The sequence below is a fragment of the Podarcis filfolensis genome (genome assembly GCF_964270895.1).
Source record: "Podarcis filfolensis genome assembly, chromosome: 8".
NCBI classification, from domain to species: domain Eukaryota; kingdom Metazoa; phylum Chordata; class Lepidosauria; order Squamata; family Lacertidae; genus Podarcis; species Podarcis filfolensis.
In genome coordinates this window covers 23,115,996-23,167,782 of record NC_139611.1, presented here as the reverse complement: position 1 = coordinate 23,167,782, position 51,787 = coordinate 23,115,996, and the positions used below count along the sequence as shown (strand labels likewise).

The following is a 51,787-nucleotide window of genomic DNA, read 5'->3' as shown; positions in this document are numbered from 1 at the left end:
CTATATTATTATTATTATTATTATTATTATTATTATTATTATTATTAATTTAAAGGATAGCTGAGGTTGCAATCTACACAAGTATGTTGCACATACTTACCTGTGAGTAAGCTCCGCTGGTCTCAATGATGCTTACCTCTGAGTAGGCACTGTGTGGGCATCTCCTTAGCTCAGCGATAGCCTGGTGAGCTCCAGATGTTCTTGCCTACAATCCCCATAATTCCTCACTGTTAACTAATTGGGGTTGGAGACCAAAGTTAACCGGTCTAAACGCAGAACCAATCAACAGCTGGCATCCTCATTTCCCCGCCCCAACTTTTCTTGTCGGTCAATAAAATTCCTCCCGTGCGATGTCATCCGCGCCCATTGATTGGCTTGAGTTCGTAGAGCGCCGCGTGAATGGGGAATCTGGAAGTGGGCGTGGCTCCCTGCCCAGCTGAGTGTTCTAAGGACGGAGTTAATCGTGCTCAGCGTTCAGATCAGATCAGAACAACCTCTGCTTTTGTCCGGTGAGTCTCTCCCAATGCAAACTATAAAACTGATAACACGAAGGGATGCTGTTAGCGGGAGGAAATCACTTTAAAACAAACAAACAACCAGGGCGATGGTCTCAAAGCATCGCCGCAAAGCTTCCCCGTCGTTAGTTTCAGGGTTAAGATACTTCCCTCTTACTGTTGTTTAGCCAGCGCTATGTGGGATGTGGCAGGCTTGCATTTTTAAGCTGTATTAAATGCTTTTACACCCCACGTTTCCTTCAAGGACCTAAAGGTGGTGGGCCTTAAATATTTAAAATACTTATTTACCAGGATTTGTATTTTGCCTAATAATAGTAATACCATCTGTAAGCGGTTTACATAAAATAATATAAAACGTTCATAAAAAATAGCTTTTTATTTATTTTCCATCTCTCTTCCTTTCTCCTCCTTTAGATTTCTCCTTTTCTTGTATTTTCCTCCTTCTGACTTAGCTACTTAATCTAAAAAAAGAGCGGTTTTATTTCAGCATATCATAAAAAGATACTTTGTAATGAGTATGTATTTATGTATATCTTTGAATAAGTGTGAACAAATAAAATTAAAAAGAAGGATACGAAAGTTATTAAAATACAGGTAAAGTGTTGTAGCCAACATTCAACTCAAAGTAGACTTGTTGAAGTTAATGGGTTATTTATTAATTTCAATGTGTCTGCTCTGAGCCCGGCTAATGTTGGATGCCACCCCAAACTAACAGTTTTAAAAACAAATTGGACACATTTTATTCATAGAAGCATAGAAGATGGCTCTCATATCACCTCTCGGTCTTCTTTTCTCCAGTCTAACATACCCAACTCTCTCAACTGTTCCTCATAAGGCTTGGTTTCCAGACCCGTGATCATCTTGGTTGCTCTACCTTGCACACTTTCCTGCTTGTCAATATCCTTCTTACACTGTGTTGCCCAGTACTGGATACAGGATCTGACTAAGGCAGAATAAGAGTAGAACTGTTACTCCCATTGATCTGGACACTATACTTCTGTTGATCCAGCCTAGAACAGTGTTAGCTTTTTTTTTGTTGCTGCATCACACTCCTGACTCTTGTTAAGCTTGTAGTCTACTAAGACCCCTAGAACTTTCTTATATGTGCTGTGCCCCATCCTGTATTTGTCCCTATTGGAATCCATTTTGATAGTTTTGACCTAGTCTCCAATCTGCTAAGGTTTTGTTAAATCCTTGAATCTTGACTCTGTCTTATGTATTAGCTACATTTCCTAATTTGGTGTCATCTGCAAGTTTGACAAGCACCCGGCCCAGTTCCTTCAACCAAGTCATTTATAAAGATGTTGAACAACACCGGGCCCGGGACAGAACCCTGCGGCACCCCATTTCTCACTTTTTTTCGGGATGATGAGGAACCATTGGTGAGCACTGTTTGGGTTTGGTCAGTCAGCCAGTTTCAAATCCACCTAACTAATATTGTCTAGCTAGCCTACATTTTACCAGGAAGCTCTACTTAAATCAAGATACACTACATCCACAGCATTCCCCTGATCCAGCAAACTTGTAACTAAAAAAAAAATAGAAAAGAAATAAGATTAGTCTGCCATGACTTGTTTTTCAGAAACCCATGGTTGGTCTTGGTAATCACAGCATCTTTTTCAAAGTGCTCACAGACCAACTGTTTAATTCTGTTCTAGGACCTTTCCTGGTATCTACATCAAGCTGACCAGTTGGTAGTTGCCTTTTTGAAGATGGGAGCAAAACCTTCCTGCTTCCAGCCCACAGGGACTTCACCTGTTCCCCAAGAATTCTCAAATGTTAGAGGAGGAAGCTCTGAGATTCCAAATGTGAGTTCCTTTGGTAATCCTTGAACACGGCTCAGCAGGCCCTGAATAGGTGTTGAACAATTCTACCTTCTCTCTGACACCCAATAGAATTTCTTCATCTTCTCCATGCAGAGGACCTACTGCTTGATTGTTCTTTCTCTTGCTTCAAACATAGCTGCAGAAAACAATTTTTTATTATTTTTAACCTCTCTTGCAAGCTCGTTCTGTGCTTCTTCCTGCAAGCGTTGACTACTCATTTCTACATCATGACTCTATACATGCCCCTTTTAAATCTAAAAATAAAAAAATATGTTTTTATTGATTTGTTGTTGTTGTTTAGTCGTTTAGTTGTGTCCGACTCTTCGTGACCCCATGGACCAGAGCATGCCAGGCACTTCTGTCTTCCACTGCCTCCTGCAGTTTAGTCAAACTCATGCTGGTAGCTTCGAGAACACTATCCAACCATCTCGTCCTCTGTCGTCCCCTTCTCCTTGTGCCCTCCATCTTTCCCAGCATCAGGGTCTTTTCCAGGGAGTCTTCTCTTCTCATGAGGTGGCCAAGGTATTGGAGCCTCAGCTTCATGATCTGTCCTTCCAGTGAGCACTCAGGGCTGATTTCCTTCAGAATGGATAGGTTTGATCTTCTTGCAGTACATGGGACTCTCAAGAGTCTCCTCCAGCACCATAATTCAAAAGCATCAATTCTTCGGCCATCAGCCTTTTTTATGGTTCAGCTCTCACTTCCATACATCACTACTTTAGTTTAGAGTAATTTGGAATTTGATATTGAGTATAGAATTCTACTTTGTGAGACCCTCCTCCTCCTCTTCTTCTTTTTAAATATATATCAAGTTTCTAGACCTTATGACTGAGAAGTAGGCTTGAAATTGTAGAGACATTGTAGGACATTTTAGAAGCTGATGATTAAGGCCTGAAGCTTCACAACCTCTTGACATTTCCCTCAATCTCTGCCAAGATTAGCAAAAGAAGCCAGGAAATGCAAACAAAGCAGACGTGTACGGTAAGTAAATTGTGGTTTGTGGATAGTTTCATTTCCTGAATTCTCTCTCTCAAAAGTTCTTTTCATTTTCTTACTTTCTTTTAAAAAATAGGTCGTTTCGTTACATATAACAGTACAAATGTTTCAGAGGTGCAGAAACAAACAATGGCCTTGCATGTTTGACATCTTGTGGCTCACAATTTAAAAAGGAGAATGTTGCAGAGCAGAGACGTGCTTATTGCGGGGAGATAAAAAGAAAGCTATGAATAATATGATGACGATTCCCTGGAAGTACATTGAAGCTGTCAGCAATAAATTCTGGGATGCAGTCAAATCCAGATAAAGCCATAACTTTGCAGGAACTTCCCAGCTGTAAGCTTGTCCTAAGTTTTTTTTTCCTTGACGCAGATGGAAAGCAACACCGAGATGTCTCGCCAAGTCACTGTTCTCGTGATTGGAGCTGGAAGTCGGGGAAGGAATTATTCCTCTTTTGCTCAGCAGTTTCCTGCACGCATGAAGGTAAGAGCAGCTCAGGGAACTTCTGGGGCTTGTGAACACACCCTCCTACTGATGTCAAAATACCTCCAGGTGCAGTGGACTTCAAACCAAACACTTGATACTCATCCCCCCCCCCCAGCAAATGCCCCATTTTTCTGCACTGTGATTTTTGCATAGCACAAACACACAGACCAATGATTTGCAATTCATGCAATTCATGATTTTGCCAGGTCAAAAATTATGAAACCCCTATCACAATATGGACTTTAAACTGGTTTTGGACAATACAGTGGTACCTCAGGTTACATATGCTTCAGGTTACAGACGCCGCTAACCCAGAAATAGTACCTCAGGATAAGAACTTTGCTTCAGGATGAGAACAGAAATCGTGCTCCGGCAGCAGCAGGAGGCCCTATTAGCGAAAGTGGTGCTTCAGGTTAAGAACAGTTTCAGCTTAAGAACGGACCTCCGGAACGAATTAAGTACTTAACCCGAGGTACCACTGTATATCAATATATCAACCAGTCCTATTCACAGGTGCGGAGAGTATTGCTTTCACTCAGGTTTCCCATGGGCATCTGATTGGCTGCTGTGAGCATAGGATGTTGAACTAAATGGACCACTATGCTTTCCATGGTACAGTCGTACCTCGGAAGTTGAACGGAATCTGTTCGGCTTCCAAAACGTTTGGAAACCAAAGCGTGGCTTCTGAAGCCGCGGAAGCCCCGTCGGATGTTTGGCTTTCAAAAATTGTTCGCAAACAGGAACACTCGCTTCCGAGTTTGTGGTGTTCAGGAGCCAAAACGTTCGAGAACTAAGCTGTATTGAAATAGCCTGCATTGGACCGCCATAGTCCAGCTATCTGCTTGCGAGATGCTGACAGCTTTCTCCCTTCGTTAGGTGATTGGTGTGGCAGACCCACATCCATTTGCGAGGAAGAGGCTTCAGGAAGCTCATGGCATTGACGAGGACAATGTGTTTGATGGTATGCAATTATTACTCTATATCTCTGCCCTGCCCTTGCTCCAAAACAGAGAGGGTCCCATCTGTGGTCTTCAGCATAATTCATGTAGGTGTGGAGAGGGGGGGAATTGAGAAAATTGACCACTATCAGGATGTAGCCTCTGGGTGTCAGAATTCTGGTGAAAATGAAAGAGGCAATTGCTAGTGTGGTGTAGTGGTTAAGAGCGATAGACTCGTAATCTGGGGAACCGGGTTCGCGTCTCCGCTCCTCCACATGCAGCTGCTGGGTGACCTTGGGCTAGTCACACTTCTTTGAAGTCTCTCAGCCCCACTCACCTCACAGAGTGTTTGTTGTGGGGGAGGAAGGGAAAGGAGAATGTTAGCCACTTTGAGACTCCTTCGGGTAGTGATAAAGCAGGATATCAAATCCAAACTCTTCTTCTTCTCTTCCAATGTTTGCTTATTCGTCCTATGTCTGGAAAAGTAAACCAACCCAGCAAATACCAATTGTTGCTGCTGATTTCAATATACCTTGTGTTTTCTTTGCATTGAAAGGGGGGGGGTCTGGATAACCCATTGACAATGTAATTTGGATGATTCTTTATGGAAATAATGTAAACTCAATTTCGGCACAGCGGACCATGAGACAAATAATGTAGTTTTTGGCCAGAGGTGAACTGCAGAGGAACAGAAACGGCACTTCATTCAGGGCAGAATGGAAAAACGGTGCCTTCTTACATCCCTGTGACATTGCACAGAAGCTAGAAGTTTATCCAGTAAATATGCTCCCCATCTCCAAAGAGCTTAGTGCAACATGCACACTGCTATTTCTCCCCTGCCCCCCCCCCCCCGCCAGTTTTATCCTCACAACAACTCTGTCAGGAAGGCGAGGCTGAACAAAAATTAATACATCTCTCTGACTGTTTCGGGGCTTGTTTTTTTCTCTCTCCTCCTGCCTCTGGAAACATTGGCTGAGATCTTATTTTGCTTTGTTTCACACACTTGAGTTGTATCCAATGCTAGTGCTACTCAGAGTAGACCCATTGAACTAAGGTAGGTTGATTCATTTCAGTGAGTTTTGTCTGTGTAGAAATTAGTTGTATACACCCCATTATGGTCCCGCCCCCCCAAGATGTGAGAATGTACATTTGTGATAAATGCCTGTTTGTGGGTACGGCGATTCCAAGATAGATAAATATTTTTTAGAATTTTCTTCCTAATAATCATTTAAAGGTTATGCTAAATAACAGGAAATGGAGGGGAAGAGAACCCAGCAGCATAATATGTGTAATTTTCTGCTCTTGTGGTTCATCCTTTCACTGTTCAATCTTATTCTTTTAAGACTGGACAGCAGCGGCTGAGAAAGAGAGGTTTGCGGATGCTGTTATCATAGCAACGCCCGACAGCCTTCACAAGGTACTGCTAACCTTCTCCCACTCAAGGCTTCTTTTGAGTCAAGTCTGAGTCATCTCGACTCTGCTTGCGCGCAAACAGTTTTGGTGGCAGTGCTCAGCTTAGCCCTGCGTGAGAAATAAAAGTAGAAGTAGTTTAGGGATATACTTTGAAACAGGAAGGAGTTTAGCTTGAGCACACACAGCCTCTGAATCTAACAGTGTCCCCCATACAGCCATGGGAATGCCCACCAAGCAGTGGCGTAGCGTGGGGGTGCAGGGGGGGGGCCGGCCGCACCGGGCGCAACATCTGGGGGTTAGGGGGCGCAAATCCACGGGTTAGGGGGCGCAAATCCACGGGTTAGGGGGCACAAATTACTTGCCTTGCCCCGGGTGCTGACAACCCATGCTACGCTACTGCCACCAAGGATGTTGGAGAATGGAAAGCAGAGAGGAAATTGCCAATGTCAGTTTGTTCCTTCCAAGTCAAGAAATACAATCAGTATTCACTGCTGTTGCTTTTGGTCTGCAAAGGATGTGAAATTGGTTACATTCCGCCTCCCCCATTTCCTTTTATGTTTATACGAGTGGGGTGGAGTAACTCGACGGCAATTTATTGTGCACAATGAATTAACTCTGCAAATTACCTAAGCCACGTTGTTTCCTGACAGCAGGATGAATAGCATCCATTTTGGCAGAAAGCAAACTGCAGAGGCATAGAAACGGCGCTGCATGTGACGAGCGCAAGGCAGAACAGAAAAGGATGCTGCCTAGTTTCCCTAATATCCGCTTTGCCATGTCACACACACCCCTTTCCCCCTGAAACACCATGTGTGCTTATCCATGCATTTTAGTATGGTTTTTTCAAAGTTTGTTTTATGCATTAAAAACTGTTCTGAAGGAGGAGGCTGTTGGAGTGATCCAAGGGCCAGCCAGTTGCCACTTCCCAAAACCTTGCTTCAGGAAAGGGATGGGGTTATGAGATTGTGCTTAGCGGTGGCTGGTGCCCATGGAGACAGGTAGGGTGGAAGGCAGGGAGCCCACCAGCAGGTGGCACCAGAGCCAGTGGCTGGCAGAGCCAAGGAAATGTAGTTTTGTCCCCATCCTCCTCCCTGCTGAGTTCTAACAGGGGCAACACCGAGACTGTGTAGTAGGATGCTGGCGGTCTGTGCCACACCTGGGCTAAGCTGTAAGTAGGAAGGAAGGAAGGTGGGGGCAGGCTGAGGTTGCCTCATGCAACCTGATGGGCCAGCCCCCACTGATTGTGAATGATACAGGAACTGGCCAATTGTTGCTGTGCAATTCCGTCTTCTGCTGAAAGCCAGAAGACCACCATCCAAACACAGCCAAAATGGAGTCTTTGCAGTTCCAGAGGAGAGGGACCACTGAATAGGATGTCTGCCTTTAAGTTGCTATATAAAAAAAAGAGAACTATGTATTTAGAAAAATCCTTTCCCAAGACACTAAGGATGCATTGAAATGTCAGCTGCTTGATGGTAATTTGTGGCGGTCTCTTCCCCACCAGGCGCCGGCAGTGGCTTTTGCTCACAAAGGATACCACATCTTGCTGGAGAAGCCCATGGCGGTAAGTGTTGCCTGTGTTAGAAACTCTCATATACCGTATTTTTCGCCCCATAGGGCGCACCGGTTTTTTTTTGGGGGGGGGAATAAAGAAATTTTTTTTTATTTCCCCCCAGGCGCAGGGCTGGGGCGGGGGAAGCCCGAGCTTCCCCCGACCCCAGCCCCCAGAACAGGCTGCTATCCGCAAGCCTAGGGGGCCCGACGAGAAGTCGCACCGGTCTCCCCAGGCTTGCGGATATCTTCCCGAAGCCCGGGGCGCGTGGCTCAGCGCGCCCCAGGCTTCAGGATGCAGGCAGCTCCCACCGCCAGCCTCCAAACCAGGTCAGGGAACAGCGGGAAAGCGGCGCTCCGCCTCCCTGCTGTCCCCCGAGCTTGTGGGGTTGGCGGTGGGGAAAGCAGCGCTTCTCCCCACCGCCAGCCTCCAAACCAGGTCGGGGAACAGCGGGAAAGCGTGCTCCGCCTCCCCGCTGTCCCCCGAGCTTGTGGGGCTGGTGGTGGGGAGAAGCGCTGCTTTCCCCACCACCAGCCTCCAAACCAGGTCAGGTTTGGAGGCTGCTATCCGCAAGCCTTGGGAGCCCGACGGGAACTCCCACGGAGCTCCCAAGGCTTGTGGATAGCTTCCTGAAGCCTGCATTCGCCCCATAGGACGCACACACATTTCCCCTTCATTTTTGGAGGGGAAAAAGTGTGCCCTATAGGGCGAAAAATACGGTATATATTAGGCATTAAATGGCTCCTTAAACCAGGGTTACAGCTAGTTGTCTTTTGGGGGCCAGACAATTCGAAAGTTGTATTTTTCAATATGACTTTTTGGTTCCTGAAATTCAAGTAAAATATAACGGATAGAATTCGTTATATGTGATGCTAGTGTGTGAAAATAGTCGAGATCCAAGGATCCCTAGGCATGCACCTCCAGGTGCATCTTCACTTGGCTGAAGGCCAGGCGCAAAATTTCCCCTAGAGAATTTCGAATGCTGTGTGCTGGCAGGACCTCTTGCTGGAGGAAATTGTTGAGGCCACAGTAGCAAGTCCAGGGTTAACTCAGAGGTATAATGGCTGCATGCTGAACCATAAGGACATGCTTTCCAGTGGAAAGGAGAAGCTGTCTCAGAGCATGCCAAGCGAGGTCTTTCCTTCCTGGGTCTGTTTTCTGGGCTCCCAAGAATTCTTCCTTGGTTTGTTCTTCTGCTTCCTGTTGACTATTCGACATACTTCCTCTGCCTTTGTAGCACTTGGCTGAGATCGAAAAATGTGCACTCAGCTGAGCCAAAAAGTGTGCATGTCACCTATAATTTCTTTGCTCAGGCCAGAATCTCTGACTGAATTCCTTGTGAGCAGTCGAGCATTTCTTTTGTAAGTCTCTGGGCTTAATGGTCTCGCGTGGTCAGTCAGCTGACCTTGCTGTCTTCGGAAGCCCTCCTGCTCATTCTGCTCACTTGTGAAATTCTAACCGCTACTGAGAAGACCCAAACGCCTTCAAGTGTGACTCTAGCTGGTTGTTGATCTTCTTCCATTGACTGTTTCCATATGTCCACATCCTGGGGGTGTTTTTGGACTACAATTCCCATCATCCCTTACCCATTGACTGTGCTTGGCTGGGGCTGGTGGGACTTGGAGCCCAACAGCGTCTCTGGAAGGCCTAACCCCTGCCCTAGAGGGGTAGGAAATGCCCTATGCTCTTAAAATAGGTAAGAGCAGGGGGTAGCCAAGGTGGTGGCCTCCAGATGTTGAACTACAACTCCCATCAGCCATGGTCAGTAATCATGGATGATGGGAGTTGTAGTCCAGTAATACCTGGAGTGCATTGGGTTCCCCACCCCTGGGCTAAAGGCTCCTCCATGCTGGAAGCACCGTCCAGAAAGGAGTCTCCCTGCTGTGTCTCTGCGTAAGTGGCTGATCTGGCTTTTATCAATGGAAACAAAGCCAGGGAAGCTGTAGCCTTGGGATGTTCTTGAACTACAGATCCCAAGAGCCCCAGCTGGCATTGCCAGGAATATTGAGAGTTGTAGTCCGGGGGGGGGGGCAGTAGGTTGGCTTATCCCCAGGTGAGGTGACCAGTGTTGCCTTGGCTGAAACTGATTGTTTAATTTTTCCCCTTTTGATCGATCAGGTAACACTAGAGGACTGTAAAGAAATAGTTCTGGCCTGTAAAACCAACGACGTCATCCTCGCAGTCTGTCACGTCCTGCGCTACCACCCAGTGTCCTTGAAAATAAAGGTAAGCCAGCTAGACAGATAGGGGAGGATGTACTCTTAAAAAGATCATCCCTTTTAATTCCAAACTCGACTGGTGAGTGTCGACTGGACTGGATGTGACAGAGATGGCCACTGAGAAGCTAGAGAAGGAGGCGTGGGGGATTAGGGACTTGGGGAGTCCTCTTTCTTTGCCTGATACTTGTTCCTTTTAGCTGGAGATGCCAGGAGTTGCACTTGGGACCTTCTGCATGCAAATCAGGCGGCCCCACCTCCTTGCAGAGAACCTCAGAGCTATAAAGGGCCAAACCCTCTGGCCTGAAGGAAGGTGTGCTGGTTGTTTCTGCCGCACAGCGGGTCCCCCCCCCTCCAACCCCAGTGTTGAAGGAACCACTTCTCACAGAGACTGAGGACCGGGAGTTTTTAACTCAGAGGTAGCGTTTAGATGAGCCAACAGGCAACCCGTCTAACGCAAGGCTTCAATACTAAGCCTCTCTCTCATTCATGAGAGGGTGCAGTCCTTTTAAGTGCAAGGAAACAGTGCAGTTCTTACAGGAGTCAAAGGTGGCTTGCCTGCCCTTTATTCTCCTGGTAGAAAGTTCAACGCTGCGGTAATTCACTCAGCAGGCTCCCACAGAAGGGATCCTCCTGTATGCCCTTGACAATATGCTTTCCTTCACACTATTCTATTTTCTATGTCTCCTTCATGTTCTCTTCTCAGACCCCTACTCTACACCTCTGCTGGCATGCACAAAGTTTTCCTTTTTTAAGGAGATGGTTAATGAGGGTCAAAAGGCACTGAACAGTGACTCAGAAGCTTGATCTTAATTACATTCACCTCTTTCATAGGGGAAGGTGGCTGAGAGGTTCCTCTGTGAGTTCTTGCCCAGCCTCCTCATTGGGTGCAGTTGTCTCCTGACCCTGTACCGAACACAAACCTCAAATAAACAGAGGAAACCAACTGCATTCGCTGGATTGGTTTCTGTTCCAGGCAGGGGGTGAACGAGTAGACACCCTCGGTTTCTGCTCCCGTTTTCTTTTTCTCTGACAACTCTCTGCCCTATCTGTTTACAGTGGTACCTCGGGTTACATACGCTTCAGTTTACATACGCTTCAGGTTGCAGACTCTGCTAACCCAGAAATAGTGCTTCAGGTTAAGAACTTTGCTTCAGGATAAGAACAGAAATCATGCTCCAGCGGTGCAGTGGCAGCAGGAGGCCCCATTAGCTAAAGTGGTGCTTCAGGTTAAGAACAGTTTCAGATTAAGAACGGACCTCCGGAACGAAAATACTTAACCCAAGGTACCACTGTATTTTTGTTTAGGAACTCCTAGACGCTGGACTGATTGGAGACATCTGCCACATTCAGCACCTGGAACCTGTAAGTATAGAATCAAAGAGTCGGAAGGGACCTCATGGGGTCATCTAGTCCAACCCCCTGCAATGCAGACATCTCAGCTAAAGCATCCATGACAGAGGGCCCTCCAGCCTCTGCTTAAAAAACCTCCAAGGAAGGAGAGTCCACAACCTGTCAAGAGGGACCGTTCCACTGTCAAACAGCTCTTCCTGTCAGAAAGTTCTTCCTGGTGTTTAGCTGGAATCTCCTTTCTTGTAACATGAAGCCCCGGGTTCGAGTCCTACCCTCCAGAGCAGGAGGAAACAAGCTTGCTCCATCTTCCATGTGACAGCCCTTCAGATATTTGAAGATGCCTATCATATCTCCTTTCAGTCTCCTATTTTCCGCGCCAAACATACCCAGCTCCTTCAAGCACTTTTCATAAGGCTTCGTTTTCAGTATTACATGCCCAAGTTACACTGAATCCTATGAAACACGCTTCCTTGCACTCATGGTGTAATAGCATGTCTCCCTGTTTTCTCCTGCCTGTTTCTCTTTTCCCCTTCCCCCACTAGCCCCATGCTGCCCTTATTCAGCCACCTGCCTGCCTGCCTTTGTAATTATATCAGTTCTGGGGAGTGGCACAGCTTGTCAGCTTCCTCCTGCTTAGTCTCAGTATTGCCCCTTGTAAGACTCAGCAGAGAGGAGGATAGGGATGAAACTGGAATCCATTGACTCCACCTGCCACTGGCTCTAGCGCCACCTACTGTTGGGCTCCCTGCTTTCCACCCTACCAGTCATCCTTTTGGGCAGTGTACCTGTCCCCAAATTCTTGGTCAAGGACCATGTGTGTGCATGGTGCAATAAAAGACAAATCATACATTATCGAGCTATTCCAGCCTACTTGTAAAAGTGTTTAGCTAAGTTTCTGAGCGGGTGGGGCAAGCTCTCATAATAATTTCTCGCATTTATTTATTTGCACAAATTTGTGTGCAAATACAAAAGTCTGTTGGACAGTATACATTTTTTAAAAAGAAAGAAAAAAGAATGTCCTAAAACACACACACACACACACACAAAATCAGAAAGGCTGTGTTTGTTTACGTGTGCCTATACTTGTTTATGATTTGCATTGCATTGCATGAACATGTTAATGTTATCATTTGCTTATGCTTTTAAGTAAGTTGCAAGTCTCTCAGGGGCCTCTAACAAGTGACTAACAAGTCTAATACATATTATTATTATTATTATTATTATTATTATTATTAGTTTGCATTATTCGTGGTACAGAGTTGGGCCACCTTTGGGGAAAAGTCTGTTTAAACTAAAAAGGTTTTAATATCTCTCTTGTCATCCCTGGCTGATGGAGCTAATGGGAGTTAGGGTCTAGCAGCTTGGGGGGAGGGAAGTTCCCCACCTGAATTTTAGCGCTTCATGCTTTCCGTTCCAGCAGCACTTGCTCCCTGTCTTGAGACTGACCACGGACTGTTTTTCTTTCCCTGACCCCGCCCCCAACCCAGGTTGGATTCTGGCATTTTGCCCACTCCTTTGTACGAGGAAACTGGCGGAACGAAGCCGAGAGCACCTTTTCGCTGCTCGCTAAATCGTGCCACGATGTCGACCTCATCAATTACTGGATGGGCAGCAGGAGGTACGCAAGGAAGAACCCTTCTCTCTTAAGAGGCTGCTATTGTTTGCAGAGGCGGAAAGTGAGCGAGGTCCCAACTAAAGAAGACTGGCAACTTAAGTTGACAGAATATGCACAACTTGCAGGCTTAACATATAGAATAAGAGAGCAAGAAGAATATACGTTTAAAGAAGATTGCCAAACGTTTATTGAGTATACGGAAAATAACTGCACAGCTGAAAACGCTGGCAGCATTAAGATAAATTCAACCGTGTAAATCATCTTTGATGGGTGTAATACTGGGGAAATGATTGGAATAGTTTCTGTAAAATATGCAGGGGTGTGTGTGTGTGTGTGTGTGTTTGGGACGTTGCTCTTGTGGAAATCAGACAGGCCCCTGCAACCCTGAAAGATGCCAAAAATGCATTTGTTTCAAGTTGCAAGTGTTTTAAAGAGAATGGATCTTGTTCCACGTTGGCCCTTTGGTCTGGATTTTATTGTGTTTTTCTTGTACAAAGTCTTGATACTTAAAAAAAATATGTGCTGGTGTTTTATAAATATTGTTATAAATAAATAAACCTCAAAATGCCTCTTCCCCTTCCCTCCCCGATTCTTCTTTCAGATGTTTGAAAGTGTCATCTTTTGGCAACCTGTCTCATTTCACGAAAGAGCACAAGGTTGGTCAAACTTTCTAATGATTACTTTTTATGTTTTTAAAGGAAGAGTCTTTTGTGCATTTTGCCACACTGGGTGAGTGCAGAATTTGAGCTGCGTCCTGCCAGCTTTCAACTTTGCCCCTGAAATAAAATGTGGAAACAATGATGTTCTGAGATGCAGTTTGTGAATTTAATAGAAATAATAGTTTATTTCTTATACCCCGTCCATCTGACTGGGTTGCCCCCAGCCACTCTGGGCAGCTTCCAACAAAAAACACAATAAAGCATCAAACAATTAAAAACTTCCCTTTACAGGACTGCCTTCAGGTGTCTTCTAAAATTCATAGAGTTGTTTATCTGTTTGACATCTGATGGGAGGGCATTCCACAAGGCGGGTACCACTACCGAGAAGGCCCTCTGCCTGGTTCCCTGTAACTTCATTTCTCACAATGAGGGAACCGCCAGAAGGCCCTCGGAGTTGGACCTCAGTGTCTGGGCTGGATGATGGGGGTGGAGGCACTCCTTCTGGTATACGGGGCCGAGGCTTTAAAGTTCAGCACCAACACTTTGGATTGTGTCTGGAAACGTACTGGGAGCCACATTCTGGATTAGTTATAGTGCGCCATTTGTTTCTCAGCAATGACTTCTCTCCAACTTTCCCTTAGCCGGAAGGAGCTGCAGATCACTGTTTAGACTGTTCGGTTGAACAAACCTGCCCGTATTCAGCAAAGAAGATTTATCTGGCACAGGCCGAGAGGGTAGGTACTGGGAGAGGTTCTTACCTTGGAGATAGGTTGATTTATTTATTCCCCACCACAGGTTAACAAGTTACTCAGTAAGGAAAAATCACTTAATTTTATTTTTTGTTTTTTTCTGACTGTAGAGGTGTACATTGATCAATTTGCAAGTGCCTGGCAGTTTAGAAAAAGAGTTATGAAAATGATTTCAGTTTGCAACAAGAAAATCACACACACACACACACACACACACACACACACACACTTGTTTTTCTATGTCTATATAATTTAATGTATTTATTTAACTCGCCATTCTCCCAACTTGGGTTTCAAGGTAGCTTTTGACATTTAAAAACACCATTCTAAAATACAAAGTAATAAAAAGAAACCAGTTAAACACAATAATTAAAGTACATCAGGACATATTTGGAACCAGAAGCTAAAATACAGTTTTCCCCACGGTCACCAGCCCAGAGATCAGCATTGTCCGCACCTTAGTTTCCAAAGGCCTCTCTTAACAGGAAGGTCTCAGCCTTCTGGTGGAAGGGCATGAAAGAGGGAGCCAGTCTAACTTCCCTTGGGAGAGAATCCCACAATATTGGGTGTATATGGTAAATGGCCACAGAACTCGGTGGGGCTAGTTGGGCTGCAGCAGTGTGGTGTAGCGGTTAGTGCGCTGGCTGGGGAGATCCAGTCTTCAGACTCTGGATCCAGCAGAGTTCTTCTTGCGTTCCTAAGATCCGAACTTGTTGAGGATGGGCTGGATCCTGCTGGGCAGCTGCTGTTGACACAGTCTTACTTTTGCTTCATCCCAGGGATACTTTGGGTGGCCAGTTTCTGTGGTCTGCCATAGTGGTGAGTACGATATAGAATCACTGACCGACGCCTTGCGCCACGGCCCCTACGGAAGGTGCGTTTACGAGTGTGACAATGATGTTGTTAATCACCAGGTATGCAGCCTTGCACTAAACCTTCCTTCCTCTTCTCCCCAGCCGCCCTCCTCTGGTTATTTCTTAACCAAATTGACAAGTCACAGAAATGGCAGCATTATTGTCTTGGAAGATGTTTAGTAGGGCAAGTTCTGGGTTGACTTCTAAAACTTGTTTAGTTATTTTGCATATTTCTTATATGATTGCTGTCCAGAAGAGTTGGATTTTGGGGCATTCTCACCACATTGTGGAGGTATGTGCCTGTGGATTTTGGTGAGGTTCACTAGCATTTTGGTGAGGTTCCTGGGTGTATTAGCGCTAGTTTTTGTGGTGTTAGGTACCATCTGTAAGTGAGTTTTCTAGAGTGAGTTCTTTCCTTTCCGCTGATACGGATTTAAAGGGAGGTTTAGACCACATTCTACTCCATTGGGTGGGGTTAATCTCATAGCCTATGCTCCCCACCATCCAATTATCCTCTGCACCTTTGCAGTGAATATTTTCTAGAAGTATGAATTGCTTGACTTTAATATAGTACAGGACTGGGGAACCTTTTTTCAAGCTGAGGGCTGCATTCTCTCCTGGGTAATGTTCGGGGTGGCAAAAAGGAGGCAAAAGAATGCAAATTTGACCTTTGTGCAGTTTTCTACACACATACATCTCTGTCTTCCGTTTGGGAAAGCAAGAGGCACAATCAGAGTTCAAGGGCAAAGTCCAGTCTGACATAAACTCTCAGGGAGTTGATAGTTTAAGAGCAGCTGGCTCCTAGTGAGTCTGCAGGGGCAGTCAGCTATATGGCAGTATCTGACATGCACCTCTGATGGCCTCCTGACAACTGACATGAAATAGCAAGGGGACAGTTCCTTATGTCATTTCATTTAACCAATCAGAAATGTCCCTTCAGATTGGTGAAAATAGTAACGACTCCAAGCCAATGAAAGTTGGCCTTGCTTTTGAATTTGAAACCCAAATGTCAATGCTCAACATAAAACTTCTGAATGGTGACATTTTTCATTGTCAGTTTTGGGGGTGGGAAGTTTTGTTACGGCTCTAGTTTGCTAATTTAAAACAGGGTTTCTCCAGCCATTGCTGGACTACAACTCCCATCATCCCTAGCTAGCAGGACCGGTGGTCAAGAATGATGGGGATTGTAGTCCAAAACAGCTGGAGACCCAACTTTGGGAAACCCTGATTTAAGATTTCAAGGTTTCAGATATTTGTGTATGTGTATAATCTATCACACACGCATCCACACTTTCTATTCCAAATTTGCCAACCCGCAGTTCTCAGATACTTTGGACTATACAGTGGTACCTTGGGTTAAGTACTTAATTTGTTCCGGAGGTCCATTCTTAACCTGAAACTGTTCTTAACCTGAAGCACCACTGTAGCTAATGGGGCCTCCTGCTGCTTCCGCACCACTGGAGCACAATTTCTGTTCTCATCCTGAAGCAAAGTTCTTAACCTGGGGTACTATTTCTGGGTTAGCGGAGTCTGTAACCTGAAGCGTATGTAACCCGAGGTACCACTGTAACTTCCATCAGCCCAAGTTGGTGCTTACAGAAGGCATGCTTTGAAACCAGTCTTGAGAGCTAGGAGCATCCGTTTAAATAATGGAAATTGAAACCTGCTTCCAGCTCCCTGCCATGTTCTGTACACCGGTCTTCACTTGTTATTTCTTGTCCCTCCTCAGGTTGTCAATATGGAGTTTGAAGGTGGAGCCACTGTTGCCTTCACAATGGTTGGCTTCACACACAAACTAGGCGTGAGGAAAACAACCATCTATGGGACAAAGGTAAACTTAACTGCAGGGCTCTGTGCATGAAATTGCACCCACAGGGAATTCCCAATTCTGCAATCTGATCCCCAAGGTACCTGGGCCAGTCACTGTCTCTCAGCCTTACCTACCTCACAGGGTTGTTGTAAGGATAGACTGGAGAGTGGGGGGAGGGAGTGCATCCATTACCTTGAGATCTTTGGAGAAAAGGTGGGGTCTGAATAAAATTAAAATCCTTCAGTCAGTTTCACCTCTGGTCATATTAAACACTGGCGGTCTTCATAAAACAGTTTTACCTTCCTGCATTTTTTATTTTTAGGGAGAACTTTCCTGCGAGGGTTCAGGACCAGTGGAGATTTATGATTTCCTGGAAAGGAAGAAAAGCAGCTTTTCTCCAGATAAAGCAGCCTGTGTCCCAATGTGCTTAAGTGCTCATAGTGGTGCTGACTACTACCTCATGGAGAGTTTCATTTCAGCCGTGGCGGTGAGTTTATTATGCACATGCACCTCGCTTTAATTCCCCAATAAGTATGGAGTTGTATTGTCGCACCCCCCCACCCCTGCTGCTGAGATTGCCCAATATGCTTTCAAACCCATCTTCAGAGTCATAAAGACTGTACTGTGTGTACACTGGTTTCTGATAGCTACAGGGCACAGCCTGCAGTGCTTTCGAGACTTCGTGTGTGTTGCTGAGAACTTATTTTCCTGCTCGCAAATGCAGATTTGTAGACATGGAACATTGGAACATTCTGAATTGGCCTTGGGTAAGGCTTCTATCAGCCTCAGTTCCATCTTCTGTACAATGGGCACACCTAATAACAGGACCTACCTTATAGGCTCGCCTTAAGGATTCCCAAGAATAAATGTGAATTCAAACACTCTGAAGGGCTCTACAAATGCTAGGCGTTTATTATTCACCTTCAGGCCTTGATAAAACATCTTTTGTTTTTCTCTGAAAAAAACAGGAGAATAACCCATCTCTGATTCGAACCGGTCCAGAAGACACCTTAAACTCTCATCTCCTTGTATTTGAAGCAGAGAGATCCAGAAAACAGAATCGGGTTGTGCTTCTAGAACCGTGAAAAAGATAGGGGAGGTGATGTTGTATCTCATGGTCAATTGCTATGCTGGTTTATGATTAACACTACTCTATGCAGCTGAATCACTTACGATGTAGGGAGCAGCTTGCTTGCATACTTAAAATGAAGCAGTTAACAGCTTGCATTCCAAAGATCTTAAGGGCATCCTTATCATTCCTTTATAGCACAAGAACTACAGGAACGTATTTCAATTTTCTAAGTTTGCTTTCAAGGAAGACACGCCCTCCCCACTCTTGATTCTGCAGGAGTTTCTCTCCCTGGAAGTCCCTAAGAAGCCCCCAACAGTAACCAGGGAGGGAGGGCTTTCAGTGGGGCTTCCAATATTTTGAGGAACAGCATCCCTGTTGAGGTATGGCAGTGTGAATTCTTTGCACTTTTTGGAAACACTCCAGGACGTTTTGGTATTTATCATTCTTCCCAGCTGTGTGAAAAGGTCTGTTTTAGGTGTTTCATATTGTTTTCAATGCTCCTGCCAACCTAGCAGTTGCTCCTGCCAACCTAGCAGTTCGAAAGCACGAAGTGCAAGTAGATAAATAGGTACCACTCCGGCGGGAAGGTAAACGGCATTTCCGTGTGCTGCTCTGGTTCGCCAGAAGCGGCTTAGTCATGCTGGCCCCATGACCCGGAAATTGTACACCAGCTCCCTTGGCCAGTAAAGCGAGATGAGTGCCGGAAACCCAGAGTCATCCGCGACTGGACCTAATGGTCCCTTTACTTTTACTATTGTTTTCAAGCCAGTGCTTGCACTGTTCTTAAAACCTGTTTTTGTTGATTTTACTGTATGTTTGCAAATCACCTCACAGGAAAGGCGCTTCATAAAACAATTTACCCATGGATCAGTCTTGTATTTGAGGAGCTCCCCTCCAGAGTTTCAGACAGCTGCCTGTTTCCCCTTCCTACCTGAAGATGCCAGAGAACGAGATATTTTAATTAAGGATGTTTTAATGCCCCAATAGAAATATATATAAAAATTGTCCAGTAGCGCCTTAGAGACCAACTAAGTTTGTTCTTAGTTACAGGTAGGTAGCCGTGTTGATCTGCCGTAGTCGAAACAAAATGAAAAATTCCTTCCCGTAGCACCTTAGAGACCAACTAAGTTTGTTCTTGTTATGAGCTTTCGTGTGCATGCACACTTCTTCAGATACACTGAAACAGAAGTCACCAGACCTTTATATATACTGGGAGGGTGGGGAGGGGTATTACTCAGAAGGATGGTGGGAATGGGTGATTGGCTGATAGGTGTGGTAAACCTACCCCTCTCCAACCTCTCACTATATAAAGGTCTGGTGACTTCTGTTTCAGTGTAACTGAAGAAGTGTTCATACACACGAAAGCTCATACCAAGAACAAACTTAGTTGGTCTCTAAGGTGCTACTGGACAATTTTTTAATTCTATTCTATTCTCTCTCTCTCTATATATATATTTCTACTCTGTCAGATCAACACGGCTACCTACTTGAATTTAATGCCCCAATAGAACTGTTATTCTATCACGACAGCCACCCATTATCTGGAGTAGTGCTCACATTGAGTTACAACAGGTGCCTAACATCCGCGTTTTCTGAAACAAAGACCTTTTTGTTCTGGCTGGTTTTCCCAGCAGGGTGAATGGGTCTTTGCCACAGGTATCAGTCTTAAGTATGGTTTGAGTTTTGTTTTAAATGTACTTTCTGGTTTTGAATGGCCATTCATGTACATCACATTGAGACACTTCAGAAGGTGATTAACAAATCACTGACGGTAATATTCTGTATGCAAAGCAGATTCTCTACCACTGAACTTCCCTTCAGACAAATTTAGCCCCTCCCCTTCAGACAAATTTACAAAGGATAAAGCAATTAGTGGCTAGTAGCCACGTTGGCTATATACTGTTATTAATTATTAATTTAATTTATATATTGCCCTATACCTGGAGGTCCAGTAATGGAGGCAGTATGTGTCCGAATACCTAGTTTCACTGGAAGCAATATTGTGTGATAATGGTTTCATTCATCCCCTCCTTGTCGGCATCTAGCTGGCCTCTTGGGGGGTGGGAAGGGGGAGACTGAACTGGACCCTGGACTAGATGGGCCCTTTCAATTTGCATCAGCAAAGTTCTTACGTTCTAACGGAGTGTTCTACCCCTCCTTTGCTGGCTGCTAGCAGAACATCTGCTTTGCATGCAGAAGGTATAATTATACAGTTCTGTGGTGCTATAAATTCCTGGCATCTCCCAGTAGGGCTGGGAGAGAACCTTGCAGAGGTGCTGCCAGTCAGTGTGCAGTATTTCTCAACATTGGGTCCCCAGATGTAGTTGGACTACAACTCCCATCATCCCTGCCCACTGGTCCCGCTAGCTAGGGATGATGGGAGTTGCAGCCCAACAACAGCTGGAGACCCAAGTTTGGGAAATACTTGTGTAAAGAGAATGGGCCCAATGGTCTGACTCTGCATTTATAAGAATTCGGTTGCTCATTATGGCAGCACCTACACTTTGGGACTCTCTGCCTTCTGAGATTGAGCCTTCACTTTATTCAACGTCTGATAAAAATATTCTTGTTTAGACCTGCCTACCCAGATGCTTAGAAAGTTGAGGTAACGTTAAACTGTTTTACTATTTTAACCTTTGTGTTTTAAAGCGAAGCTGTAAATTTTTATTGATTTTGTTCTATCTTTTTGCAAACTGCTTTGAGGTCTTAAAAAAAATATCATTCAAGTTATGTATAAATTTCACGAAATAAATAATAAAAGCTGTTTTGCAGACTGATCTGCCTTTGGGATCTGCCAAATGCAAAAAGAAAAAGAGCATGTGCTCTACCACTGAGGAGGAAACCCACAAAGCAAGACTATTTAGATCATGGTGCTGATAGTGCCAAGGTTGCAGGTTTGAGCCCCATATGGGACATCAGCTTATACATTGCAGGACTAGATGATCCTCAGGGTCCCTTCCAAGTCTATAATTCTATTATTCTTTAGTACTGTTTAGTCTGCCTGTCACGGCCAAGAGGTGGCCAGGGCCCTCAAATCTCATCCACTAACCCCTGCAAATGATTTTGTTGTTTTGCCAGACACACATCTGCTTAGGCATCCTCAGACATTCATATATACAACATACCAAGACCTAGAAACTTAATTTTTTTTTTATTTACCAGAAAGCTGAATTCTGCACCTTTTTAGTGGGAGGAGGTAGATCAGCAGGCAGGTGCGTAGATGGAAAACTTCCCTTCCCTCCCATCAGTCCATTAACATTCCTCTGCCAAAGTGGTCCAGGAGGAAAGCCTTTCCCCCAATAAAGTATCTCACAAGGCAGTGACTGTACAGACACCAGAGAAGCGTTAAATCTGGCCAAGGGATGGAGAATGAACTGAATTTTTAAAGATGGGAGCAGGAAACCTGTGGATGGTTGGCTGATGATAAATGCCCAACTGGCAGCAAAGGCAGTGGACAGGGATCATGGGAGTTGCAGTCCTGCAAAGGCTCCCATCCCATGTTGCTGGAAGTACCTTTCCTAGCAGGCGTTACAACGCTTATGTCGAGTCAGGCTGTGAGCTAGGCCATGGGGTGGGGAAGCTGCAGCCCTCCTGGTGGAAGTGGGCTCCAGCTCCCATCATCCCTGCCCACTGGTCATTCTGGCAGGGGTTGAGGAGGGTCCAAGAGCATCTGGCGAGTCACACGTCACCAAACCTGAAGAAGGCTGTGGCTCTATCATGTTGCAAGCTGAGACAGAGCCTGTGTCTGCTCGCTTCTCCTGCACAACAGGCGGTCCTTCATCCTGGCACTGCCTTCTGAGCTGGTAGCGAGAGCCCCACACATTGCTCTTCATTCATTCCGAGCTGAACTTGCTTCTTCCTGAGCAGCCCTCTCAGCCTGCTGGGCTTGTGCTTTCCTCACTCTTTCAGCGTTTGTGATGGTCATCGGATGCAGGGGGAGGAATCCAGAAAGCCCTGGGTGGGGGAAAGAAAGGGCACTTTGTTGTTACTGCCTATACTCTTCACGGCAAGGGTGGAAGAACCTCTCTCAGCCTGATGGGTCACGTTCGCTTCCGGTCAACCTTCCAGGGGGCATGTATAAATGGTGTGTGAGGCCAGATGCAAAAGCAGCTGGGGCAATTTGTGTAGTTATTACCTTTGCACAATAGGCTGCTTTCCCTATCCTCCATCCCGGAAGCTAAGCAAAGAGGCATTATCAGAGTTCAAGCCAGACACCTGAGAGAGTGAAGCAGGAGCAGTGAGGGGATGTTGCTTAGGCAGAAGTCTGAGGGCCAGATATAGAGGGCTGGAGGGCCACATTTGGTCCCTGGTTCTGAAGCTCTCCTTCCCTGCATTATCTCTCGAGGTCAACTGTCTAAAGCAAAGCACGGTGGGGAGAGTCAGGACACACAAAATCTGAAGTTCATCGCCTTCAGAAAATGTACTGACTATTTCGCAGTCATATGTCAGGGGTGCGTGCTGCTGTTAAGACTACAACTCTCATCTGACCCAAGCCAATAGTTAGGGACACTGGGAGTTGGGCATCCAAAAAGATACAGCTTCCCCAACCCTAGGCTTAAGCGCAAAGCTGTGAAAGAACTGATTGCCTGGTTGTCCGTGACATCAGGAAGCACACTGTGCTTTCCGTTCCACTTGTTCCCCCGGACAAATTTTCAGCTTAAAAATAAATGGGAGGATTAAGAAAAAAAATTCCTGTATTGAAGGTAGTTGAATTGGAGGAGCCCTGGGGCCCCTTATACCCTCTATGATTTTACGAATCATCATCATCAGGAACTGCCTAGGTTCAATGGATAACTGTACAATAAACAGAATTTTATTCAGCAAAAAAACCCCATAGGGATAGGTTATAATAATGCAGGAGTTTGGCATGGTGGGGAAACCATTAATAGCATAAACCACATTTAATTTTTGTATAAATACTTTGTTCAACAAGCAAAATGTCAATCTAAGTAAGGGAACGCAGAAAGCGACAACAAAATAGGAGCAACATTTCCCCCCCCCCCCAAAGAAGGAAACCGGGTGGCATTACCCAGAAGTTTCTCGACGGGCTTGGTGAGGTGGGCGCCATTGGCAATCCAGTATTTCAGCCGCTCGAAATTCACACCAACGATCCTCTCGTTGTGGTCATTGGGAAGCGGGTCGTAGCACCCAATCTGCTCCAAGTGCTTCCCGTCCCGGGCTCGCTTGTTCTGTGCGGCCACGATCCGAAAGTAAGGCCTGTTGGCGCAGCCACCCATAGCAAAGCGGATGACGGTATGCGCATTGTAGTACTTCTTCAGGAGGCAGTGCCCTGGAAGGGAGACCATGCAAAGGCAACGTCAACAGAAACCCTGCATTTATTGAAGATTTCTCTCCAGTGGTTAAGTAAGCTCAAGGAAATACTTCATTACACAGAGCATAGTTAAGCTGTAGAACTCACTCCCAATGGAGGCACTGATGACCACCAACTCCATAGTGCTTTTCTTCATCTGCAATATATATCACTCATAAATGCTGAATTTTGTTTTTACAACCCTGCCTCCCGCCCAGAAGTACCAAATACCTGTTTAGTTACAATTAATTTTTAAGTCATTTCAGTCTTTAAACAATGGTAAAAAAAAGGTAAAGGTAAAGGACCCCTGACAGCCAAGTCCAGTCACAGACGACTCTGGGGTTGCGATGCTCATCTCACTTTACAGGCTGAGGGAGCTGGCGTTTGTCGCAGACAGTTTTTCCAGGTCATGTGGCTAGTATGACTAAGCCGCTTCTGGCCCAACAGAACACCGAAACCAGAGCAGTGCACAGAAATGCCGTTCACCTTCCCACCGGAGTGGTACCTATTTATCTACTTGCACTTTTTGGCGTGCTTTCGAACTGCTAGGTTGGCAGGAGCTGGGACTGAGCAACGGGAGTTCACCCTGTCATGGGGATTTGAACCGCCAACCTTCTGATAGGCAGGCCCAAGAGGCTCAGTGGTTTAGACCGCAGCGCTACCCGCGTTCCTTAAACAATGGTACCATTCCACAAATCACCATGTGTTCTTGGGAGGTCTATAAACGGGTTCTATCGATGTTGCACGCGTAATAAAACTATGCCCTGTTGATTGAAGAGTTGTGGCTTGCTTCTCTGCTCGACTGTCTCGGACAAGGGCTGCCAGTTTGTCCATTAATATCAAGCCACAGAGTTGTGACATCCAGATCTCAAACGTGTCTGCTTTTAGAGTCTTCCAATGCCTTAAAAACCATACAGCAGTCCACTTGGATGGCTTTAAAAGAGGATTCGGCAAATTTCTGGATGAGAAGGCTACCAATCACGATGTCTATCTTGTTATTATTTATTGTTATTGCTATTTACTGAATTTATACCTGACCCTCCGTCCCCAAGGAGCCCAGGGTGGTAAACAGAGGCAGAGTTTAAAAAACAAATCTAGCAGAGTTAACACATTCTAAAAGCCATTACAATTGACAACACCTAAAACTGATCAAAGTTAAAAGCATTATTTTCCCCAGTGATCTAGAGGCTGCCCAGAATAGTATTCTTTAGCCACCAAATGCCTGGGTAAATGGGAAGGTTTTCAAACTCCTCCCGAAAGTTAATAAAGATGGAGGAAGTCACGCAACTCCACAGCTGGAGGTGGTAGGCCTCTAGGAATCACAAGTAAGGACAGCACTGTTGCGCTCGGGGCTTCCTGTGATCTTCCTATAAAGGGCACCTGGTTGGCTGCTGTGTGAACAGGATGCCAGAACTGATAGGTCTTTGGCCTGATCCAGCAGGGCTTTCTTACTGGTTCCAGTGTTGCTCCATCACTACACAAGGACAAAGTATTATTAATCCCACTTACCCAGCTGAACCATGATGTCTGGTTCCTGTGGAGAAGGGGAAACAGAGGTAACAAATCAGATCCCAACACTTAGTCTCATTTTAAAACAAACAAAAAAGCGCCATCAGCTTAGTTATGAATGAGGAACCAGGCTACATAATTTCTGCAATTCTAAAATGAATGAGGGGGATGTGGAATAGAAGCTAGGCCCAGGGAATGAGAACACAGAATCCTTGTGGTCCATTCCTAACCTGGAAACGTAGAAAGCTCCTTTTATACAGTCAGACCCACCAGTCCATTTACGACTGCCACCTTTGTTCTGGCAAAATATAGGACAGGATGGGGCAGAGCAGTTGGAAGGGGGGGGGGAATTATTATTTTTTTCCAGCTGGTGCTGAAGTGAATTCAAAGCAATCTATTACAATCTATTGCCTCTGAAATTTGTCACACACCCACATTCACGAATTTGTATATCTGTCTGTGCTTGGCTACCCACAGCTTAAATACATGACCTTTCACACACCCTTTTGAACACATGCATTTGGAGAGGATACCTAACTTGGCTGAGTGTGTGTGAGAGAGAGACACACACACAGAGAGAGAGCGCGGGAGAGAGAGCATTTTACACTGAAATACGTGGCAATCCTGTATTATGCAGGACAGGCGGCGACCCTGAATTTAACACAATTATCATCCATCCGCAGCGGCTCTGCAAGGTCTCACATAGCGGACACCCCCGACCTTGGGACCTTCCAGATGCAAAGCAGATGCTCAACCACTGAGCTACGCTCCTTCCCCTTAAAATAGAGTAATGGTTCCGAGAAAAGGGGCTGATTGAAGCAGCCGGCTTCTGCCCCGCGTGGCGAGCTGTACCTGCTGCCTGAGCCCTTAGCTGCCATTCACCAAACCCGCGCAAGGCAACTCGGTGCGCTCACACGAGCACAATTCCCATCCAAGCGACAACCGCATAGATGCTACTTACAAGGTCCTGGAGGTCGGAAACCACGTGAGGAGCCCGAGTCGGCCCCGCGCATGCGTGCCCGGATGGGATGGGAGGTGCGAGCGGCGGAACGAGCGTGGGAGAGGCGACCAATCAGAACACGGTGTATTAAAAAAAAAAAGACGCCGAAGCGCATGCGCCAGAGGGCGACGGGAGCTGTAGTTCCGCTTCCGCGTTGCTAAGCAACCGCATTAGGCCGCGAAGGTGGGGAACCAGCCAGCGCGTTCCTTGGCCGGGCTCCGGCTCGCGCGGCCGGAGAGCCGGGGGAGGGCGCGGGCCGTGGCCCTTTGGCAGGTGAGGGGGAAGGCGGAGGAGGAGAACGGAGCGAAAGGCCGAGAGAAGCTTCGGTACAACGGCCCAGAGAGAGAATAAGAGAACAGGCCCCGCCTCTGTCTTTTGGTCACGCCCCTTTGGCTGCGCCTTTGTTGCGCTTGCCGGGTTCCGATGCGCATGCGTGCGCTGGTAGCCTACATGGAATCGTTGTTCGAATGTATTCCCAGGGTCGTCTAGTCCAACCCACTGCAAGGTTTAAAGCACCCAAACATATTAAATTGGCTTCCTTTTAATGGATTAATTGATGAATTTAAATAACTATGCACATCAACAAACCTTGATATAGGTGCTTTTTAAAAAAAGTATAGAGATAGTTTGGTATATACGCTGAACTTAAAATTTAACCACCCACACTTAAAATTGTGTGCTGTCGCGTGTTAGGACAGGCTGTCTGTAATCTTGTCTCCCCCCCCCCCTTTCTTTTCCTGTTGTTAGAACATACCAGCACATCGAAAACAGCTGGAAAAGGAAATAAATGTGGGTCTCTCCTTGTTCACTCAGCCCCACCATTTTATAATTTGTCTTTCCAGACGGATCGACAAAAAGGTTTGATTGGTTCATCTAGCCACTAAACCTTGCGGCCCTGAAATAGATCGCTTTATGCCACGTTCCTAACTGCATTTACTCAAAGGTAAGTTTTAATAGTGAAAGTGATGTTATTTGTGGAGGATAAGGTTACCTGTGGCTACTAGACAGCTGTGCTCTGCTGTCAAAGGCAGTAGAACTCTTGAATACCTTTTGCTGGGAGAGAGTATATCTTCACTCAGGTCCTACTGACAGGCTTCCCAGGGGCTTCTGGTTGGCCACTCCAAAGACAGGACTTTGGACTTTTATTTTTATGAATTCAATTTTTATATTTCCAGCTATCAAAAGATCCCAGGGCTATGTCCAACATTAAAAACACATTACAGAACATCCATGATAAAAACATAAAAAGCATATGTACAGACAGCCTAGTAAGGCAATAGTCATCATCACAGTCCTCTCCCACACACTTTCCACAGGCTATAGGTTATTTAATGGCTAAAGGCCTGGGTAAAGAAGAATGTTTTTGCCTAGTGCCTAAAGACATGTAATGATGGCTCTGGGGAGAGTGTTCCAAATTGAGGAGCCAGCACAGAAAAGGCCCAGCTCTTCTTGTCACCCTCTGAACTTCTCTGGGGTGGGGGGTAGAGAAGGGCCTTAGATGACAAGTTCATGGTCCAGGTTGGATCAGCCTTTGGCCTGATCCAGCAGCCAAGCTCTTCTCAGTCAGAAGTATGTCCCACTCATGTTCAGTAGGCGTGTGTGTGTGGGGGGTGTATTCACAGACACAGTGTGTATAGGCTCACAGTCTTTGTTCAGTCCTATATACCCCATCTGACAATAAGAAGGTCTCTTTTTCTCATAACGGGCTTTTAAACTTTGCAGCGCTCTTTACCCCTTTATTGCAACGGAGGCATCTGAGCCGCTGCCCTCATGGAGAAACGCGACACCTTGATGAGGAAGAGCTTCACTGTGCTGCAGGAAATGAGCAACCGGAAGCAGCGGCTGTCGCAGCAGAACAATCCGGTGTGGACTCCTCCATCCAGTGGCAAAACCACCTCCAGCAAAGCAGGCCAAGCAGTGAGGGAGTACTATGAGAAGCAGGTAGGCAAAGCTTTGATACGAGCAGAATCCTAGCACGAATTTGAAAGGGCCCTGGACGTCATTTAGTCCAGCCCTGCCTGCTCAGTGCATGATGCCATTAACGGCAGAGGTTGCCGACGCGGTGCCTCCTTTTTCGTCTCCTTTGCACCCTCAATTCCTCTCCTTCCCCAGGCTAAGGAACAGCTGGCGAGCCCTACAAGGTCTCCCTACACGCCCGAGGTAGAGGAACTGCGGAAATCCTTCCTCATGCGCCCTGGGTGCCCCAGGTACAGCCACAGAGCTACTTCAACATCTCACCTTGGTAAGGCTCAAGAGGAAGAGGCAGTCTCTGTGGGAGGCCAGGGTGGTGTAGTGGGCTGGAGGACAGCTTTCCCCAACCTATGGTTCTCCATCCAGGCACTGCTGGGCTGCAACTCCCATCAGCCCCCAGCCAGCATGGCCAATGGTAAGGAGTGGTGGGAGCTGGGAGTACAACAACTTATGGAAGGCAGCAGGTTCCCCATCCCTGAGCTAGGAGGAGCAATGGGCTGAAGTGTTTTTCTGTAGTGCAGAGATGGGGAACCTCAGCCCAGCACCAAAGATGGCCCTTCATTCCTCTCTTTTGGGCCCTTGGGACTCTCTCCAGGCTACATCCTGTTCACAGCCCACACCCCTGCTATGTACCTGCATGTGTGCTTTTGCCTGGCTGAGATGCATCATTGTACTCTGCTAACATCTCCTTTCCTTTCCCTAGCTAGCAGGACCAGGTCAAGGATGATGGGAATTGTAGTCCAAAACAGTTGGAGGCCCAAGTTTGGGAAACTCTGTCCTAGTCCTGTACTCCACCCTCGTCAACACACAGGAAGGATAGAGATAGGTGTGGGGGTGCCTATAGAGACTAGTCTACTGCAAAAGTAAAGTTTAAATTTATTGCTCCACCCAGTTTTGCCTCTGGCCCCACCCACCACTAGCATGTGCCCCCCCAGAAGGTTGCTGAAAAGGAAATGTGGCCCTTGGGATGAAAAAGGTTCCCCACCCTGCTCTGGGGGCTGCACTCAAGCAGGTGAGATGTGTGCAGTAGCTAGGAGCAAGCAGTCATCAAAGTACTTTAATGAGCACCTTTCCATCCATCATTATCAATCAAGAAGGCATCCTAACTGAACTCAAGAAAATCTTACTTGAACTGTCAGGATGTTGACGTCCATTCCAGATAACCGACTCCTGAGCTTGCTAAGTGCTGTTGTAACCCTAACCTGCCCCTCTTCCATAATCTTCTCGCGTCCAAAATGTCTCTTCGGGTAGGCATGAGAACCAGTGGTCCTCCAGGATGTTGCTGGACTTCAGTTCCCACCAGCCTCAACCATCATGGCCAGTGGTCAGGGAAGAGGGGAGTTGTGATCATCCAGCAACCTGCTGAGAGCTGAAGGTTTTGTTTTGTGATTTGCTGCATGCTGTCTAAACTGAAAAAGTGGTGCCTCCATTGTTGGCGATTTCCATGCATTGTGTGTGTGAAAGACCCATGTAACCGTCTCCTTCCTCCTCCTCCTCCTCCTCCTCCTCCTCCTCCTCCTTGCAGGGAATGAGATAGCCAAAGGCCACCTGCCTTGCAACATCAGCACCATAAGTCTGTCCTCCCAGCTCTCCTTGGAAGAATGGAACTTGATACTTCAGAGACCAGATATCTTTGAGTCAAAGAGCTGCCTCAGATGTGAGTGCCTTTGTCTGACTCGCTGGTTCCCACACAGATCCCTCCCCTCCCCTCCCCTTCCTGCTGCAAACCGGAGTTTACATCTCAGGACTATGCAGAAAGGGGTGTGGGGCAGGCAGCTTTTGCTATGTTTAAACAAAACTGCAGTGCTTTCGTTTCAGCTGCTATAACTCGCCTCTTTTCAGGCAACTGAGCTGGACGATTTCTAGCCTTCCGATGCAGTACATCCCAGGACAGCCTTCTTTTTATAATGGCAATGTGTTAAATGTATCGTTAAAGGGCTCCATTATTGCCCATGGCACCCTGGGTGCTTCCAGACGATTGCTAGACCCGTGTGGGTTTCAGTCACATCCCAGCAGATTCAGGACTAGCGTCAGAGATGATCCATAGCGCTACCTTGACGGTGCCTTTCTCTCCTCCACTCCGTTGCCATTGCGCACACAGATTGTCCGGCCTCATCTACTCAGAGCATGTCTGGGTTGCCTAAGTGGAAAAGTTTCACCGAGGGCTTCACAGGCGGCGTCTACCCGAAAAGCCAAACCGGCAAAGGAAGCAGAATCCCATGGTACGTCAGTCTGCTGCAGGAAAAGGTAAGGATGTAACTGTCAAAGCAGCTTGGCAGAGGAAAGGGAGCAGGGAACTGGGCCGTGCAAGGCTTACTGGAAAGCACTGGCACTGGTACCCTGGATGCTGAGCATGGGGGGGACTCATGCCTGTAGCGGAGTTCTTCAGTATAACCACACTGTTGTGATGTTTAAGGCAACTTTACTTGGTCACAGCAGCGGCCTCTAGGGAGAATGCAAAAGTGGAAACTGCAAGCCTATGAATTACGCAGGCTTATATAGAGCCATGCCCTCACCTTAGTTTTACAGGTGCATGGAAACTAAGTCCCGTTTTCAGGCGGAAAGCATGCCTGCCATATTGGAACCTGCCCTCCATCAGACAAACATTAATGCAGCCAGAGTAATAGAACTATCCTTCTGCAGTTACAGGTTTTTATATCATGTGTAGGCTATTTATCAAAGCATATACAGTTCTACAATTTCCTTTTTTTTTTTAAAATAATTTTTATTAACTGGCCAATCACATCAAATTAATCATGGAACTTTGAAGTGTCAGGCATAGCTCTAATGGCTTTAGCCCAAACGTAGCAGAGTTTTCCTGCACAGCGAAGAAGCTAGTTGAGGTGGAAATGACTAGTCAGCTAGACTCAGAATAACTATTTACAGGATTTATTAAAAGGAAAAATAAAACCAGCAGAGTTTCTGCATACGAAACAAAGCAAAATAAATCCTTTCTTTCTCTCTCTCTCTTAACCATACACAGCACTTCTACTCCTAACACACCCCTAACACACCAAACTGTGCTAGCAATCCCTAGATAACAGAGTTGAGTGCTGGTCGTTAACCAATCAGAGTAAGTAGTTTCTAGGTCAAGCTGACCTTGGCTTTCTGCCAAGAGTAAATTGACACGGCCTTGAGTTAATTGTGTGAAGCCAGAATCTGTAAGTTTCCCATGAGAACCAATTAACAGAAACTGAACACCCCCTCACAGATTCTGCTGGACAATTAACATCAAATACACCTATGTAGGAGATTATTTTTCCAGCAAACCTAAACCCTTGCACATTCGCTTGTTCTTTACCTTTGCCAATGGTTTAGTTAACACATCTGCTACATTTTCTTCACTTGATACATAAGTACAGGTGATTACATTGTCTTGTACACAGCAACGCACATTTTGGTATTTTACAGAGATATGTTTGGAACGCGATTTGAAACCCTCTGTTTTACTTAAGGTTATACAAGCTTGATTATCAATGTAAACTTGTACTGGTTCTCCACAATTTACATTTAAATCTGTTAACAAATGCTTGAAATAAATCACCTCGTTGCACAATTCACTCAACGCGGCGTACTCTGATTCCGTTGATGACACACTTACAACGTCTTGCTTGCGTGACCGCCAGCTGATTAAAGCTCCACCGACCATTATGACTAGTCCTGTGACAGATTTTCTATCCGGCAAATTTCCCCAGTCACTATCACAGTAGCAACTCAACATTTCATCCTCTGAAGAATTTAATTGTAACATATAGCCAATTGTCTGTTTGAGGTATCTCAGAACTTGTTTTACCCCTTTCCAGGCATTTAGTGTGGGTTTTGAGACCAATCTACTTAATATGCCTACTGCATAGCTAATATCAGGTCTGGACCACTGTGCTAGATACAATAAACTTCCAATTACAGAATGATATACATCAGGATGTTCAAATTCAGGACTCTCATCTGTATGAAGTGTTTTTATGAAACCTGGATCCATAGGCACCACTGCCCCTTTGCAATCCTGCATCCTGTATGTAGTCAGTAGTTGTTTAACTTTGTTCTGCTGACTAATTAGGCAGCTGCCATCTTGGGCCCAGCACACTTCCAACCCTAGATATGTCCTAACCGGGCCTAAGTCTTTCACTTTGAACTTACTGGACAATTGCTTGGCAAACCTTTTAGTTTGTTTATCTGTTTTGCAAGCATACAATACATCATCTACATAAATCAGACAAAACTCTTGATCACTGCCTGTACCACGTACATAAACACAATTGTCAGCTGTACTCTGCTTGAAACCAAATGACACTAAGGCCTCATGGAAACATTTGTTCCAAGATCTTGCAGCCTGTTTGAGACCATATAGAGCTTTATTTAATTTCAACACTCTATTGGAACCTGTCTCATAACCAGGCGGTTCGGCTAGATACAGGTCTTCTGATATTGATGCATGTAAATATGCAGTCTGGATATCAAAATGGTTTAACAGGAGTTTTCTCTTTGCTCCAAGCGTTAGAATCAGCCTTACACTGTCCCCCTTAGCAGTAGGGGAAAAAGTCTCGTCATAATCTTTTCCAGGCCTCTGAGAGTATCCTTGAGCCACTAAACGAGCTTTGTATTTGTACTTTCCTGTCACCAGAGGTTTAAGTTTGTACACCCACCTGCAGCCTACAATCTTTGCCCCCTCAGGCGCTGCTACTGGTGTAAAAACCTTGTGCTCATTCAGAGAGGACATCTCTTCCTCCATTGCCTGTTTCCAGAGCTCTGCCTCCTCTTTTGGTAACTTTAACACCTCCTGAAAACTCTTGGGCTCTGCAATTACACTAAACACATTTGCAGTATCTGGAGAAAAACGCACCGGAGGCACTCCTTTGTTTTGTCTTTTAGATCTTCTGGGAGAAAATTTTTCTTCTGACCCACTTTCCTCCTCAGAACTACGACCTCTCTTTTGTTGCTTAGCAACTGGTCTCTGGCTAATTCCACTTTCTTGAGAGCTCTTATCTGAACTTTCCTCCCCCTCAGACTCTGATTCTCTATGTTTACCTTCAGAGTCATGAAGCTCCTGGGAAGGTTCAAACCAAACCTCAGTATTGGCATGTAGTCTCTCCCAGCCACTATGTTCACAAAAAATGGCATTCCTGGAGATCACAATGCCATTTGTCCCTTCAGCAAAGCGGAAACCTTTTCCCAGCTCCTGGTAACCCACAAACACTAACTGTTTGGTCTTAGGATCTCCCTTCTTTCTCATTTGTTTTGGAATTAATACCCAGGCTTTTGATCCAAACACATGCAAATGGTCAATTTTGGGTTTTTTCTGAAACAATTTAAAGTATGGAGTTGTACCTATTGTTTGATGAAAGAGCCTATTTTGGAGATAACACGCAGTGAGCATGCTCTCCCCCCAATAAGACATGGGCAAATCAGCATCATCAAGCATAGCAAACATCATATTTTGTAAAGATCTGTGTTTTCGCTCTGCAACGCCATTCTCCTCTGGGGAAAAAGCGTTCGTTTTTCTATGCCCAATGCCACGCTTTTGTAACCAATCTCTAAAAGCATTTGACATAAATTCGCCACCTCTGTCCGTCTGAATCCTTTTGAGTTTAATGGACAGAAATCTTTCCACAGATGCCACCCAGCCTTTAAACTTAGTGAACACGTCACCCTTATTCTTCATGGGAAAAACCCAAGAATAACGCGTGGCGTCATCCACAATTGTTAATGAAAAACGCGATCCACCCCTGCTTACAGCAAACGGACCAATTACGTCCATGTGAACCAGCTGTAGCGGTGACTCACTAACTCTGTCACTTCTGGGGTAAGAGACTCTGTGGGTTTTAACCTTTTTACAAACATTACAATCAAGGTACTTGTTACAACTCTTTAAATTACCCCCATCAGCCAATTCAGACATTTTTAGTATACTTTTCCAGCAAGCATGCCCCATTTTCCTATGCAATAAGTGCACACAGTTGTCATGTATAGCTTTGTTATTCACTGCAGGCTGAGATTTACTGACTACTGCTGCAACTTGAGATCCTGCTTTAAGCCAAAACAAGCCTCCCTCTGACTTAGCAGTGCCTAAAATCTCACCAGCCTTCTTAATAATGCAACTGTCTCCTTCAAAATACACTTTAAACCCAGCTTTTAGCAAACAATCTACAGACATCAGATTGCTCCTTAATGAAGGCACATAAAGTACATTTTGCAGGCATTCACGAAGACAAGGAACAAAAACTGCACCCCCCGAAATCACTTCGGAAGTACTTCCGTCTGCTAGAGCCACCTGGCTGCGCTGTGCTGAGTTCTTGGAAACAAACAATTCATCTGAATTTACGATGTGCCGAGACGCTCCCGAATCGACCACCCAGACAGCTTGTTTCTCATCAGCAATCTTGACCTTGGCGGTCACCAGCTGAGCTGACTGTTTTTGTTTGAAGAACTTCTTTTTCCGCTGCTGCTGCTGCTGCTGATCTCGTCTCTGCTCCTGCACCGGCAACTGAGACTTGACCAACTCAGGACATTGTCGTTTTAGATGCGCTGAAGACCCACATCGGAAACAACGCCTAACAGCAAACGCAGACTCCTCACCGGCACGCTGCTCTTGCTTCACCCCTGGCACGGCATGAGAACTCCTTCCAAACCGCCCGCCTGTAGAAGCCTCTGCAGCCAACGACCTTTCTTGCCTCTTCTGCCACTCTTCAATCAAACGCGCAGTAACGTAACTGATTGATAAATCACGCTCCTGTATGCCTTCTAGAGACAAAACTAAATTATCCCAGCTTTCCGGGAGAGAACTCAAAATAATAGCCACCTTCTCCTGCTGGTCTAATGCACAGTCTCTTTCCTGTAGCGCAGCAAACTTTAACTGTAAACTGTGTAGGTGTTCCTGCATTGTAACCCCAGGCTGTAACATTGCCTTGTACAATGCCTTGCGAATGAACAGCTTGGAAACCGCTGTCTCACGCACATGGAGTTCTTTAAGTGCTTGCCACACACCTCTAGCTGTCTTGATTCCCCTCACATACGGCAACTGGGAATCTTCCAGCCCCAAGACAATTGTGGCCCTTGCTCTTTGGTCTTTATCGAGGTCTTCATCATCAGGCTTCGCAGGAAACTTACTCACCACTTGCCAGAGACGATCCCTCTGCAGCACTGCCTGCATGCGTTCCGACCACAGCAAGTAATTGGAGTCATTCAGATGCTCAAAAGCCATCTGAACTGGTTGTGAGGCCATCTTGAGAGCGATGTCCCTGGAACCCGGAACCAGCTACTCACGACCACCGAGAGAGAAAACAGGAACCACAGCACCCAGCACTCACACGCTGCAGCTGTTGTCCTTGTGTCCACTGCGTCACCAGCTCACAACAGTCAGGAACCAGCCAATGTCCATCTGCTGCACCAACAGGAACAACAACTTCTGGAACTACTGGAACCAACGCTGCTGATGCTGACACCACCACAACTCAGGCTGGCAGCACAATGCCCATAACCTCACGGAACTTTGAAGTGTCAGGCATAGCTCTAATGGCTTTAGCCCAAACGTAGCAGAGTTTTCCTGCACAGCGAAGAAGCTAGTTGAGGTGGAAATGACTAGTCAGCTAGACTCAGAATAACTATTTACAGGATTTATTAAAAGGAAAAATAAAACCAGCAGAGTTTCTGCATACGAAACAAAGCAAAATAAATCCTTTCTTTCTCTCTCTCTCTTAACCATACACAGCACTTCTACTCCTAACACACCCCTAACACACCAAACTGTGCTAGCAATCCCTAGATAACAGAGTTGAGTGCTGGTCGTTAACCAATCAGAGTAAGTAGTTTCTAGGTCAAGCTGACCTTGGCTTTCTGCCAAGAGTAAATTGACACGGCCTTGAGTTAATTGTGTGAAGCCAGAATCTGTAAGTTTCCCATGAGAACCAATTAACAGAAACTGAACAATTAAATCACATCACATAAATTCCAAATTACAAAGCCAAATTTTTAAATTTTGTTGGGGGAACCCATACTTCAAGATCCAAAGGGGGATTCAAATCATCTTCTTATTACTGCGTTAGTGTCCAAATCAGTCCCAATCAGTCCAGACAAAACTCATAATTCTATCCAGTCTTATCTTGGTGTTTCCACATCATATCTTGTTCATATAATTTCTCTTTTTCTTTTACGATCTCTTCTGTTAGTCTCCTTAAGCCGATAAGCAAATATAATAATCCTGTGTGAATTTCCCGTTCTTCCAATTTAAGTCCAGATGGTTTCCATATATCTCCTTCGTAGATAACATCACTCTTTCCATCATAAATCAGGCATTTTTCGCTCTTAAGTCCCACAGAGAAGTTAATCCACGATATGTAAACAGCTCTATTTCTCTCTTTCTCCTCCCAGACCCAAGAGCTCCAACAATGCCTCCCAAGATGGCGACGGCATTTTTAACTGCGTCATTCCAAAACTCTTAACTTTCCAGCTTCGTCTTGAAACATTGCTTTGGTTCGAAAGTTTATCTCCACACAGCCTTAAATCACAGCTTAAGTCCTTAAAGTTCTAACTCATTAGGGGAGGGGATTCTTGTTAATCACATAAAGAGGAAAGGAAAGTTTTTATTTCCCCCTCCCCCCTCAGTCATTTGCAATACCGTATCTTGACGTATCTTCTCATATTTTGTTCTTGCCTTGTTATCAGAGATCTCTTCTGTCAGCAGTCTTTACTCCCCCCTTTTCCTTGAAGTATGTGCAATTTATCTCGTCCAAATTGTTTCTTTTGAAGATTCTTGCAAACTAGAGGCGCGGATCAGGGACGGCGTCCAGGAGTGCCGAAATCCCACAGGAGGGCTTTGTGCCTAGTGCCCCCACCCCCACAAATTCGGGGGTGGTATAGGGCACAGCAGGCAAGGGCCGTCCCCCCCATAATCCTGGGGGGGGGGTTAAGGAGGCTAATTACCCCCATCATAGCCTCCAAATTACCTCGTGTGGGTCGGAGAGATGTTATTGTCAGCCATCTTCCGATGCGCCACCTAGTGGCCCCCCCAGTTCTACAATTTCCAGTACGTGCCCTTCCAGGGAGGCACCCGGAAGTGGGCCTTCCGGTGCAGGTCAATGGATCTGAGTAGGGTTCAACACCAGGAGAAGCACTCTGAAAGATACAGGGGTCCTGAACTACATGGGCCTTTATAGATCCAAGTCAGCATGATGAATTGGGACTTGGGAACATACAGCTGATGGAAAGATCTCTGGCTCCTGGAGATCGTCTGCCTGTCAGAGTAAAAAATATTGGGCTACATCAGCAGTCTTCCTTGTATCTGAGCGTGGCTGTCTTCCCTCCCTACCCCATACAACAGTCAAGGGCACCTGTTTTCAGCTCGAGGCCACATTCCCTTGTGGGGAGCCTTCTGTGGGGCCCGCATGCCAGCAGGGGGCATGGCCAGAAGCGAAAAGTAGGTGGGTCAGCGGGGGCAGCTCTTTCCCTTTGCACAGCAGCCTACATTCCAGCAGGGCTTCTATACAGAAGCATCCATTTCTCCATACTCTGCCAAGGCAAGTAAGAGGCAGGAACCGAGCTCTGGGACACCTTCCAGCCAGGCAGAAACTCTCAAGGAGGGCATAGAGTAGGGCCAGTAAGGGGGAATGGCCGAGGAGTGCTGCAAGGGCCAGGAAGAGCGGCCTGGGCGGCTGCATTTGGCCTGTGGCCTGAGGTTCCCCACCCTTGCCATGTAAGTGGACAAAGTGTTTATTGTAGAACCAGCCTTGCCTGCTGGGGCACCCATGTCATGCAACTGTAGGAAGTGTCTTTGAGGTCTCAACCTGGCTGTTCTCATATCTCTCCCCCCCCCCCCCAAGGATACAACTTTGCAAAAGATGGAAGCGGAACTCATCCGCCTTGCCAACTGCGAAGCGGAGAGCGTCCGGAAGGACGACGTGATCTCAGTCCTCCGGGAGGAGCTGGAAGTGATGCAGATGCAGCTGGACCAGGCACAGCAGGGGGGTGAGCTCGCCCCAGTGGAGAGACCCGCCCAGAAGGTTGGCCCAGTCCTTCTTATTTGTTTATTCATTTACTGCCTTTCTGTCCTGCTTTTCCTCCAAGGAGCTGAGATTGGCGTATACGTGGTTCTCCCCTGCTCCACATTTTACTCTCACAATAATAATAATAAAAATAAATTTTATTTATATCCTGCCCTCCCCAGCCGAAGCCGGGCTCAGGGCGGCTAACAACAATAAAATAATACAACATTCTAAAATCATTTCATTAAAATTAATTCAATTCAAATTGATGGCAACCATTAGGCTAAAGTTCTGTGAAGATTGCCAAGGGAGGGAGTCAGGCTGTGCCCTGACCAAAGGCTGTGCCCTGACCAAACAACCCTGTGTGGTAGGTTAAGCTGAGAGGTTGAGGCTAGCCCAAGATTAACCAGCAGGCTTCACACCCAATTGGGGATCCAAACCCAGGTCTCCCGGGTCCTAGTTCGACACGTGAACCACTGTTTTTTAAATTTTCATTTCAACAATTTACACTATACGGTAAGATTAAATGTCAGTTAAAACTATGAAATCAGCATTCACTTGGACAACCTGCTGAGATCATCTTTGGCCGGCCTGAACTCAACTGGAAGGGAGTGCCACAAAAATTGGATCCAAGGCACTGAACACAGAGAGGCTCCTAGTGGATACGAGCCATAGGGGACCACTGGCAGCTACCTCACTGCAGGGTGTTGGACTGGATAATCCCCATGGTCCCTTCCAACTCTATAATTCTCTGATTCTCTGATTCCTGCATTGCAGAGGGTTTGACTAGATGACTCACGAGGTCTCTTGCAACTCTGCAGTTTTATGAAAAGAAGGATCCTGAACCACACAACACCACATTGGCTGTCTGTGTGTAATTCTGTAAGCCTCTATATGTGCCAGGGGCTCTTACTTTGCAATCTAACTAAAGGGAGAGCAGGGAAAGTGAATGCATCCTCCGTGCTAATGGCAAATGCTTGGGGATATGTTTGGTGGATTCGCCCTCAGTGGTGGCTGGTGCCTATAGCGATTGGTAGGGCGGAAGGCCTGGAGGCCAACAGTAGGTGGCGCCAAAGCCAGTAGCAGGCACAGCCAGAGCCAATGGCAGGCAGAGTCCCTATGCTTCCTATGCTTTGCATCCTCTGTGCCCAGTATTTCCTACAACAGTTCTGAGATAACCTTCCAAGTTCTAGCAGCATTTCCCCAAGTTACTGGAGGGCTGTGCCCTCAGTTTCCAGCTTCAGCGCCTTCTGAATCTTTTATCCCTCTCCTTAAAAGGAACCAGAAGAAAAACTTACGATGCAAGTGAGTGACCCAAACCTGCGCAGGCGAGGTGTCTCTCTGCCGGTCCTTATGCAGCAGAAGAGCATCCCGGAAGAATTTCGGCAGGAATTGGAGCGGTTGAAATTGGAGCTGGCCCAGACAGACAGACAGGTGGACTCCAAGATGGCGCTCCTTAGCAAGACGCTGCTGAAGGATCAGAATGAACTGGAGCAGCTGGAGAAAGAGGTGAGCCTGAAGGCTAGTTGGGGAGAATTTTCTCTACACTCAAAGCAAATTCGTTTCCCAAGCTCTGGTGTCCTTAGAGCCGAAACAGCACTGTCCACACAAAAGAGGGAAGTTTTTGCAGGCATGGGGAACACACAAAGATTTGCAGAAGTACAGGATGTCTATGGGGCTGGGCAGAACCCTGCCCCCTCCCCAAGCTAGAGATGGGCACCCTTTGACCTGTGGCCCCCAGGATTGCCTACCTGGCCCTTGGGAGTCCCTTTCCCTTGCTATCCTGCCTTTCCCCCAGGCCACAGCAAGACCTCAGTCTCCAGTGTCCAAACTGACCTGGCTGGCACCCTCCTTATCAGGGTCAGAGTCAGCAGTGGTGAAGTTAGGTCGTTTTAGACTCTGGTCTCAAGGACCCTACTCCTTTAGAAGGTTCAATCCCCAGTGTCTCCAGGTCACCCTGTTGAGGTGCTGCCAGTCCGTGTAGACAATGCTGAACAAAGTGGAGCAAGCTTCTGGCTTGGTTTAAGAAAGCTTTTATGTGCCTAAGTCATCCTCATCACTTCGCTTACTTCTAAATGTGGTCCGTCCTGCTGCTGCGTTTAACGGGGGCCCACCTGCTCACTCTGTGGGGTCCCAGGACCTGTACCCTAAAGTTCTGCCTCGTTGGTGAGTAAAAGGTCTAATCCAGGCAGGGAAAATGGAGGAAGAAGGGGAAACGTTTGAGTAGAGGAACCTAGCAGAGGCCAGTTTCCCCATTTTCCAGTTGTAAATTTGGTTCTGCACATTTCTACAGCAATTTGCACTTTTGAAGGAAAAAAACCCCCCAACAACCCCTAAATTCTCATGAGAATTCACCAGTATTTTAGGGTGGATTTCTCCTAACATACCCTTTTGGGGGGGGGAGAATGCAGTTTCCCCTACTATAATGAATTTTTGAATGCTGTTTTCAGTAAGGTATGCATTTCTGTGCAAATCTTCTCCTTTTGCATACCTTTCTTGCTTGGAGAGCCGCAGCACAAAATTTGGAGAAGTGCAGATTTCAAAGGCTAATTGCGTTCCAGCTCACGTGTTGCTTTGAGAAGTACAAATTGGATAGTTTCCTGTTAAAACGCGAACAAAATTGGCTTTCTCCCATGCCCTTTCTTTGGCATCCCAGTCTTTCTTTGCGCTCTTTCTGCGCAGTACTCTGAAATACAGGAAAAGGTACGCTCAGAGGGCGAGGAAGAGATGCGTGTGGAAAGTAGGTCTTACGAAGAAGTGCATATGGAAGAATCGGAAGAGGAGCTCCTTTTTATCAAGCTTCTCGAGTTCCAGAGGATGAACGAGGAGCTGTACGACGAGCTGGAGAAAGTGAAATGCGATTATGACATGGCCACAGGTACCTTTGGAAAGCTGAGATGGTTATATATGGAAATGGGTTGGCTAATATTTTCCTTGGGGAACCAAGAGTCACCCCTTCTGGAGGCAACCTCATATTGTAGGCGCTGATTTAAATGGAACTAAGGTGAGGCCACTGAGAAACAAGAGGGAGTTGTGAGCATGCTCAGTGCAACCCTGAGGTTAGTTGAAATGCAAAACAATCATTTTGGAATCCTAAGCGGGTGACCTCCTCAAGAGCCCTATGAGAGTTGAGCGTGCCCAGCAACCATGGATTGCTGAGCGTCGGTTGGAAAAAGAAAAGAAAACCAGGGAATGGAATGGAGTTTCCTGGGATTGGGCATGGTAGCTCGTTGGAAAAAGAAAAGAAAACCAGGGCACAGGGAACGGAATGGAGTTTTCTGGGATTGGGATTGGTTGTCCATTGGACGAGAGCATGCCTGCAAGAAGGCGAAAACAAAACAGCAACATTGGTTTGCAGGTCCCTCGCTTGTTAATTCAGAGGGTTCATGCTAGTGGAGAGTTTCTGGCGATCCATACTGGGTGGCCTCGATCACATTCACGGGCTTTTCTCTTGATTCCCTAGGCGCGATATCTTCCTTGCAAAGGCAGCTATCCTTTGAGGCATCCCAGCTCAGGAAAGCTCACGCAGAGCGAGAATCTTTGCAGAAGGAGCTGAGGGAGCGGGGAGCTCAGCTGGAAGCCATGTCTAATAAAGTATGTTGATTGGGGGGTTACACAGTTCTGCTGGGTTTGGATTGCGGGGAAGGCTGAGAATTCTTTTAATTTTTTAAGGCGTGCTCTGAAACAGCTGAATGCATGAGATGGTGAGGAGGGGGCCGTTTCTCAGTGGTTGAGCACCTGCTTTCTGTAAGGAAGGTCTCCACTTCAGGACACTTTTAAAGATGTAGGGAATTCAAATTAATTTGATGTGATTTTGATACAGGAATTGAATGGAAAACAACTACAGAGTGGGAATGATTAGGTTTTTTATATACGCAGATGGAGGGAAATGAAGGTTTTGTTTCAGAAATAATAATTAATGGGTTCATGTGGATTGATAAACGGATAAGCAATCCTCACTGATAACATTGGAAATGTTAACTAATGCACAAGCTGGAATTGACAAATGGATGGACAAGGACAAAAGGGGGAAATTGTGAATTAGAGATAATTATGAAATATAAGCAGCAATAAGGGTTAATTATTGGCACATCTGGGAAGCCATTTTTCTTTAAAAAAAATGTTGTACAGTGGTACCTCGGGTTAAGAACTTAATTCATAAATGATTGGGTAAGAGAAAAAGGATTAAAGAAAGTGAATCATAAGTAATTGAAATTAGGGGTTGCTGAAAAAGTTTAAAACAGGGATGCAGAAAAGGGAGGTATGGGGAAGTCGTTGAAATAAGGCTTAAGAAAAAGAGGTTATGAAATTATACGTGTTTATATGTTTGTTTGTCTATGTTTTGTTAGTTGTAATGTGTTTTAATTTATGTTGGAAAATCAATAAAAATTTATATAAAAAAAAAAGAACTTAATTCATTCTGGAGGTCCATTCTTAACCTGAAACTGTTTTTAACCTGAAGCACCACTTTAGTTAATGGGGCCTCCTGATGCCGCCGTGCCACAACCGCGCGATTTCTGTTCTCATCCTGAGATAAAGTTCTTAAACCAAGGTACTATTTCTGGGTTGGTGGAGTCTGTAGCCTGAAGCGTCTGTAACCTGAAGCGTCTGTAACCTGAAGCATCTGTAACCCGAGGTACCACTGTATTAAAGTTGTTTAATTCATTATGGATTAACAACTTTTAATTGGCGGGGGAAAATGGTATCCAGTTCAATCCCCGCTATCTCCAGATAAGGATTTGGAACAGTCTCCTCTCTGAGACCTTGGACAGCCACTGGCATTCATGCAGCCAATACTGAGCTAGTTGGACCAGTAGTCTGACTCAGCATAAGATAGCTTCTTAGGTCCCTGAGAGGGCTGAGAGAATGGATTGCCCCCTCCACATGTTTCTAGCAGGTTTGCTGCTAAGATCCTAATTGCCTTATGGTGAGATGGCAGGTCTGTGGCTGGCTGGAGGTCCACGTGGCACTTGGAGGAAGTTGCCATGGCTTAGTGGTAGAGCATCCGCTTTGCAAGCAGAATTGTCCTGGGTTCAATCCCCAACATCTCCAGGCAGTGCTGGAAAGGTCCCCAGCCCAAGATCCTGCAGAGCTGCTGGCGGCTGGAAGTAGACATAAGGACATACCAAGGGCCCTGCTCTTGGATCAGGCCGGTGGCCCATTTTGTCCAGCATCCTGTTCTCACAGTGGCCAAAAGCACAAGAGTACTCGTTCCCTCCTGTGGTTTCCAGCAACTGGTGTTCCAGTAGCATTACTGTCTCCCAACTACGGAGGCAGCGCACAGCCATTGTGGCTAGAATCCATTGACAGCCTTCTCCATGAATCTAACCCTAAACGATTGGTTGGCAGCCATCAGTACCTCCTGTGGGAGCAAATTCTGCAGTTTAAGTAATCAAGGCAATACTGAGTTAGGTGCAGCTGTGCTCTGGCTCAGTCTAAGGAAGCTTCCTGTATTATTATGGGCTGTACCTTCCAGCTGGGATTTCCGCCGGGCCACGAACGTACTAAATGGGGTTGTACCTTTATCATGCTTGCCTTTTTATTTTAGTTTAGCAACTTGAGAGAGGAGAGGAAGCACGAAGAAATGATGGGCTCCATCGAGAGAGAGAATTACAATCTCAGGCAGGTGAGTTGCTGCTCCCTGCCAGTAGCGAGGGCGAATATCTCAGTTTTGGTTTCTCTCATTTTTTCCGGTCTTAAACTTCGATTCTCCACATTTCCACATCAGTTTGCATTTTTTGTATGTGTTGGAGGGGGGAGTCCTCAGGAAATTCCTCAGCATTTCCGTTTGAATTTCTCCTAATATGCCCATTATTGCATGCTTTTCCCCATTATTTCCCCATGCCCATTATTTGATGCATTTTAAAATTATATTTCCCCATATATATGCATTTGCAGATGCGCTGCACCCCAGCCTATGCATTTCCCCCCACACCTTACCTGTCGGGGGAACTGCACTGGAAAATTTGGGGAAGTGTGAATTTCAGTGGATGGACTGTGCTTCAGTTCATTTCTTGTTGCAGAAAGTGCAAATCAGGTGGCTTTGCCACTAAATGCAAACTGAATCCACAAAGCAGGTTCCTAAGTTCTAATTGTGGGTCTCCAATGTGGTGCCCATGGGCACCAGTGTGCTTGCCAGTACCTCCTAAGGCACCTGCAAAAGAAACCGAGCTTTTCGTGTGCCATTCCTGTTTCTACAGCCTCAGCCTCTCTTACATTCAAGCCATTATTCTGTTTTGTCTTTTGCTTTATTTATTACTACATTTCTATCCCACTTGTCCTCCAAGCAGCCCAAGGTGCTGAATACATGTCTCCCTCTCTCCACTTTTATCCTCACAACAGCCCTTTGAGGTAGGTTAGACTGAGAGATAATGATGGGCCCAAGCTGTCCCCCGACAGCAGCCATCTTCGGATATGCCATGCCCCCACAGCAGCCATTTTGCACTCTCCCCTCACATTTCAACTATTGCTGCGCACAGTCTTTGGCTGGAGAAAAATTCAGCGCAGTGTGAATTTTCAAAGGATAGCTGCGTTTCGGTTTGTTTATTTGTCCGGGAACTGCAAATTAGGTCGTTTCCTGTTAGAAAGCAAACAAAATCGAAACCTCCATCCTTACTCTTAGTTAACAGTTCTATCTTTATCCTCTCCTGCCACGCAGGACCTCGCTGATCTGGAATCCAAACTAACTGACAAGAGCCAGATGATCGACGACTTGCAGAGCAACGTCAACCGGCTCCAGGCCGAGCTGTTACTGAATCAGCACCATGTTGGGAACCAGCTGAGCCGGCAGAACGATCTGCAGAGGCAGCTGGAGATCTTGCAGCGGGCAGAGCAGCAAACCAGAGTCACTCTGGAGAGCATCAGTGCCAGGGTAATCTTCTCCACAGATCGCAGGGCTTCTTCAACCACCACTACCACCACTGTTACTGCTATTAGGTCCTTGTTATTACCATTATTAACATTTGCATTTCTTATCGACCCTTCACCACAGCAGTGCAAAAATACGCTACTAAACTCAGTTAAAACAAAGGCAGGGCCATTGGTCCATCTGGCTGAGTATTGTCTACACCAGGGCTTCCCGAATTTGAGTCTCCAGCTGTTTTTGAACTACAGTCCCCATCATCTCTGACCACTGGTCCTGGTAGCTAGGGATGATGGGAGCTGTAGTCCATAAAACAGCTGGAGACCCAAGTTTGGGAAACCCTGGTCTACGTTGACGGGCAGAGGCTCTCCAGGAGTTTTGTGCCAAGTGCAACCTGCCAGGGATTGAACCCAAGACCTTCTCTGTTTAATGCATGCTTGCATGCTTACATGCATATGTGCATGTAATGTTATGAACATACGTTTATGTCTACACTCAGGCCCAAAGTATTTTCACTAGTATCTCAGGAACAGAAATGAATTCTGTCGGTCTGAAAAACGGCAGCTCCCAGAGCCTGGTGGTTGGTGCCCATTGGGGCTGGCAGGGAGGCAGTTCGTGGCACCAGAGCCAGTGACAGCTGCAGCCACTGCCAATGACAAGCAGAGCCAGATCTAGTTTTGACGGCATCCTCCTTCCTGCTGAGTTCCACAAGGACAACACTAGGGCTAAGGAGAAGGAATTGGACAGCCAGGGCCATCCATAGGGCTGGATGTAAGCAAGAAGGCAGGCAGGTGGGGGGGGTGAGCTGCTTATTGTGGGGCTGTACCCTGTTTGCCCCACTTCCCAGAGTTCCTTGGGGTAAGCCATGCTATTTTAAATGGATAAAAATCTGAATTTCAGTTTCTAGTGCTCTTTGAGAGACGGAAACAAATCAAAAAATTGAAAATGGCATGAAACATGGCTCTCGCAAATCAGTAACCGAGAATCCTGGCCGCTTCCGGAATGTCCCTGTTTCAGGGGTGCGATTCAGTCACGTGCTGGGAAATCCAGATTGTGCAACTCAGGTGGATTTGGTGTTCTTGTGCAATAAACCCACTTCTGAAAAAAACCAGACCTTTTTGCTGTAAGGAAAGTGACAGGGATATCCCCTGGAAAATGAGGGATAAGGACTGCTTGGTGCGATGTTCAACCTTCTCCCAAATAAATCAGAATAAGCAGTGGTCCTACTCGGAATCTTTGTGCACATGTATCAGGACGAATGTAAACAGGTTGTCTGGGAGTGACCTTGTCTCACTGCATTAGCTTTGATTCTAAGGAATGACATTCTCTAATTTTTGAACTAAGGCACTGTCCACTTCATCCCCCCGCCCTTCTTTTCACTGAAAGTTTGAAAGGTTTCGGAGCAGAATCATCCAGGCAACTTACAGCACCCCTGGCACCAAGTCTCCCCAGGCCGAAATCACAGACGACGAAGTTTTAGAGTCCTTGCAGGTAAAAGTAACCATGTGGAAGTCAGATTGTCACTGTGGCTGCAGTGCAGAAGCGGGCTGGGGGAATGGAATAGCTGCCTCCATTTCTAACAGAAAGCTCCTCTGTGGATCTGTCTTCCAGAAAATCATAACAGACCGTCTAGACTTTTACCAGTTGCTGAAACAGAAAGGGGTGAAAGTCCCAGCTCTGGGCGCCTCCGAACCACCCCCTCCAATCACTACCTCTAAGAAGAAGAGTTCCAGCAGATAGAGATTTGAAAGCTAAAGTCTCTCCTCTTCACATTCTTTCCTAACTGGGGCTTGATCCATTCTTGGTCATCTTTTATAATTCCTTTTCCTGACTCCAATTAAATGATTGCACTTAATGTTTAGTTTTTCTCTCTGACCCACTTGCCGCTTCCTCTTATTCTGCAAGAAACCTGCTCCTACCAGGGGTGTAAGATGCTAATAATTTGCATTACCACCAAAGCAGTCATGTCATATTGTTGCAATATAGCTTGAAGACTCAGCAGTAGCAACAACTTCCAAAAACATGTTATATATTTTAATTTTATTGCTAGGGGCCTTGTACCCGGTGTTGCGCAGGAATTCTAAAAGACACACACACAAATCATTGCAGTTTTTAAATCAGTGGTTGAAATCAGTGCAGGGTTCAGTCCTCCATTGTGATTCCAAATGGCTGTATCCAGACATGGAAGAAAACTTGCTCCTTGATCTCAGGAACCATTGTGCCAAATTTGTGACAGCACCTTAAGAGGTGGCTAAATGATCAGACAAGCAACTTTCTAAAATATATAGCTGTTAGGATATTTCCGTTCCACCTTAAAAGGGTGCAGGATGTTTGTATAACACCCTGCGTAAGTTCCTGTCTCACAGGATGTTTATGCTATATGTTCCTTTCGATTTTGCCTGTCTTGCCTGAGCAGTCGGAGGAGACGGTCATGATTTCTTTGTTCTGACCAATGCCTAATAAACTGTAAATATGCAGTTCTGCTCTCATGCTGTGCAACTTCTGTTGTGTGAATTCTGCTGAAAGAGTGTGCTCTAAGCCAGAGGCTTAGTGTCGCTGAATTGCTGATATTGCCTGACTACGGGAGGTCGATGGATCGTCCGGCATCCGAGCTTGGGGCTCAGATGGATCTTATCTCCCTGGCAGTATCCCAACAACAGGTTATGGGCCCAGATTCACGGCACTTGCAGAAGAGTAAGACTGCGCCAGACTGCTAAGGTATGTTGGAAAAGCGAAAGCAGAGGCTTTTCTGTTTGCCGCGGAAGACGTCTTTGATGTCCGGCTAAACTAATTGGCCTGGGAGCCGAGCCAGAGGCATCGTGATTTATGAGCTGCCGAGATAAGACGTCTCAACAGGCTCACGGCTGATGTTAAGAGGTGGAATGGAGTTTTTCCAAGCCTCTGAAGCTGCTGAGTGTCCTAAATTAAATCGGGACAATTATGAGACCTGGGCAAGATGGTGTGAGAGTTTGCTGCGTCAGTTTGGAGTCTGGCATACTGTATTTGAGCCCACTCCAGTTCCTCGGACAGAGAAATGGCAGGGCCAGGATTCGAAGGCCATGGATATTATTGTCTTATCCGTCTCTCTGGAGGAAATAAAGACGCTTGCTGGAAATCTCACGGCACGTGACATGTGGGATGCTTTGAAAAAGGCCCACCAGCCAATAATCCCAGCCCAGTGTTTGAATGCATCGGAGGTCCTGGCTGTTTCCCAGAATGCGAGTGAATGCAGAGATGCCGAGGGCACCGGTTGCAAGCTGCAGGGGGAGCTGACTGTGATGTCATCCCAGGCAGCATTCCAGCCTCCAGGGGGAGCCAAGGAGTCGGCAGCTGAGAGCTCTGTTTCTCGTGAGAACCAAGGTCAGAGCCTATGCAAAGGCCGGAAGACCAGACGTAAACAGAGCAAGATGTTTCCAGATGGCCCGAAGCAGAAGGGGAGTGGAACGCCAGTGGAAAACAAGGCTATGTTTGCTGGCACAGCTCCACCAAAGGCTAAAGGCACGTCTGATGGCCAGGAGCAGGGGGGCAAGTTGCAAAAGCCCACGCCAGTGGAAAACAAGGCTTTGTTTGCTGGCACAGCTTCACCAAAGGCTAAAGGCAAGTCTGATGGCCAGGAGCAGGGGGGCAAGCTGCAAAAGCCCACGCCAGTGGAAAACAAGGGTTTGTTTGCTGGCACTGCTTCACCGAAAGCCAAAGGCAGGTTTATTGTGGATTCAGGATGCACGCGACATATCACCAGAGACCGCCATCTGTTCATCTCCTTCACACCTCAAGATGGAGAGATCCACCTGGCTGATGGAAGGACTTTGCAAGCTGCAGGAGTTGGGACTGTGAAACTTGCAAGTTTGCATACTACCATCAGAGATGTACTTTTTGTTCCAGGAGCTGCGGACAATTTGCTTAGTGTCCCACAGCTCAATGGGCGTGGTTTTGAAATTACCTTCAAGAGGACTGTCTGTGTCATCAGAAAAGGCAAAGAGGACATTTTGCATGCAAAGTTGTTGGATGGTTTGTTCTGTCTAACTTATGATGATGCTGCTATATCTAATGCTGATACTTGTTGTGTTGCACAAACTAACAAGGTTCTTCATGCAGGTTGCATTCATGATGCACATCGAAGATTTTGTCACCTCTCTTGGCAAGCGCTAGCCAAGATGCCTGAGTTGGTTGAAGGTTTGGACATCAAACCTTGCAAATTTCACATGAAATGTGTATCTTGTGCAGAGAACAAAGTGAAGGTTGCTCCAAAAGGCAAGGAGTCTAGCAGGCAGGCTTCCAAACCCTACCAGCTAGTTCACGCAGACCTGGTAGGTCCTCTAGCGCCCTCTTTGGGAGGGGCAAGGTACTTCATGGTTCTAATTGATTCTTTTTCCAGGTACATTCATGTGTTTATGCTCGAGCAGAAATCGCAAGCATTTCCTAAGTTCAAGGCATTCTGTGCTTGGTTGGAGAATGCTCATGGTAAACGTATTGGCTGTCTGTTTACTGATCGGGGCGGGGAGTTCACTTCTCAGCAGTTTGAAGCTTTCCTGACTGAGAAGGGAATCCAGCATGACTTGTCAACGCCTAGATCGCCATGGATGAATGGGCTTGCGGAGAGAGCAAATCAAACGTTGCTGCAAGGAATAAAAACCTTGTTGCATGATGCCAACCTCCCTGAGAAGTTTTGGGGGGAAGCTCTCTCGAATTTTGTTTATTCTTTTAACCGCAGACTGTCATCACCTATTGGCTGCACTCCCTATGAGAAAATGTTTGGTAAGCAGCCTAATGTCAAACACATGAGAATCTTTGGTTCTGACATGTGGGTACACACCCCACAAAGCAACAAGCTTGGGAAGCGTGGGGCACATGGTTTGTTCATGGGGTACGAAAAAGGTGCATACAGAGTATGGATGACTAACTCTAAATCCATAAAGTTCACAAGGAGTGTTGAGTACAATCCTAAGTGGGGGGAAAATGTGGGAATTTTCCAGAGTTACCCAGAGGAGGATGAAGGTGATGTGAAGAAAGCAGATCAAGCTGAGGAAACTGATGATGATGATGATGATGATGATCAGAGTTCGGATTCCAGTTCAGTGGGCGGCGCTGCTGCTGCTGTCAGTGACAGTGATGACACAGCAGACTACAAGAGCGCAAAGGCCTCAGTCAGACCATCTGATGAGTCTGGCAATGAACTGGAAGAACCACTGTTCACCATTGGTCATTTTTCTCCTAAGAAAGAGGAGATGAGTCCAGAAGACTTGCGTCTAGTTCGCAGGTCTGAAAGGGCGACCAAAGGCAGACCTCCAAAGAGATTTGCTGATGAGTTTGCTAAGACGGCAACTGCTGTTCTTAGTAGCTCAGAGAAGGTGTGGGAACCTTCAAGCTTCAAAGAGGTCCAGGAGTTAACCTCTAAAGATGCTGAGCCTTGGCTTAATGCCATGAAGGCTGAAGTTGATTCCTTGAACAGGAACCAAACTTGGGAGCTGGTACCGGTAGTCCCAGGAATGAGACTGGTTGGCAGCAAATGGGTCTTCAAGGCCAAGACAGACCAGAATGGCAAGGTTGTCAGACACAAAGCCAGATTGGTTGCCAGAGGTTTTTCACAGGTACCAGGACAGGATTACCACGAGACCTACTCACCCACGGTCAAATATGAGAGCATTCGGCTGATGCTCAAGATCGCTGCGGAGGAGAAACTGCATGTTTCCCATCATGACATAAATACAGCTTTTTTGTACGGGATTTTGGCGGAGGAGCTGTACATGCTTCCACCTGACGGGATGCAGATACAGAAGGGAATGGTCTGTAAACTGCGGAAATCCTTATATGGTCTCAAGCAGAGTGCCAGGTGTTGGAACACAAAACTCACTGAAACGTTGCTTTCTCTAGGTTTTCACCAGGGCAAAGCTGATCCGTGTGTGTTTGTCAAGGAGGAGGGGCAAAACAAACTGTATTGTTTATGTTTTGTTGATGATCTTCTGATGTTTTGGAAGAATCAGGCTTTCTACCAAAGCTCCCTAGCTCAGCTGAAGGAGCACTTTGACATGAAGGATCTTGGTGAGGTATCCAACTATCTTTCTCTGCAGGTGGAGAGGGACCAAGCAGGTAATTTTCTGGTACACCAAACACAGAAAATTGCTGATGTATTAACCAGGTTGAATTTGGTTGATGCAAACCCAGCAGACACACCGATGGTGACAGGTTACCAGGTAGACAGTACTGCTGAAGCGTTTTCTGACACAACGCTGTACAGATGCATTCTAGGCAAGTTGAATTTCATTGCTAGATGTTCAAGACCTGACATTGCTGTAAGCACTAACCTGCTTAGCAGACATGCTAACAATCCTACTGTTCAGGATTGGAAAGCTCTGAAGCGCATAGCCCGGTATTTGAAAGGGACTATGCACTACAGGCTGAGGTTCACCAGTCAGAAGACTGGAGGTCTTGAAATCTTTGCAGATGCAAGTTTTGGAAGTGACACCACGGATGGTACAAGCACTTCTGGAGTATGCTACATGTACAACCACTGCCTGTTTGACTGGTTGTGCAAAAAGCAGACAACAGTTAGCCTAAGTTCCTGTGAAGCAGAACTCAATGCTCTGTCATTTTCACTCATGGATTGTGAATGGTTGATGCAACTGTTTAAGGACATTGGGGTTTCTGTGAAATGTCCTATACAAGTGTATCAAGACAATAGATCTTGTTTGGCTTTGCTGAACTCGGAGAGTTGCAAGCAAAGGACCAAGTACTTGCAGATTAAGCTACATCGTGCAAGAGAGTGTATTCAGAAAGGACTCATTCAGGTGTCCTACATGCCAGGAAATGAAATTCCTGCTGATCTGTTGTCTAAGGTTGTTAACAGAGAACAACTTAAGGTTTACGCACAAAGGTTGCAATTGGGTTGAACCACAGGTACTACAGGTTACACGGAAAGGGGGAGGATGTTAGGATATTTCCGTTCCACCTTAAAAGGGTGCAGGATGTTTGTATAACACCCTGCGTAAGTTCCTGTCTCACAGGATGTTTATGCTATATGTTCCTTTCGATTTTGCCTGTCTTGCCTGAGCAGTCGGAGGAGACGGTCATGATTTCTTTGTTCTGACCAATGCCTAATAAACTGTAAA

The 51,787-nt window shown here is 46.2% G+C and overlaps 3 protein-coding genes across 8 annotated transcripts; 2 read left to right on the top strand and 1 right to left on the bottom strand.

Moving 5' to 3' along the window:
- The first annotated feature begins 430 nt into the window (after nucleotides 1-430).
- On the top strand, nucleotides 431-18,219 carry LOC310768086 (putative oxidoreductase YteT). Of its 3 annotated transcripts, XM_083625797.1 has the most exons (15): nucleotides 445-509; nucleotides 2,174-2,323; nucleotides 3,710-3,820; nucleotides 4,700-4,784; nucleotides 6,105-6,178; nucleotides 7,679-7,738; nucleotides 9,845-9,952; nucleotides 11,251-11,307; nucleotides 12,783-12,913; nucleotides 13,512-13,566; nucleotides 14,211-14,303; nucleotides 15,098-15,232; nucleotides 16,902-17,003; nucleotides 17,305-17,469; nucleotides 17,951-18,219. In XM_083625797.1, exons 2-15 carry the CDS (start codon nucleotides 2,228-2,230, stop codon nucleotides 18,065-18,067), a joined length of 1,389 nt encoding a protein of 462 aa, XP_083481923.1. In that variant the 5' UTR covers nucleotides 445-509; nucleotides 2,174-2,227; the 3' UTR covers nucleotides 18,068-18,219. The 3 variants fall into 3 exon arrangements, with proteins under 3 accessions (XP_083481925.1, XP_083481923.1, XP_083481924.1); XM_083625799.1 differs by lacking the exon at nucleotides 2,174-2,323 and having other exon boundaries at nucleotides 431-509; XM_083625798.1 differs by lacking the exon at nucleotides 9,845-9,952.
- Nucleotides 18,220-21,186: 2,967 nt separating this feature from the next.
- On the bottom strand, nucleotides 21,187-25,967 carry MRPS16 (mitochondrial ribosomal protein S16). 3 transcript variants are annotated; one of them, XM_083625796.1, is made up of 4 exons: nucleotides 25,836-25,967; nucleotides 24,875-24,899; nucleotides 23,084-23,344; nucleotides 21,187-22,008 (listed from the first exon to the last, which is right to left on the bottom strand). In XM_083625796.1, the coding sequence occupies exons 2-4, from the start codon at nucleotides 24,885-24,887 to the stop codon at nucleotides 21,884-21,886; spliced, it is 399 nt and encodes a 132-aa protein (XP_083481922.1). In that variant the 5' UTR covers nucleotides 24,888-24,899; nucleotides 25,836-25,967; the 3' UTR covers nucleotides 21,187-21,883. The 3 variants fall into 3 exon arrangements, with proteins under 3 accessions (XP_083481922.1, XP_083481921.1, XP_083481920.1); XM_083625795.1 differs by having other exon boundaries at nucleotides 25,727-25,838; XM_083625794.1 differs by lacking the exons at nucleotides 24,875-24,899; nucleotides 25,836-25,967 and having other exon boundaries at nucleotides 23,084-23,375.
- Nucleotides 25,968-26,027: 60 nt separating this feature from the next.
- On the top strand, nucleotides 26,028-46,536 carry CCDC27 (coiled-coil domain containing 27). 2 transcript variants are annotated; one of them, XM_083625791.1, is made up of 14 exons: nucleotides 26,028-26,147; nucleotides 26,717-26,817; nucleotides 27,597-27,815; nucleotides 27,987-28,116; nucleotides 29,371-29,502; nucleotides 29,947-30,092; nucleotides 37,658-37,837; nucleotides 39,098-39,328; nucleotides 40,502-40,697; nucleotides 41,283-41,413; nucleotides 43,368-43,445; nucleotides 44,478-44,690; nucleotides 46,068-46,172; nucleotides 46,293-46,536. In XM_083625791.1, exons 3-14 carry the CDS (start codon nucleotides 27,645-27,647, stop codon nucleotides 46,419-46,421), a joined length of 1,842 nt encoding a protein of 613 aa, XP_083481917.1. In that variant the 5' UTR covers nucleotides 26,028-26,147; nucleotides 26,717-26,817; nucleotides 27,597-27,644; the 3' UTR covers nucleotides 46,422-46,536. The 2 variants fall into 2 exon arrangements, with proteins under 2 accessions (XP_083481917.1, XP_083481916.1); XM_083625790.1 differs by having other exon boundaries at nucleotides 26,031-26,147; nucleotides 46,068-46,536.
- Nucleotides 46,537-51,787: the final 5,251 nt, after the last annotated feature.

What these genes read in the sequence shown, in the direction of transcription:
- LOC310768086 (XM_083625797.1), top strand. Translation starts at nt 2,228, where the DNA reads ATGGGAGCAAAACCTTCCTGCTTCCAGCCCACAGGGACTTCACCTGTT. An exon ending in CAGTGTCCTTGAAAATAAAG is followed by an intron (nt 9,953 to 11,250) that starts GTAAGCCAGCTA and finishes ATTTTTGTTTAG; the next exon opens with GAACTCCTAGACGCTGGACT. An exon ending in TACTGGATGGGCAGCAGGAG is followed by an intron (nt 12,914 to 13,511) that starts GTACGCAAGGAA and finishes TTCTTCTTTCAG; the next exon opens with ATGTTTGAAAGTGTCATCTT.
- MRPS16 (XM_083625794.1), bottom strand. Translation starts at nt 23,360, where the DNA reads ATGGTCTCCCTTCCAGGGCACTGCCTCCTGAAGAAGTACTACAATGCG. An exon ending in GCCCGTCGAGAAACTTCTGG is followed by an intron (nt 22,009 to 23,083) that starts GTAATGCCACCC and finishes TCCCCCACCCAG; the next exon opens with GGCTTTCTGGATTCCTCCCC.
- CCDC27 (XM_083625790.1), top strand. Translation starts at nt 27,645, where the DNA reads ATGGAGAAACGCGACACCTTGATGAGGAAGAGCTTCACTGTGCTGCAG. An exon ending in CGATTATGACATGGCCACAG is followed by an intron (nt 40,698 to 41,282) that starts GTACCTTTGGAA and finishes TTGATTCCCTAG; the next exon opens with GCGCGATATCTTCCTTGCAA. An exon ending in AGAATTACAATCTCAGGCAG is followed by an intron (nt 43,446 to 44,477) that starts GTGAGTTGCTGC and finishes CCTGCCACGCAG; the next exon opens with GACCTCGCTGATCTGGAATC.